The sequence below is a fragment of the Syzygium oleosum genome, unplaced genomic scaffold (genome assembly GCF_021117445.2).
Source record: "Syzygium oleosum isolate NSW1041296 unplaced genomic scaffold, Sole_v2.1 Sole_v2.05, whole genome shotgun sequence".
Classification (NCBI taxonomy): Eukaryota; Viridiplantae; Streptophyta; class Magnoliopsida; order Myrtales; family Myrtaceae; genus Syzygium; species Syzygium oleosum.
The window spans coordinates 7585090-7643754 of NW_026607489.1; the positions used below are offsets into that span (position 1 = coordinate 7585090).

Sequence of the window (58665 nt, forward strand, 5' to 3'; positions counted from 1 at the left end):
TGGATACTCTGCTACCAAACGAATGCTGAATCCTATCTATTTGGACGATAGGGCTTCGGGCATATTTTCATTTGACCAGGCGAAGACATCCTGATATTCAATGAGGAATCCAATCAGATTCTTTTTAGATGAAGAGCGATTCAAGAGGATTATTCTCCAACTAATGAAGAGATCTTGGCGGAATTGCTCAACAGTCGAGCCAGTCTCTCTCTTGTTCCCATTTTGCATTTCTAATTTGTTGACATTTGGGAAACTAGAACCAATTACATGATTTCACTTTAAAACAAAATCTCATCATTAGAAATTTTGCACACGCGCGCGCGCACATATATATAAATAAGATTGCAAATCGCGATGAAATGAAATTTCTCTTTTACATCTTCATATCACAACCATAAACTAATGATTCGGATACCCCCATTGATGAGATAGCCCTAAGCTATCTACAAGATTCCTCTCTCTCCTCTTGGGACATCGAGCCACTTATAACATAATGTAAAAGGCCTCTTCACCCTTTTTAAGAATCTTGAGGTGGCCCAGTGCCCTCGAGAATCAAATAGACTAGCGGACTGAGTTGTAAAAGCCTCCAGATATGAGGCCCTTTCCACAATATTGGGTTTCTAACCCCCTTCTCCTCTTTGGGAGTTCTTGTGTTTTGATGCCCCTTACTCTAGCTTGTATTTGGGCTCGATTTCAATGAAATGAAGTCTCTTTTCTCACAAAGAAAATAAGAAAAAATTACTCAAATTCAAATTGGAAAGCGCGATTTTTAACACCAGTTCCCAGCAAAAAGCCACTGAACAATTACTGAATCTTGCACGGGGGCGTCCAAAAAAGGCAACCGTGGGCTTGGAGGTGGAGGCGGAGCCGGAGGTGGAGGTGAACTAATCAGAGAGGACAGTAGATGCCGGGGCGGTTTCACCCATTTCATTGGTGCATGCTCTTCAGTCGAACCCCAACTTTGGGCCATTCTAGCTTTGACTTGAAATGCAGAAGAAAAACTCGTCTTGGACCTTGATTGACACGCAGAAGCTATGCTGTTACGTCCCAAACTAGCTTTCGCTTTCTCCGCTCTCCACCTCCTGGTCTTCTTCCTTCTTTGCTTGAGGATGCTCTTGGGGACCACGTAGACTCTGTAATATTCCTTACTATAAATTAACATAAAAATTGAGTGTAAATACGATTGTTTGAATCGCGTACCTTGCTTGCAGCCAATATTGATTAGATATTTTATGCTCATTAGCAAACCTAGAGTTAGTGACAGTGCACTATTTTTGTAATGCACAACTCTATTCATGTGAATGAAACTCGTCTCTTGTGTGGCTCATGTGCCCATTCTTTCTCTAGCAAACAAATTTCCAACAAATTCAAATGTCTCAATAATCTTATCACGGTAATAAATCATAGTTTAATGTACGATTTAGCCAAAAAGTGGTGGTAAGTCTTCTAGCGATTCTGACATTTAATCATCAACTCTTTTGTGAAACCCTCGGCCTATGGGCCATCGCCCCCATTGCCGAAATGGTAACCGGGGTCTTGGCGAGGGCCGACGAATCTCGCTCGGATCTGGGAGAGGGTCGTGGCCCTCTTCCAAATCTAGTGGGGGCCACAAAGCCCTCACATGTGGTTGGCAACCCTCACCAACTCTTCCCAAGACCCCGGCAACCGTTCAGGCCATCACTAATGCCCCGCCGGCCCTTTCCGATGATGGGGCAGCAGCCCACAGGCGAAGATCGGGCCCTCCTCCTGCAGATAGTTTTGTTTTTAATTTTTAGCCTGTTTATTTGTTTTTTCTTTTTAATATCTTTTTTTGGGGAAAACTTTTGGACTTTTTTTTAGAACTAATTTAATTAAGACTTCGTGTAAAAAATTAAGATTTGGACCAAAACCACGTGATTCAGTTAATCTTAACACCACATCAGAGGGAGAAGATAAAAAAATCACGTCAATATTTTCGTTAGCCAAACAAACTAAGTTTACGAAAAGACTTGATCCCACCAATTTGGCATGTTTTAAGACTGATTGTACTTTTTAAAAGTTTAGGACACAATTGCACTGTCGCACAAATTTAAGACTTTTGTTGCACTTATTCCAAAATAAATAAATAAACCGCTATGAGCGGTCCGCTCGCAGACAAGGGGTTCAGTGCCCCTCGCCAAAACAATGGTACGTAGGTCCCTCAAAAGTATAGAATGACCATCCCCTCAGCATCTTAATTCCAGCCTCCATCTGCAAATGGAAGATTTAAGATGATATAAAACTGTTTGGTCACTGTTCTGTTGATCTGGATGTCCAATGCAAGGCCTGGTTATCGTTCCAAAAGGTGTTCTCATTCGTAAATCAGATCGAAACAAAAACTGCAAAGCAAGATCACATCTTCGTCCTCTATTCATAAGCTGTGGCCACAGCCGAAATGGCTGAGGCAATAGCGTTTATAGTACAAATCATTGATAAAATGAACCAAAAGAAGGTCAAGCCAAGAAACAAGGTGTTGGTACCGAATCAGCGAAGTCACCCATGCCAAAGACAAGAGAAAACACCAGTCTGTAAGCACTTGTTTTGACGTAACATACCATAAGCAAAAGAGCTATGGCTGATACACCAAAATAAATATATCACAGGGAACGAATGTAGAAGGCTAATTATCCACAAGAATGGTATGAGGTCAAGTATGTTTGAGAGGCAATGTATGACAGAACCTCGCAAGACCCATGTCAACAAACAACGAATTTACCCCATCATCAACTGTACCTCCTTCCATATAGAACCTGCGGCATGAAGATCTTCCAACAGTATAGATATGGCAGGTGCAGCTCAGCTCGCAATTTTGAATGCCACAAAATGCTGACGTGCAATTTCCAATTTCAACCTCAATAAACTATCGGAGTTCTTCGGCTTCAAACTTTTTCCATGCTTCCTGTAAAAACATAATTTGCAGATTTTGAAAAGGTGGAGAAGCCATGTCAACAAGCTAACATAATAATTTGTAATTGTAGAACATCCCGACACCCCCACTCTTTTCGAAGAAAAGGGTACTTCGAGATATAGGCCTATCCCTTGGTATATCAATTCTAATCGAAAGTTCAGATTTTCATCAAAATGGAGAATACGCTTATTATTTCAAATTGGGCTTCTATTTTTGGCCAAAAACAAAAATCTAGCCTCGATTCGTCTGTGATTAAAAATTTTGCAGTCAAACTACAGGTTTAACCGCATCTAAACTTTGAACCAAACACTTTGCTACTGTATATGAGTCTTTATGATCATGTAGACTTCTTGGTCGACATGGTTGGCTGCATGCAAAATAAGGTTGACCGAGTTTGTTAAAATACAACTGATACAGATCAAATTTAGAAATCCTACATGGCATGGGTTTCCTGCTACAATGCCGTAATTGCACACTTCTAGAAATTAGGCCTTACTAACTGTAGGCGATGGCAAACAGTCTGAAGAAGACAGATGGTAGACCAAGAGAGGCTCGAGAGGCAGGTGTCTAGACAGAAACAGCACTGAGCTATGTAAGTCATTTAAAAATCCAATTTATGTAGTCAAATTGACCGAGGTCCACCGGGCAATCATTCTTCATTGGGGGCAAGCATAGTTGAGGTCTAGAGTTATTTCTGTACTTGAATATTAGCATTGGATATTAAATTCAGTAAATTATATGAGCTTTCAAGCAAGAATCATGAGATACCATTCATGATATTGACACATGGATCCTTTTCCAGGCCTTTTCTCGCCTGAAATCCAGCAAGTACAGGGTACATCTACCAATCGACATAAGAGTCACGAAGATGAGCTTCAACCTAAACAACATTGACAATATACTTAGAACAGTGGAGTACCTTAAGTATATCAAAAACCTTTTCAGCCGTGTATTTCTGATGAAGACTGGCCCCTTTCTGTTGAACCTTGTCGGGATGGACACGTAATGTAGCCTTTCTGTATACTTGCTTGACTGAAGTAGAAGTTATCAAATCGGTTAGTGAAACTGGTTCCCACCCAGATTCAGGCCAAAGCACCTGCATCACTCCATGGGGAACAGAGATTAGATATGCCACAAGACAGCTGGTTCAAGTACAAAAGAAGAAACCACAGGACTACACAACGACACTAAAATCATTCTAAATTGAATTACAGAAATTTTCCAAACAAAAGAAACCAATATTCATCTCATAACCAGTACTTCCAAATTCAATCCAAATGTCCTGCAGAGTTAATCTCCTTTCAGATGCATGACCCAAGTGTGAGAAAAATTCAGCCCTGTCTCATTTCCACCGATTCATAAATATATCAAGGCCAGAAATTTCAATGTTAAAAATTGTCCTTGTACTGCAGTCAGCAGTGACCAAATCTGCAACACCAACCTAGACTTGAGCGTGAGCATACAACCCATACCACTAAGCACCTTAGTTTATTCATATGCAGATCACATGTTTAATTTCAAGAAGTTGCAGAACTACAGGCATAAAACTGCATATCAGTTAACTTTCCTGCTTATAGTTTCGGACTTTCTAGAGGATGATTACCTAAATTTGTGTTGATTACTAAACAAGTCTTGAATCATTGGTAAATCACTAAACGTGAAATCTTTGTGCAGCACTTCCAGTTAATCCGTAAAATGAAAAAAAAAATAATGGAGACTCAGCAAAGCAGCATAAAGGAGTAGAAAGTTTGTATGTATCTCAAAATGAATATACCTCCTATGCTTGCATTAAAATTGATAAGAATTACATGCACATCGTCACGGAAACTACAAAGGAATTACGCAACAAAAATTCCACGATTTCCCTCTATTGCGGCAATGGAATCCAAGCTGACTTTGATTCAAGGTGACCAAGAGTCTTTAAACCAATTATTCGAGCAAACATAATCAGGATTTTTTTCTAAAGTCCCAAATGTCTTGGATACACTAACATGAATTAGACTCCTGGAAGTTTAATGCATCTTTCCCTGTAAGTTGGCAGTTGTGGATTACGAAATCTGTTTAAGCACGCCTGAGGAAACTCCAGCTGTCAAGAATGTGTAGTTATAAAAAGCTATTCTCTTACCTAAATGAAATGTTTTATCAGTAAATGAGTAATCTCTTCCCATTCAAATAAAAAGTCAATTCACATTTAGTCTTAAGAAACTTCAACTCCCCCTGGTTTCCTCTCAACCCTTGCCAATCTCTTGCTGCTAATGAGATTTTTCTCAATCAGTCACGGATGGGCAGCATAATACAAAATAAGTTCCAAGTAAATTATCAAGCCTTGTTAAAAGATGGAAGTGTGAAACGAAGTTGCACTCTGAAAATCATACCAGTAATCCAAAGTCCTGACAGAACTTCAACAGAGAGGTACCCATACTTCAGTATTCAACATAACTTGAAATGCACCATTTACACATTAAAGAGATAATGCAGAATTACTTCTTATTTCCCCACACAACTTGAAGATTCATGCTATTAAATGTGATTAGCATTTCTGTAATGCAATAACCTAGCTGAAATGACGTATTTCAAACAAAATAAAAGTTGCTTCCCCCAAAGACAAGTCAATTGCAAAAAGGAGAAACAAAAGGAAGAAGCAAAAGCATGAATTTCTACAAGAAGACCCACTTGCTGTAATGATGATAATAGTGCACGCATATTGCCTTCTTTCCCTGCAGCCCAGCGCTTTATCTCAATATCAAGATTCTCAGCAATTTTCTGTGCAAGTACATAATAGCTGAATTAAATCAAAGTCAAAAGATGTGCTGAAATACTTGTTTCGCAGGAGAAGCAGGAAAAGACTATTGAAAGACTAGAAAATGGAGAGAACAATTGAACAAAGAACAAATGGAAAAAGTAAGCATCAATTCTGATGTAAGTACAAGTACTCACACGCCTCTCTTCTTGTTCGTGCTGAGTTTGAGAGTCCCGTTGGTTCATCTCAGCAACTGCTTTTGCCTGAGTTTATTCAAAAAAACAAAGTACAAAACCTTAGTACCATTCTTTCAGCTACAACGGAATTCTATAATCTCATCATGATTTAAACATATCATAAGTCCAGAAATCCCAAGGCACACCCATAATCCAGAAGCAACACAGTTTAAAACAAAAGGGAACGTAAATTGTTTGTTCATCTTTCATTCGTCAGTACTTTTCTATCATTTCTAGCTTAACCTTATAACCAGGATTTCCTTATTCAAGGGTACAACAACAGCAGTATATTTCTCAGTAGTCACTATCCTAAGCTTAACCAGACGAAATTGCCACAATGATAAAGAGAAATACTGACCACTCGTTCCTGGGTTCTCTCATGACGACCTAGTCTTGCCCTTCTTCTTTCTTCGCTTTCGCCTTCAATTTCCTCAAATTCTCCAGAAAATGATGCAGCTGTTGGAAGAACAATAAAAACTTTAGGTTTTGAAAGATAGGCAGCAAAGGGAGATTCACAAAGAAATCTCCCACTACTTTGAAGGAAGCGAACTGTAGCATTAAACACCTCCAAACATTAAAGAAAAGTCATCCATGAAATTCGTTGCTGAGGAGGCCTTCTTTATGCTGGACTGGACCTCAAAAGTCGGCTTTGGTGGTGTATTGGGAACGTCTTTGCTTTTTGTCTGCACATGAGAAGTATTGGAGACTAAAACAACAATTTAACTGCGTTAAGGATAAAGATAGAACTTCTGGTTCTTACCGAACTTGTTGGCCTGGATTTAGGTACACTGCTTGACCGCAAACCCATGCCAAGGAAGGATTCTAGATCATCCGCAGCCTTGGGCTTATTTTCAAATGGATCCCTTGAACCCTCTTTATATCCACCAGCTTTTTTCTCAGGCCCAGAATTATTTCCACCAGAAAGAAAATCTGACTGGATATCAGCATTTCTTCGCACCCTACCCATAGCAAAGTCCTCAAGCTCATCTATTGAAGACACACCAGGGCCTCTAGCCTTTTTCTCGGCCCCAGATCTCTTTCCAACAGAAAGGAAATCTGACTGTGTATCAGTATTTCCCCGCGCCTGGCCCATAGCAAAGTCCTCAAGTTCATCTAGCGATGACACACTAGGGCTCTTCCCTATATCACAGTAAATGCTTGAGCTATAAGTTCATCCTAATGATCTGTCAAAAAGAACAATTGAAAAGCTTTTGTACGAATAAAGAGAAATCACTCACCTTTATCTCCAACTTCGTTCGCCCTTTGGAAATTACCAAACTGACTGCTTTCTTCTAATGGATTAAAAAACATTTCCGAGGAAGCACGCACTGGCTTGGAAGTCGATTCTAATACAACAAAAGGGTCTTCTGACAAATTAGAGCCTGACTCAGCTGAATAAACATTGGTTTTTCGGGGCTGCCTTCTCTGACTGCCGAAATCGAAAATTGTTATTGCATTGCAAAACTACTTAAATTTTCGCAGTTAGAAATTACCATAGAAGAATTAATGAATTTTCAGAAGTTTCTAAGGAAGGAGAAGCGTGTGGCAATAGAACAGGATTAAAAATCCGATGAAGGAGATTTGGACGTATTATCTATCTGACAGGGTGCAATAAATCCTATGGTCAACCAATGAGAATGTAGCTTATACCATACAAGATATCCCTTGTTTCTAAGACAATCTATAACTACTGTTGAGACAATACTCAAAATCTTAAAATAGCAGAAATGACAGATGGAGCTGCTTCCAAGATTAAGTGCTCTCAGAAGAGACACAACCTATAGTAGAAGATAAATAAGCCACTATGCTTTTAATAACTGAATAGAGGAGGAAAGCATATAATAGTGGGTAGAACATACTCATAGCCTTCTAAATTTAGTTGTGTGGAATTACAGGCTAAATGGATCACCGATGGGCATGAAAACCTAAGAAAAGGGGATCCTTTAAATATTGAAAAAGAAAGGCAACGACACCATGGTGTCGTTAGGATCCTAGATATTATCATCAACGTTATCTGGACATGCATGGACATTACATGCAAACGGGAATAAATTGAAAAGTCCACTTTTATTCTAAAAAAAAAATTGGGCGATCTCAATTGCAAGTCAATGCTCCGAAATGTATATTAACAGGGAAAGTATATCCATCAAAAGCACATATCTGCTTAATCATATGAGACAATGCATAAGGTACGGCACTCCCAACAATACCGAATAACAGAGTAGAAAATAAAAGCCACTAACAAGATTAAGATCTAAAAAGCAATAGCAAAAGCCATATCATGCGGATGAATTCGTCATCTTTACACTTTCTTACAGCCAAGAATTACTCTTCTGGGCAACTTGACGTTTAAAACAGATATTACGCACATAAAGTGATTCATGCACATGTACCATCGGGTGAAAAATGAAATTGCAGAATCCGTGTCTGCATTGAGAGTTAGTTTTAGCATACATTGGGATGCCTAATTTTCTTTCTAATTTTCTTTGTAGGATAATATCAGCACAAATGAAGAGAAAATACATTCTCCAGCTCTACAGTGATAATTAACCTGTGAAATCCCCTACAGCTCTGGCAGTACTTGTACACAATTATAGAGCTAGCCAGGCGATTTCGGGAAATGAGCTCCAACTTAGAGGGTAAAATAAGCCTAACTAAAAGAAGAACATAATCTACACAGAAAGAGATGCTCAATCATACTGGGAGAAAGTGAGAAAATATGTTTGGTCAACTTCTCAATAAGCAGGCATTCTTGAACTCAAGACAAAGCGAGGAATCACAATTAACTTAAAAAAAACAGGTCTTAAAAGAAGTAACAAACAACTTAAAAAGTCCTGAATGTGTATCATGAACAAGAAGTACTATGTCATCCTTAGAGATGCCAAACCAACTGTCCGCAAATGTTACTGAATCCCTTTACACACTCGCAGACACACTAATCTTCTATGGTGTTCCATGAAGACTACTGATATAAGAAGGTCCTAATAGAGACTTTTCAATGTTATGCAGAATAAGTCGCATTTGGTGTATTTGGCGAATTTCCGAATCCGGTAACATCGAAGCACCACAGAACAAGATAATGGTCATTCGGCACGTAAAGAGAGCAGATGTTCTGAGTGAAATTTGCAAAATGCACATACGCACCCGTCAGCTGGTGGACTACTTCCCCCAAACCCAGGTATCAGATCATCGGATTCCGCAGCACCACCGTGCCCAGCCTCGGATGCCTTACTACCAGTCTTCCCGGACTTCGTCGTGCCGATGCCGCCAAAGATATCGTCATGGCCATCATTTTGATACCCACCTAACAAATCGTCAACCGGAGAGTTCTGCCTCGGAGGAGAAGCGAACGAACCGAAAATGTCATCGCCGTCACCGACCGAAGCCGAACTCTTCACGCCAGGCATCCCGCCGAATATATCGTCATTATCGTAGCTCGACGAAGGCCCCGCGCCGGAATTGAAAAGCGAGTCGTAATCGAAGCCGCTACCACCGGCCGGCGACTTCGAGGGCTTACTGGATCCGCCAAACAGATCGCCGAAGTCGTCCAAATTGCCGAAACCCTGAGCCTCGCTGCCGCCGCCGCCGTTCGACCGAAGGAACTCGCCGTAGCCACCGGCGAAGGCGCCGTCGCCACCGGCGCCCGAGTTCCAGGAGGACGCGGAGGCGGGAGCGGGACCGTGACCGGAGCTGCGGCCCCGGGGGGCGCCGCCGCCGCCGATCCCGTCGGGGCGCCTCGACGCGGCCATCGGGGCCGACTTCCTCTGGCTCTTCAGGCCGTACCGCTCCGTCAGGACACCGAACTCGTCCATTTCTCCTCCTCCTCCTCGCACGCGCGGGGGGAAAATACCGAGACGGATTACGCGGAGGAAAACCAGAGCAGTTTTTTTAAACAGAATCAAGAGGCTAAAAATCGTCGGAGCCGGCGATCGGAAAATCAAGAACCGCGAAAATGGGGAGCCGGAACGCGATGATGGGGGGGGGGGTGGGGAGATCGATGCGGGAGGCGATTTGACCGGGAACGGGAGGGGCGGTGGTGAAGATGAATTCGCGGAAGTTTCCCAAAATCGAGCGAGCTCGATCGCGGTCGGTGAGGGGGACTTCTTCTTCTTCTTCTTCTTTCCTTGTTTGACGTGTGGGAGGGGGGAACGAAGGGAGGGGGAGGAATGGGCGGATCCGACGTGGAGCCTACGGAGTACCGACAAGGAAGGTGCCCAGCTCAGCTCGGGATGGGCCTCGTTTTGGAAGAGAGGGACTTTTTTTCTTTAGGGGATCTTGGTTTTGCTTAGCTTGATCCAGGGAAAGGATTCGTTCGGTGCGGCCTCATTCATAATTCAGGCAATTTGGTGGGGGAGGGGGCGATTCTTCTTCCGTTTTGAATCTTTCCAGCTTTGATTTTCTTCTTCTGTCTTTTTTTTCCGGTCCTTCGCCCGTAGCATTCGAGAAACGGCGAGCAGGGGTTTCATGAAATGACTATGCGGGAAGCCAACTGTTCTAAAAGCTTAAGTTATTAGATGAAGGCGTGGCTTAAAATATAATTACTCTACCACTCCCCCTCACGGTAAATCTGGTCTTTTTTTGCCTAGTACTAAGTGTGGATATATTTAATTAGAAAGACAAATGGAGCTTAGAAAGATTTGAACTCAGGATCACCAGCTCTGATACCATGTGAGATTTTGCTAGGATCACTGTCAACTATTCTAAAAGCTTAAACTGTTAAATGAAGGCGTGGTTTAATATTTAATTACTTTAACAATGCCGCCTCCTCTTTCTGTCTCTTTCTTTGTCTTGTTCTTATTTTTTTTTCGTTTCGTTAATTTGGACTTACCCAATGCGGTCGTACAATTCAATGGTCGTATTGGTGAACGTGCGTGCGTTATCGTATAGTTGGATTGTCACATCAAATGCCATTTTGTATGGAGTTCCCAGAATCTATGGCTATTGGGTGGCTTTCAAAAGTTGCCTTAGGAGGGAAGAAAAGAACTGCTCAGACTAATAAAGGTCGAAATAAATAATCCATAACATGTTTATAGTTTAAATTATTATGGTGGACATTACCCGTAACTTAAATAAGATTTTCTTTTTTGGTGGAAAAAGTCATAACTACTTCTAACAGGGTCAAAATAAATAAGCCATATTAAATTCATAATTTAAATAATTATGGTGGACATTACTTGAAACTTAAATAGGATTTTTTTTTGGGTGGAAAAAGTCATAATTACTTATAAGACGGTCGAAATAAAAAAAGCCTAAACGAAGACGAGAGCTTCAATCGAACAAAGATCATACCTAGGTGCCACCCAACAAGGGATATTGAGGATAACAGTTGACGGTTCTTACCTTGATTGGGAAAATGATGGAGCCATAGCGTGCACGTGTTGCGATTGCTCGGGTCTTCTTGTCGATGGTTTCGCACGCACGGTCGGGGCATCCTTTGTTATGCAAATCAAAGTGCTCGCTTTGCTAGAAACCGTAGAATACTTTCGATCAAGACCAGAATCAACTTTGGAACTACGCTTAGATCAGAAGGTGTCTAGCTAGCGCAGATCTGCTCTTGTGGGGGGTAACTCTACTTATCAAGCCTAGGCCAAGTTGAGTCTCTTTTTAAATTTAAAAGTGATCCATTACAACGAATAAGCAAATAAGGTGGCGGACAGGGTTATCAAAGCCCATCGCAAAAACAAGCCTTCTTTCCAATTAGATTTTATATTCCCCTCAAGCCCTTTGGGCTTTTATGTTCTGAAATTGCACTTATGTACGGTCAAACAATTTCTTAACGAATGGATATTATCTTTCTGACAAAAACTAAAGAAGCCATATTATGCCCATTTGAAAATAATCTACCACCCATACATCATGCTAGGGCTATATTTATCTCCATCCTTGATACGAAAAAATTACATACCTCTCATCAATGAGTTACAGTTATAGACATCGCATGCATACACACACTTAACTAAAATTAAAAGCAGGGGACGTCATATATGGAATCCCTACTTAAACGCATGGTCGGAGGAAATTCCTCCCACAATGTGATGAAGCAAAGCATAGTTATTTATATTATTAATCAAACTTTTTTTTTTGGCCAAAAACAATGTTGATAGCACTAAAAGAGGTTGGTAAATGATGACAGAGAGAGAGAGCGTCAAGCGAGGGAAAAAAACAATTGTGAAAGAGAGAGTCCAATGGTTTCTATAACTTATGGTATTACTATTGAATTCACATCAATACAAACAACGCATATGGTGCAAACTGCAAAAGCATAGTCCAATGTAAAACAAGAGGCCAAATGTACAGTTAGGCCCATGCAAAATTGCACGGATGTGAAGAACCAACTTTGCGGGTTTAGGTCGCCCCTCCAGTCCGAATTACGAATCAATTTCTCCTCCCCACCATCTTTCAAGGTTGAACCAATCTTCGAATTAGCTCGTGCATCTCGGGGTTCAACATGTACTTTTATTTCTAATCCAAAAGAAGGGTTTTTTTCTCATAATATAAATGGTCCATGAATTTTGGTTCAATATGCAATATGATCCCTGAAATTTTAATTTGTTCAATATGATCTTAATTTGAACTTTAGCACAACGTGCAATGTCATCCTTAAACTTTTAAATTGTCCCTAGACTTTTGGTGCATATCCCATTTAGTCCCTATATTATATAAAAATATTCAATATTATCCTTGAACTTGAATTTATGAAATAGCAACATTGATTATTTTCATATAATTCATGAACTAAATTGAACATGTATAAAAAAATTTAAGGACCACATTGAACAAATTAAAAGTTCAAGGATCGCATTACACATTACTATAAAGTTCAGAGACCACATTGCATATTAAGCTAAAATTTATATATCATTTATGTCATTATCACTTTCTCTAACGAAAAGGTAGGTTGGGCCGCTCCTTTTTGAATTATTTGGTCAACTATTGATCACAACTATATTCAAAATTAAACACATTAAGCACGGAAGCCACCCTTTCCCTCCTCTCTTTCTCTCTCTTATTATGTTCTTTCTTTTCGTTATTTTGAACTTACCCACTATGTTTTGTACAATTCAATAATCGTATAGGTAAATGTGTATGCTTTACGGTATAGTTGAATTGTCACATCAAATACCAACTAAAATAAGGCCATTTTGTATGGAGTTCCAAGAATCTATGGCCGTTGCGTGGCTTTCAAAAGTTGTCTTAGAGGAAAAAAAGAACTGCTCAGACTAATGAAGGTACAAATAAATAAGCCATATTATGTTTATAGTTTAAATAATTATGGTGGACATTACCTGAAACTTAAATAAAATTTTCTTTTTTGGTGGAAAAGTCATAATAACTTCTAAGAAGGTCGAAATAAATAAGGCCTAAACGAAGACCAGAGCTTCAATCAAACAAAGATCATACCTGGGTGCCACCAAACGAGGGATTTTGAGGATAAATGTTGACTGTTCTTGCCTTGATGGGGAAAATGAAGGTGCCATAGCACGCATGTGTCACGATAGCTTGGGTCTTCTCATCGATGGTTTCGCACACGCAATCAAGGCATTTCTACTGTGCAAACCGTAGTGCTCGCTTTGCTAGAAGCCATAGAATACTTTCGATCAAGATCAAAAACTATTTTGGAACTACGCTTAGATCAATGTGATTTGATAAGGTGTCTAACTAGTGCATTTAAGCTCTTGTGAGAGTTAAGTCTACTTATCAAGCCTAGACTCAGTCGAGTCTCCTTTCAGATTTAAGACTGATTAATTGCAACAGAGAAGTAAATAAGGTGGCGGACTGGATTGTCAAAGGCCATCGCAGAAAAAGCCTTCCTTCTAATTGGATTTTATATCCCCCTCAAGCCCTTTGGACTTTTTATGTTTTGAAGTTGCACCTATACGGCCAAACAATTTCTTAACTAATGAATATTATCTTTCTGATAAAAAAAGAAGCCATATAATGGCAATTTGAAAATAATCCATCACCCATAAATCATACTAGCGCTATAGTTGTCTCCACCCCTGATGAGAGAAAATTCCATGCCTCTTATCAATGAGTTACAAGTTATAGACATCGCTTTCATGTACACTTCACTAAAATTAAAAGTGGGCGATGTCTTATTTGGAATCCCTACTTAAACGCATGGTCGGAGGAAATTCCTCCCATCATGCGACGAAGGAAAAGCATAGTCTTTCATAATATTCATTGAACCTTTTTTTTGGTCAAAAACAATGTCACTAGCACTAAAGGAGGTTGGTGAATGACAAAAAAAAAAAAGAGAGACTGTCACACGGGGAAAAAAACAATTGTGAAATGGAGAGTCCATTGGTTTCTATAGCTTATGGTACTACTATTGAAATGGTTTCTAAAACTTATGGTACGACTATTGAATTCACATCAATACAATTATATACACAATATATATGGTGCAAACTGCAAAAACAAGCCCCTACATCTCTCAAAAACTCTTCCCTTTTTTAAGCTTTCCCATAGGCTCTCAGTTCGGTTTCGAGTTGAGAGCCTACTTAGCCTTCTTGATTTTCTTTTTTCTTTGCTTTGACTGTCTTTTCTTTTCTCTTTCGATATGTTTTGGGAGACGTGTGTATAAATAAATTTCTGCGGCTGATCTTGGGTGAAAGTGAAGTCCGGTTCGGCCATTTGTCTAATCGATAGCCATCAAGGAAGATATCCATGACGTGGCTCCGCAATTTCTATGAGATTATGCTGCTTTTCTCTCCGATTTAGATTTAGGTCTAGATTTGAGGATTTTATTCTCCCGATTTAGATTTAGGTCTAGATCTAGGAGTGGACACACGTCTAAAGGTCATGTAGGGTTAGTTAGGGGTAGGATAACCTCTTTGAACATATCCCTTTTGGAATTAGTATATACCCAGCACTACGATCGGTTCCTTTTTGATGTTGGTGGTGTGAATTTTAGAAGCTAGTTTGCTTGTATAATGTGTTTATTGTGAAATTAGTGGGTTGTATTGAAGTGGTTGGTTGCTGGTCTTGATGAATTGTAATGGATATTGTATATATATTGAGGTGTAATATAGTGCTTGGTGGTTTGGTGATTTGTCTCTCCCTATTACCTCATGATTATATTGTCAGGGTTTATGTTCTCGTTTCCGCCATGTTGAGAGAGTGTGCTTTTAGTTGCAGATTATGCCTCGTGCTTTTTTTTTTTTTGCATTCTAGTATTTCCTTTGTTTTGCAGTTGAGAGCCTACTTAGCCTTTAATTTTCTTTTTTTGCTTTGCCTTCTACCTTTTCTTTCTCCCGATATGTTTTGGGAGATTGTATGTATGAATAAATTGCTCGCGATCATCTTGGGTGAAAGTGGAGTCCAAGCTCGTGCCATTCGTCTAGTCGATAGCCATCAAGGAAAATGTCCATGACGTGGCTCCACAACCTCTTTGAGATTATGCCGATTTTTCTCTTGATTTAGATTTAGGTCTAGATATGGGATTTTACTCTCTCGATTTAGATTTAGGTCCAGATCTAGGAGTTCCTTATAGGTATTAGATATGTGTTCTTTCAACATATTGATGTTGGTTTCTCTGCACTGCGACGGTGATGAGAACGTTGAACTTAGAAACGCACCGCAAACCGTTGCAAATGGAAGTGGGGGATCTCAGCGTATGTTTATCACTTAATCTGGTTATCGACCACCGAACGTTTACGGTGGCAAATCCGTTCTTGAGATAAAATGAAAGTATTATTATGATGAATAGAGATCTTTTTTTTTACCAAAAAAAATGCAAAAACATAGTTCAATGTAAATTGAGAGGCCAAGTGTGCACGGATGTGAAGAATCAAAGGAAAAGTATCAAGAAAGTTCTAAACTTATCGCATTGATACTAATTCAGTCTTAAACCTTTCAATTGAACAATTTCAATCATAAACATTTTTCATATTTTGTGAATTGAGTCCATTTGGCCGGAAATCATTGATGTGGACGCCAACCATCCTACCTGACACGGCTAGTATTAATGTGAACAATTTTAACGTTGACGGGTGAGGTCATGGCCCTAGCTTAAATTTGGTGAGAGGGCGCGACCTCGCCGCCAAAATGAAAGAAAAAAATTAAAAATAATATAATAATAAAAAAGAAAAGAATAAAAAATCATAAAAATCTAAGAAATTATTTAAAAATGTCTCGATCGATGTCCCTAGATGGTCCGAAGTTAGCGATTTTTCGCGAGCGATAACTCAATTGACAAAATATGAAAGATTTAAAGTTAAATTAGTCCAATTAAAAAATTTAGAGCTGAATTGATATTAATACAATATCTTTAAGAGTTTTTTGGTACTTTCCTCGAAGAACCAACTTTGCGATTTAGGTCGCCCCTCGTGTCCGAATTACGAATCAATTTCTCCTACCCACTGTCTTTTAAAGTCAAACCAACCTTCGAATTGGTTCCTGCATCTCGAGGTTCAACATGTACTGTGCTTTCTAATCCAAAAGGAGGGCTTTCATTTTTTCTTCCAATGAAAAAGTAGGGTTAGGCCGCCGCTTTTTGAATCACTTGGTCAACCGTTGACCGCGACCATAGTCAAAATTAGACACACGAGGCACGGAAGCCACATAGAAATGGCCTCTGATTGGGCGGTCACTTTGGATCAGCACAGACGACATCCTTTTTTCCTAGATTTAACTCGTCACACGTCGGCTTTGACTGGCTTTTAGATTTATAGTAAACCTCCACGGATGCAAAACGTGCATGTTGACCACCGGCAGCCGCCTTTGACACTTCTTGCTGCTATCGGTTCTAAGATCAAATCTCTAAATTCGGAACACCTTTCATTTTCTCACGCCATCACTGTGCTGAGCGGCCATGGACAGAACCATCTCCTTCTGTTCATTCGTCCTGCTCCTCCTCGCCATCCACGATGCCCTTGGCCCGGTTACGTCGTCCTCGTCGCCGTCGCTGTGCCCCTTCGACCTCGGCTATGTCGAGACCGTCCCGTGGAACGCGTCCCTCTGCCAGTCCGGATCGGGGGACTGCTGCCAAACCCTCCTCAGCCTCATCGGCGTGGGGCTGTCTCAGTACCTCAAGGAGACCTCCATGTTTCGACTCCCCAATCTGACCGCTTCCTCTTCTTGCCTGTCCGAGTTAGGGACGAGGCTCGCCGCTCGGTCGGTCCAGGCATCCTGGGTCCCGCTCTGCTTCAACAACTCGGCCCGGTTCGTGGTCAACGCTTCGAGCTGCGCCGGGATCACGTCCATCCAAGACTGGACTGCTAAGGTCGGCCCGATCAGTCCGCTCGATACTTCTTGCAAGGGGGACTTGACCGGAACGCCGTGTAGTCAATGCTTACAAGCCGGACTGCAGGTGTCTTCGCGGCTGACGAGTTTAGATCCTAACTCCACGGACTGCTTCTACTTCGCGATTTTGTATGCGGCGGGGATCGTGAATGAGCTCGGGCCAAGAGATGTGAACACGGCTAATTGCATCCTCGGTTTGCCCATAACCAGCTCAGCAACTAAAGATCCTGATCATTTGAGCAAAAAGAACATATTGAAGTTGGTTGCGATATTCTTGGGTGCACTCATGGGTGTTCTTCTTGCATTTGGAATCATCGTCCTCCATAGAAACCGGGAGCGAGAAAAGAAGCGAAATGCCCCGCATGAAGAATTTATCAACGGCTTCAGGAGCAGCGTGTTGCCAAACAGCGCAGCAAAATGGTTTCGGTTCTCGGAGCTGGAGCGAGCCACGAGCGGGTTTTCGCTGGGAAACTTCATCGGCCAAGGCGCTTCTGGCTTGGTGTATAAAGGGACTCTCTCGGACGGAACTTTGGTTGCGGTGAAACAGATTCTTGATATCGACACCGAGGGCGACGAAGATTTCTCCAATGAGGTCGAGATCATAAGCAAGATCAGGCATCGGAATCTTCTCTCTCTCAGAGGCTGCTGTGTTACGAGCGATGACTTCCGTGGCAAAAGGAGGTATTTGGTTTATGACTACATGTCAAATGGAAGCCTGAGTGATAACTTGTCCAACTTTGGGTCATCGGGCTCGAAAAGGAATGCACTAACTTGGCCACAGAGAAAGAATATCATCTTAGATGTGGCAAAAGGGCTTGCTTACTTGCACTATGGAATCAAGCCCTCTATCTATCACAGAGACATAAAGGCCACCAATATACTTCTTGATTCGGACATGAATGCCAGAGTGGCAGATTTCGGGTTAGCCAAGCAAAGCAGAGAAGGGCAATCTCATCTTACGACCCGGGTCGCCGGGACATACGGATATCTTGCACCGGAGTATGCTCTTTATGGGCAGTTGACTGAAAAGAGCGACGTTTACAGCTTCGGAGTTGTGATTCTCGAGATTATGAGCGGGAGGAAAGTGCTTGACACGTCGGAGTTGAATGCGGGACCTTTGTTGATCACGGACTGGGTATGGATGCAAGTGATGTCAGGAAACGTGGATAAAACTTTCGACGAGTCAATACGGGAAGAAGGGCCAAGAGGGGTCATGGAAAGGTTTGTCCACGTTGGGATTCTAAGCGCTCATGTGATGGTCGCTTTCAGACCCACAATTGCTGAGGCTCTGAAGATGTTGGAAGGTGACATTGACATACCTAGATTGCCAGATAGACCATTGCCACTGAGTCATGAATCGTTCCGATCTTTTTCGAGTGTTACTTCATCTGCACGGGCTGGAACAAGTTCGAGCAAGAGCCATGGACTATTGAATGTTGGAATCAGGCGGTAATCCAGAAGATGATTCTTATCCTTAGAATTGCAATCCGAGGCAATTCTAGTGAATGACACTGCCATTCCAATTCATTTCGGTTGCATTCTTCCTTGATGACCTCCAATCATATCATGGCTCCTGAGAGTTTAGAGCAATTTTCTAGTCCCATAGCAAACTCTAGTGTTAATGTTTGTAAGTTTTATGCATCAAACTTATTTCAAGTTGTTCTATACTGATTTGAGACTATAATTCATCGGATCTCGGTTGATATTGCGTGAGTTGCTAATACTATTCATGTCAGCAAAAGCTATGCAATTAGTTATTGCTTTGGCTAAGGAAGAATACCGATCATTGCTTTCACCAAGGGGAAAACAAGGTAAGGTAAAGCTCTGGCCTATGACGTAGTTTTCAGGTTCCAAACATGTTGATACCATTAGTACAACATCAGTTCTAAGCTAAACCGTATTTACACGCACTGTTTCCACCACGAACGTTATTCCAAGATAAAATCCAAAACAATCTAACTTAAATTGGGATCCAAAAAGGGTTTCCTTTTTTCAGACACAATGCCAGCGAACGAAAAACAATGCCAAAGAAATTTTAGCCCTATTCATTCGATTTTAAAAGTGAAATATCTTATAGGTCTCTGTACTCTGTTCTACTGGAGTAGTTGGTTTTAGCATAATTCTTATTCTTGTGTGCAGATTAACAAGCCAACCCTTGACTTTAATATTTCGTTCTGTAATCTCATGGTGATAGAAGTATATTCTCCATTATTCCACCGCTGAACTGGATTGATGCACATCAAATTATTATGCCTGCTAATCAAAAACAAAAACCTCGGTGCAATTGTATATATATTTTGTTTAGTAGTTCTATAGTGCTCTTTATTTCTTTCTAGATTTTAAATTTCTGCCATAGCATACAAGTACTCAAGACTCCAGAGGAACAATCGCAAAATTGCAGAACAGAAATTACACAGCCGCAGAGGATGCATATGAAAGACAAGAATATGCAGATAGAAGCTCAGACGGGACTCCACGAATCTGGCAAAGGACATGGAATGTGCACTCTAGCGTAGTTTATCACCAAAACAAGATTTAAGGAAGAGAACAATAGGAAATAGTTCCTGTCTAATGCCAATCATGTCCGCAATTATAGATATCTAATACATCTACTGGAAATCACTACACTGACAAAACTTAGAGAGCAGGAGTGATCATATAGTTGAGTTAATAATTCAGTGCCTCTTTGTCTTGGATTCACTTTTGGAAAGCATCGACCCCAAAATCTTGTTAACATCATAAAGCAGACCAGCTGAGAAGAAGAAGCTGCAGTAAAGCACAAAGAGTTAAGCTTTTTTTCTTCTTTCTGTTAGAAGTATGCATGTAGTTGAATTTCTCAGTGGATCCAAATCATAATTAGTGTTCGATACACAACTTTTAATAGTTCTATACATGCTCTATAGCTTGACTAACTAATGATACAATACATTGGCCTTGAAACACTCAGGAAACCTCAGCAACGGGCTGGAACAAAAACTTGGAAAACTCGATAGATTAAGCAGTACAATGCATGGGCATGGGAATGGTAGCACAAGGACTACTTACCTACATTGGGGACACGATGATACTTCATTTGTTAGTCAGTTCTCAGTTTGGTCCATGGTATATACTTTGAAGCATTCTTTTGGGGTTATTTAATGATTTTCCTTATTGACAAGTAAAAGGAAGAAAGGATAGGAAAAGATAAGACTTTAACCTGAAACACCCTGGATCTCGGTAAGGGTAGATCAATACCAAACAGTTCACTTCAATTTAATATGGTATACTTAATTTAGCGGTTTTTTTTTTTTTTTGAAAAATTCCAAATAAAGAGTAGAATACAACGTAATACTGAGTGAACCCTCCGAGTATTGTGAACAACTCCGACGACGCCAACTTCGTCCTGTACATTTCTTGAAGGGAAAGAACGATGGTAAACAGCAGGGAGGGGTATACCATGGAACTCCCTGACCCTGCCATTGGACTGGATACAACCCCGCAAAAAACAAAAAACAGAGAAATATTAGCATGGAGGGAGATGGTACCCACAGAAGCAGCATTCTCAATCACTATTAACTATAAGAAGCGGCTGGATTGAGACAAGCCACGCCAATCTTAGATTTAAAAAATCAAGAAACAAAGTTTTGTGCGCAATAGCCGGTGTTGGAAAATTGACTTCGAAAATGGGTAGAACAATGAAGTGAGACTTTGAGACGTGATATCACTTTCTTTAAGGAATTATTTGCCCCACGAAGTTGCTAATGGTCACCAGTAAATTTCCTCCAGGATACAACAAAGTCTCGATTAAGAATACCAAATAGCAATTTCGGTATATCTCCAGGGTCTCTCTAGGAGAATAATTAGAAAGAATGGCTGCAGTTTTTTCGGAATGAAAAAGTGTCTAAAAAATCGGAATGAAGAGACTTTATATTCAACCATGTAAAAACTGATTCACTAATCGCAGCCTTTCGAATAAAGGCGTCCCTTCATCGAAAAGATGTATATCAAAAAGATGTATAGTGAATTGGTACGAAATCAAAAGTCAAGTTGAAAAAGGATATATTAAAATTCGGAATAAAATAATAATAAAATAAAAGAATAATATTTTTTTAATAATTTTTATTAATCCGAATTTTATAAATTCTGAAAAATAATCTTTAAACAAACACAACCTTTCAACGTTGAAAGAGTTATGTTCGAAAAGACATAACCTTCCAAAGGTGAAGTGGTTATGTCCAAAGGAGCATAATTCTTCCAAAGGTTGTAAGAACGCCTAATAACCGTTAGGCTAAATAATAAATTTCGAAATTAATTAATAAAAAAATAACCGCAACTCTATTGCGAACGAGGATCAGTGCTAATTATCATCCGCGAGCTCGCCAAGTGCTAAGTGCGCCTAATAATCGCGCACCGGCACGCGGGTATTGAGAAGTCTAGTCCACACCCATTGTCTTCATTTTAACATCAAAGAAGACACTTACACATATAAAGTGGCCCACCTTCTCAAAACTTTCCTACGTGGGACAAAGGAAAATGCACTATTTTGTTTGTTTTACAAACAAACAACCAACAGCAGGTGTCAGCAAGTCTGTTCAGTATGAAGAAGGTGAACCATTAGCATGCCGCTGCAATTATAAAGAAGAACGTGAGCCCCCTCAAAACACACGAATGCTCGACACCCAAATAGTGAAGAAGGGTCACGAGAACAGGAAGGGCTGGTCCTAAATTTGCTCGGACAGATCCAATTCACTGAGAAATGCAAACATCTCGTTGACCGGAAGTTGAACCGTTGCCATTAACTGAGAAGAGTGTCGACTGAAATGAATCACTGAAATACCAGTTGCCTCTGACCGTCTTTGTTTTTAGCGGAATAGCACGGCTAGCACTTGATCCGTTTAAAGACACAAACATGGTACGAAACAAAACACGAAATAGGCCCGACCTGACCCGATATATGTACAGTGCGTTTTGACCAAATGTCCTAAATCAATCGTTAGTTCTTTTGTCATTTTAGCTTTTAAAACAAAAGTTGAGATGCTTTTCATGTTTGACACGAATTACAAGCACGAAGATAACACATCAACTCCATAAGTTGGAGAAAAAATCAATACAGGAGTGATATTATTGTACGCCGGAAGGAAGAGTAAGCAAAAGAAACCAAAAGTAATACCAACCGCAAGTCGATGGATGATCATAGTTGGGTTTGAAATCAAGCCTAGAGACGGTTGTTTAGGTGGGCTTACCATAAAAAAAATATTTAAAAGTGTGTTTGTTTGCGCGAAAGAATTTTTCGCATATTAGTTCCGTAACTTTTCACGCATTTGGCTTGCTGAAATTGATCGGTCAACAGAAAATCATTTTGTGCTAAAAGAAAACATGCATGCTTAAAGTTAGGAAATGAATTCCGAACTTGAAAATGAGGAAATATTTTCTCAAAAATATTTTTCTTTATCGTGAAGTTTTGGGAAAACAAATGCACCCCAAACTTTCATTTGAAACTGATTAGGCCCACGAGAACTTGGGCCGGCCCACGGGCAGGTGGATCAAGAATAGGATTTTGGGCCCATGACGTGGTGTAGCCTTTTTTATGGTCAATCATTCCAAAGTCGTAACACAATTGCAGTAAAGTAGAGTTTCTTCTATATTTGTTGTTCATCTTACCTATTCCGTTTTTTCTTTCTATGCTTTTTTAGCTAGATTTGTAATTCTTTTTAGCCTCTTTGAAATGACTTTCGTGATACGTTTTCTTGCCTTTCCATTTTTCTCATTACGTTCAGAATTTGATATCTATTGATATAGACTACTCGAAACTTTTCAAAACATAATAAAGGCAAGTGTGCCGACACGTGGACAATCATTTGGATTTTTTAGCCAAGAAAAGTCATTGGTTTATCATCATTTCTTAACACTACAAACATGGCCTTTCATTTTCGAATTTTTCGAGGACAAAAAAAGAAATTACTTTGAAAGGGCTTGTTTGATGAAAGATTAATGATTTTGAAAATAATAGTCATGCAGCTTAAATAAAATTAATCAACGTAGAACATTTTCATCATCAGCAATAATATATGCATAAATATTCTCATTAATGATGGAAAATAGTTTTTATTATTGATACAAACGATTATTTCTAAAAAAAATATTTTTCACATCGTTAATATCTTGCGTAGCAATAGAGCCCTCAATAAAAATAAGCGTATGTCAACAAAAACTTAGGAAATCATAATACCGATAAATCCTTATAATGAAGGATATGAATTCTCCCGTTACGAGCGCGACTTATATGAATTCTCCACTTGTATCTTTATCGGTCAATCACGGGTGATCCATTATCTATCGTATACGTCAAATCGATGGCTATGATTCACTTAATACCGAAATTAGGATTAAAAAAAAAAAAGAAAGAACGAAGGAAAGAAAATCCCACCAAGGACGGTGAAAGAGTGAGGGAGGGATAGAAACTTAGAAAGGACTGTTGGTCACGAAACATCATCATCCCATCAGATATAAATGGCAGCTTGGCTTGGCTTGTCCCTTTCACAACTCCACAAGCACCTTCCCTTCACTGTACTCTCCAAGAAAGTCCCTCATCTTCCTAGCTCGTAATAGAGGTCTTCTCTCTTCTTACCGCATCTCTCTCTTCTTCAACCCCCCCATATCGCTCTGGTTAAAGAAGAGAGAGGCGCGGTAGAAGAAAGGCAGATCTCTCTGTCTCCGTCTCGCTTCTTCAAACCCTCTTCATCTCTCTCTCTCTTTCTACAAGAAGAGGAAGAAGGAAAGGGGGAAAGTTAGGACTAAGGATGGGGAGAGGGAAGATAGAGATCAAGAGGATAGAGAATGCGAACAACAGGCAAGTGACCTACTCCAAGAGAAGGAATGGGCTCATCAAGAAGGCCAAGGAGATCTCGGTCTTGTGTAATGCTAAGGTGTCTGTGATCATCTTTGGTGGCTCTAAGAAGGTGCATGAATATTGCACCCCTTCCGCAAAGTACGTGATGCTCTCTCTCTCTCTCTCTCTCTCTCTCTCTCTCTCTCTCTCTCTCTCTCTCTCTCTCTCTCTCTCTCTCTCAACTGAGGTATGTAGGTATGAGAGTTCTTGTTTTGTTGCAGGATGACTGATATATTGGATGAGTATCACAGGCAGTGTGGGAAGAGGCTGTGGGATGCCAAGCATGAGGTGCTTTTGTTTCCTTTGTACTTACTTTTCCAAAGCTATGTATGGCTTGTTTCTTCTTTGCCAGATTTGTGTTAAGAAAAAGGAATCTTGAATCTTGTGGGCAGATCTAAAAATAGGCATTTTTCTTCCATCTGCTCTTTTTTCTTGTCAAGCACTATATTTGATTATGCTGAAGAAACAAGACTCTATTTTTTAAAAAAAACCAAATAACATATTTTCTTTTTGTTAAAAGGATGCTAGCAAACATGGATCTACAGTTTCGTGAGAAAATTAAGGGGTGATGTTCGCCCTTCTCTGTCTCTCTTGTGTATATAGGTTTCTATTTTCCTCCTGCAGAAAGAGGACCAAGAAGATATCCCTAGAGGCAAGAACAGATCTTGCAATGAGCCTTTCGTTCCTATGCACTATTAATGTTTAGCAAGCATAACTATAAATTCAATATAATTCATGTGTTCCAAGGTTGGTTCTTTTCTTGTGTGTTTTCTATGTTCGTCTTTGATTCTTGTGTGGATAATAATAGGGGTCAATTCATATTCTTGTTTCTACTTTCTCAGTACGCTGTTCTCTCCTTTGGACTTGTACAAGTCCTTTAACATACTCAGAGTCAACTCTATCTCTGCCATTTTTTTTCTTGATTGGAAACTAACACACTAACGACTAGAGTTTCTTTTTGGCGAACTCTCAGAATCTCAACAGTGAAATTGACAGAATCAAGAAGGAGAACGACAATCTGCAGATCAAGCTCAGGTGGGTCTTTTCTCTTTCCTTTACTTTTCGCTTCTTTCAGTTTCTTTAGCCTTTAGACAATCTCAAAACCAGTCACTCGTGGGCATCTCGCAGGCATCTAAATGGACAAGACATAAACTCCTTGAACCATAAAGAGCTCATTGTTCTAGAGGATGTTCTTGAGAATGGCCTTGATTTCGTCCGAGACCACAAGGCAAAGTCTCTCATCTTTTATATATGGACCACTAAAAAAATTGGTTAAAAAGATGTGTTCTAACTCTCCCCAGCTATTTTGTTTCAGATGGAGTTCATCAACACACACAGGAGGAATGTACGTGCATTTATATATCCAACATGAACTTTTTCTTTTACCAATTGATCATTCTCTCGATTAAGTTTATATCGAGATGCTTGCTCATCCTGATGATGTTTTCACTAAACAATTTTTTTCATTTTACTTCTTCTTCTTTTGGCATTTTGGGTGAACTTCAAATCCACCAGCACAAGATGTTGGAGGAGCAGAACAAGGAGCTCAATTACTATGTGCAGGTAATTTATCAACTTCCTTATTATTTCAGCCCAAAATCACATAGATGGGAGAGGTCTGAGAAAGTATCTTGCTAATATGATACACGCAGAGTCAAGATTACCGATTAGAGTTTAAGAAACGTTATAATACATCAACATATATTGTTAGAATATTTAAATATTAAACAACGCATTTGTTAAGTTCTTAGAACAGTTGACAATAATCCCATAAAATTTAACATGGTATCAAAGCAAGAAGTCTTGAGTTTAAATCTTTTCAAGCCCTTTATTTGCCTTTCTTATTATCTATTAATAGTTGGCAGTGGTCCAACAAAATTTATTTAACATACATACACAGGTTTTTTATTCTTCCCCTTAACATTTAGAGGGATCTATAGAGGTTTGTCTACAAAATTTGTTCCTTGTCAAACTCTAACTATCGGAATATGGGAGTTATATGTTTAAGAACTCAACAAGAACTTATCACATCATTTTCTTAATTTGTGTTTACCTGTTCAGCATTACACTTAACTTTCAATCTATATTATGAACAAATATATTTCTTGCATTTTAGACCATTGATCGTTTTTCCATCATACTCGAGCATAAGGATGGCGACGAGGCGGGAGCGGGGATTGCATCCTCAAACCCTACCCGCCGACAATTGATGAGACTTTGTATGCGCCTTATCTAGCCCATCAGGGCAAGTTTATAGGACCCATCCCCACCCCCGGGAGGCATTCGAGTTTCCACGCCCCACTTGCATATCATCTACTCTTATTTTAAATTTAACCTCTATTCAAAAAATTTATTTAAATTTAGTATTTTACGGTTATTCTAATATTTGAAAAAGTGAGTAGTAAAAAAAAAATAACAAACAAAGACCTTTTTTTTTTTATAAACCACATAATATAAAACACTAACTTAGTATTGTAAGGGCTCGGGGTAAGTGCAGGCAGGGCGAGTCAGGAGTAATGAATGATTGCGGGGCAATTCAGATATTTGTTGGACCGTGCTAAATTGCCTTATTTAGGCCCCTTGTTTAGAGGCTTTTTCTTAAAAAAAATTTATATTTCTTTTATCAGTAAGGTTTCGTCCGGGCTAATTTTGAAGCACTTCGAATATTCCACCTCTTTGGACGATCTAAATGACACACTCGCCCACGTTCGGGATTTTACTTTTGGAAACCACAAGGAGGGGAGCAAATTCTCTTGCCATCTAAGTAAACACCTTGTTTAGAAGCTTTCATTCGAAAAAATTTCATACCCACAATCACTAAAGTATTAGAACTAACATATATTGAGTAAACAAGACAATTATAAGCTTTGTAATAGTGGTCATTGGTTGGTATACAGTACCATGCACTATATGTGAGTATATCTAATTCAGACGTTATAATAAGATAACTTCTTAGTATATAATTGCAAATATCGTTTTTTATAAAAAATGAAGTATGAAAAAAATGGTTTGATTGCTTTTCGAAATGATTCGTGGACCCTCGGTAATAAGGCCAGTCGCGAAGTGAACTATCAATTTCATTCCCCTTAAAAGAAGAGCTCCTACTATATTATATCGAAAAGGTTCTTAATTTTATCTCGCTTATTCTGAATTTTTTCACCGGTGATCAAAGAAAATACTGGATCAACATAATTTTTGTACCCATCAATTTAAGATATAAACTCTTGCTACACACATAACGCAAATAATTTCTTAGTTGGAATTGCGACGAATTAGAATGTAACTTAGCATGCGTGAATTAATCTGGACCTTTCTAAACTGGATATAGTGTAATAATGACTCTATCCAAATGTTTACCACATATGTATGTATAGATGCGTGTCTATGTAGATTGATTATTGATATCTCCTTATAACCTTGAGGTTCGATTCTGCCTAAGATTTTGTTTTATTTTTTTAAATTATGTTTTGTTGTCGCTATTTCTGGGAAATCTACAGCAACTCCAGGACTATAGCAAGTCTCATCATCAAATGCCTTTCACCTTTCGCGTGCAGCCTCTTCAGCTCAATTTACAGGAGAGGATTTAGAGAAGAATGTCGCCAAAATTGCATTTTGGCATGATTAGCCATGGACCTTATCGCTAGATAATCATGTTAATCTGAAGACTCTGCACTTGATTAGCTGTGTATTGTTAAACTGTCACTATGTTACTAGGCCTGGACAGTTGTATCCTCTCTCTCTCTCTCTTCCTTGGATTTACTACTATGGATTTACTTTGTGTGTGTATGAGGATGATGGCCTTTGATTTGACGTGCATGATCGAACAGCTCTTGTCTAGTCCCTTAATGATATTTGAAAGATTTATAATTAGCAGAGCTAATTGGTCAGAAGCGACAATGTAATTCTCTTTTAGATCTGCGTGCACCCTTCGATTTAAACTAGAAAAAGAAAACGAAAAAACATGGAATTGTCTCATAAACATAGAAATGCAAACTAGAATAATGCAATGTAAGTATGCGACAATATAATTGCTAAGGAAAAGGAAAAGAACATCAACACAAACATGCGCAGAACAAACCAAAAGTTATCCCTTAAAAACATTCATCCACATAAAACATACCAAGAACCTGAAAGTTAACTGACAGAAAAAAGTTAGGCAGCTTAGAAGTATTAGGTGGGAGAAGCAGGGTAGGGTGGCTAAGTGATGCATGACATTAAACTTTAGTTTGGTACATGACTCAGACTTAGGGTTTGAGGAGAGGGAGGGAGGGGGAGAGAGAGAGAGAGAGAGAGAGAGAGAGAGAGAGAGAGAGAGAGAGAGAGAGAGAGAGTCCAAAAAGAAAGAGAAGATGAAAAATGATGATAAGATATTTATCAGACCCATAACAGTATTAAAAGTCGATTTTAGGAATTATATATATATAGTCATATTCCTTGCATTTAGTTAAGCCTGAAAAATTAGAGAGCATGCCTTTCTACACTAGTGGAAATCCCAATTTTTTTTTTTGAATAATTGTGATGTTTTGGAGATTTTTGACATCATAGTTGGCGATATTCTTTAAGACATAAGGAGAGACACCTAACGTGTTGATAACGTAATATTCTCCACCACGAAATGCTTACCTCGCATAATTAGTTCAGGCCGTTTTGGAAAATTCAAAGAAGAAGAGAATTACTCCTTTGGCCAAGAGGTTGAAAACATGAGAATTACTCACTGCAATGAATACAATCCTCTTTCACTCATCACCGGGCATGTTAACCCTAATTCATACTCTTATGACCATTTTAATTTGTCTCTCACCTTAAGGCATGTAATGTTTATGCAACATAATCGCTAGCTCTCTTTATTCCAATGTGATAAAGAACTCGATTGTAGTAGACCCGCTACCTTTGTATAGCAATATACTTTAAGGAGTACACACTCCAATTTGATATAAGGTACAGAGTTGTGCTCTAAGATGAGTGTGACATCATTTAATGAGATTCACCATATCTTAACAGGTTCAAAGGGTACCCTACACTATATAGCCTACGAAACTATACGTTTTTACATAGACTAGGCATAAAGGAAAGCTCATCAAAGGGTCTGTATAATGTTTTCCCCCACCTAAGGAGCTGCCAACATAAAGTATTCTTTCTTAACCTCTCCTATCTCTCTTATATTCAATAAGAATCTGCACATTGGTTCTGATTTGATGGTCGATTGAATTTGACATTTGGTTTTTGGTTCCACCCACTCAAACCGAAAGCGAGAAGGCCAAGAGGGGGTGCACACTTTTCTCATCAAGCCGGGTGCCACGTGTCCAGTAAGACGAACTAAATAAGGAGAAAATGCTGGTAAGGAAGCCTACTGTGTATGTTGCGTACGAAGGACACCCAAAGATAGTCCGTGGTTTCGATAAGTTCAAACTTAATATTTGGAAAAAAAGGACATTGTGATGGAGCTGCAGTTAGAACACGAGAACAACCCAACCCATATCCGTCGTTTAATATCAATCGCTCACGTCAGTGCAGGATGTCCGAAAATGACCGATGGTCACACAAGGGTGACATGGAAGAGAAGAACCAATAACCAGAAAGCCCTAATAATGAACAGTAGACTTTAGCATGAAACTTCTACCTTCTCTTCTGTGCCAAGAAAGTCGCAGTTCCCCTTAACCCTAAATGGAATGTTCTCTCTTTACTTCTGTACCACTCCTTTTTTCAGGTTCTCCCTCTCTCTCTCTCTCTCTCTCTCTCTCTCTCTCTCTCTCTCTCAGCTATTCAGCTATTTAGCTTTCATTTCCAAACAAGAGCAGATAAAGAAGATAACCAGAGAGAGAACAAGAGAGAAAGAGAAGGCCCAAAAAGAGAGATGGGGAGAGGGAAGATAGAGATAAAGAGGATAGAGAACTCAAACAACAGGCAGGTGACCTACTCAAAGAGAAGGAATGGGCTGATCAAGAAGGCCAAGGAGATCTCTGTCCTGTGTGATGCTCAAGTGTCTTTAATCATCTTTGGTAGCTCTGGGAAGATGCACGAATACTGCAGCTCTAACACCTCGTATGCATTATTTGTGTTCTTATCCTTTTTTACTTCTTTTTTCTTTTAACAAGATCTACTTTGATTGTTTTGCTGGTTTATGGTTTTTCCTTTTTCACTTTTGTTTTGGGGGTTTAGATTGGTTGATATATTGGACCAGTATCACACACAGTGTGGGAAGAGGCTTTGGGATGCTAAGCATGAGGTTGGTTTGATTTATCTTCAAATTATTGATCTGTCGGTTACCTTGCAACTTTCAAAAGCTAGCTAATTTTATAGTTTCCCAATAAAGGTTCAAAAATGAAAAACTTCTTGTAGGAAATGACACTGTTTTTCAGATAGAAAATTTGCTCAGAAGCAAGAAGAATGAATCTTAATAGCAGATCTGACATTGGGATATCGTCCCCTTCTTTTCTTTTCCCTTAAATTATTATTGTGATTTAGTAACAGATCTGGCACTTAATGGTTATTATGTGCCTTTGTTTTGCATGCAAAACATGCATTCTCAAATCAGAAGCACATTTTCTCTCAAAAAAAATAAAATCAGAAGCACATTAAGCAGTATCTACCTCAGCTTCTTGCATGGGCATAGATGTGGCTCCTTTTCTTGATTATCTTATTTTCCTGAAAGAATCCTAATCAAGCTAGGGTTTTTCCAAAATCATATGAAATCTCTCAGAATCTGAGCAATGAACTGGATAGGATGAAAAAGGAGAACGATAACTTGCAGATTCAGCTCAGGTTCACCTCTCTCTCTCTCTCTCTCTCTCTCTCTCTCTCTCTCTCTCTCTCTCTCTCTCTCTTAAAAATTATTCAATCATGTATGAACATGAATAAAGTTATATTATAAACAGGCACCTGAAAGGAGAAGACATAACATCACTGAACCATAGAGAGCTGATAATCCTAGAAGACAATCTTGAAAATGGGCTCTCGTGTGTCCGAGAGCAGAAGGCAAGTCTTTCAAGAAAAACTTTGATTATGCAAATATATTCACCAAAAACATTGAGTTAATTTACTTCTAACATCTTTTCTGATCAGTCCTCCATTCGTGTTGCAGGACGAGGTTATCATGACGCACAGGAGAAACGTTAGTTCCAATCCAAACTTGTTACTGACTCTTTTCTTGGGGCTAACAATCAAAGAAGGTTTTTTTGCCAACTTTGTTTGATTTTTTTTTAAATTCTGTTTCAGCAAAAGCAGCTGGAGGAGGAGACTAAGGACCTCCATTTCTATGCGGTAATTCCATCAACTTATAATCAACTCGATGATTCATAAGCATATATAGTACACAAGCAAATTCCAAGAAACGAAGAACGAGGATAGAAGAGCGTTCTTATATGATAGCATTGAGGACACCTAACTTGTAGCTCGATTGAAATTAGGTCTTGAATAGAATTGAGTTTGGTGAAAGTAAGATTGCTATCAATTTGGCCAATATATGAGCCTCATTATCGTAATCCCCCAAAGAGTGTTTTTGACTTTGGTGAAGAGTTTCTTATTTATGATTCTTGTGATCCTGCCTACATATGTATGTGTGGAAATAGGTGGTCCAATTCTCCATTTCTGTGTCATCTCTCCTACAAACTAGCTAGAAAAGGATTTCCTTTTTCATTACAGTTCATAGATATAAGGCATCAAACTAGTTTTTTGTCCCTTAGCACGTAACCAGGGATCTTCTCTTGTACAATATTTCTTTCTTATATATTCACAATTTCTATATGAAACATGTTAATAACCATGAATACTAGCCAAAGGCCTAACAAAGGATCGCCAATCAATCACGGTAAACTATGGATTATATTCCATTGAAACTAAATCGAAATTTATGTGACAAGAAGGTAAATGAAACTACTTAAATCAAGAAAATTGGAGAGAGCAAGGTCACAGGGTAAGCTTCATTTATACGGAAATTGTACATATATAATGGTATTAAAAGCTATATTCTGATTATGAACTTGAGAAAGTTTACCTTGTCTCTGAAGTACTATCGAAACACAGATTTTGTTATTGGTTTCAAATATGCGGTGTTCGTCTGAAAGGTTTTGTACTACGATACATTTCTTTAGAATATCGTAATTTCAAATTAGATTCATAACTATGTCATAATAAAGATTAACCCGCCGGTTTCATATTTTAACAAAAACAACTCAGAAAAAAAGGCATTAATTATGCCTTCGAACATCTCATATCTACAGCATTAATGATATCTCTATGGCCAGTTTGCAGGTTTATCAGTCTTATAAAACCAAATTTCAATTTCACCACACCCAGTTCAATTCAATGTTTATATATATTATGTATCCCATGAGGGGTTTTATTCATCTTATGTTCTCGTTCTTTAATTCTATATATCGTTCTTGGTCCAATTCATGCGTGAGGCGGGAGCATTAAAGTTATCATTCAGTACATGTTTTTAGTGTTATAGTGTTAAGTTTCTCCTTGTATACTTGTCTGCCTTCTTCAACTGATGATACAATTTTCAATTGAAATAATACATAACATGCTACACAAGTCATGACTACTGATAGTATAAATAATCAATTCGACGAGACCATTTTATCAGGGATATTATAGAATTCTAGATTGCAGGTAAGTAAGTTCGTTATGACATCCACAGACGCATCATCACAATGAACTACGTCGAGAAATATAAGGTGAACCGGTTTTGCTTTACAAACCTGATCTGCTCGCAAATAAATCATGGACCAGGTGACGATAGTACAAAGGAATGTCTATAATCGATTAATGCCACAACAAAGAGACCTTAGATGCATCTTCCTTATTCATTGAGCTAGAAAATGGAAATAAACCCTTATTATAAGTATAACCGACTTCATTTTACTCTAATCTCTTTCTTTTCGTCTGTTTTTTTTTTATTTTTTTTGCTTTCAGCAACATAAAGACATGATGATGGCCGAAAATGCTAGGGCTGGGAACGACGGATACCATCAAAGAACCAAGGCCGGCTTCGGCTCTCCCGCCTACCGTGTGCAACCGATCCAGCCAAACTTACAACGAAGGTTCTAAAAACTCCTATCTTGAGACAATTGTCGACGTTCCTATGGGCTTGCTGTAGTACCACCGTGCATGGAGTCTCTTATAAAATCTCTATGCGAAACATAATAGCAGATATGGAATAAGATATATGTATGTATTGATGTAATTGAAGTGCCTTGGCTTGAACCGACCGTTCGTGCGCTTGAGTATTGGAACATGTCCTAGTGCTTCAGGTTTGCAGTCCCATGAACACGGATGAATTGTCTAACTTGTCCAACATATACTTCATGCAGTTCATTGCTGTCATAGGTACTATCAGTTTCGTGTAACATGGGATTTTATTGGCATATAGAAGAAGTGAGTCTATATGCGACAATAAATTAGTACGAGACATCGGAACATTGAGTTAATATGCTATTGCAGTCGAACAGCTATACGTACAGAAGGAAACTCTAGCATACCGAAATGATCAGTTAAAAAGTAAACGAGAGTGAAAATTGTTCGTGTTATTGGAAAAAGAACAAGCAATTCTGCACACGGAATTATTTTTTAGCAAAAACTCAGTTACTAAATGATGCGGCTTCACGCATGACAGTTTTTTGTTAGTTACTTAAAGAGTGGGATAACGAGCACAGATCCCATCATTTTAGTAAAAATAAAGAGTTGAGCTCATTTGGCAACCGAAATTTGGTGAAGGAAAATGAAAGGCTGTGAAAATGGTGCTTAAGTGTGTTAAGAGATTTGAATTTGCTAACCGGAATTTGGTGCTGAGTCGGTTGCGGGGCCAACATTAATATACTCAAAATGTTAAAATTAGTAGAAAAAATGCTAGAGTTGCAATGAATAACAAATTATTAGGTAAAACTCGCATGACAGCGCGCCATGCCATGCTACCTTGCACGAGTTTTATTAACTCTCATCCAATGAGTGAGCAAGATCAGATTCTTAAGTTCAATCCAACAATATTTCATGAAGTGTATCAGAGGTTTTACCAGACTAGTGATCGAGGAAGGATAGTGTTTCCTTAAGTCAGGGATCGATGTCGCTGCCGAATTATCAACTTCTGGGACGATATGATGTTTTCAGATTGGGGGACTGGAGTGATTTCAGAAGTACTCTGATGCATCATAGTGTTGGTCCAGTGTGGAAACTGAGGAAAGATGCACAAGATATTCCTGCTTTGTGTCTAGTGTTCTGGGAATCAATTCTACAGCGCTAGCTAGCGAAGTCCCCTGAACACCAGGAACTTGTGCTATTCGTAGTCATCTTGGAGTAAGCTGCAAAATGATATGGAGAACTAGAACAAGGGTCAGACTTGCCGGTTTGAGAAAGAATCGCAGATTTCTCCAAGGAATTGCTGTCGACTGGCCATGTCCATACAGAATGACCTTTTGGACATAGACACGGCTGTTTCTTGCTTCCCAAAATGATGCCGGAGCAGCTGATACAGACTGCTACCTCAAAAGCTTTCAGGAAGTAGAGCCACTTGATAGAGAAACCAGAGGAAGTGCTCTGTCTCTCCAATCCTCGCCTGTTTGTTCGACTGAGCTATTCGCAAGATGTGTAGCTTTTTTACTTATCTGGGGCTCAGATATGGGATTGTTGCAGTTTGCCAGGAGAGTGCTTCAATCAGCTCTTTTTTGCTGATAAATCTTGATATATCAAAACAGTAGCATTACTCTGCCTTATGATATACTAACTTGTACCAGCTTTTACTAAAGATCAGGACACTTAAGATCTAGAATATGAACTGTGCTCTTAGACTGCAAACTCAATGAAGTTTACTACTGGCAATCAAAAAAAGTCGAACCTTTACAATTTCTTATATTCATAACATGCTCGTTTCTACATATATATTTCAACCTCAAAGGGAATTCAGAAGAGAAAGCAGTCCAGCCAATGAAAAATTTCAACTGCCTGCTCTTTCAACACAAAGAAAACGGCCGCTTACAATTATACAGGGAAACAGTACAGAACCTATTTGAAAGGTAAGTTTTGCCAAAAGATTATCCACAACTATAACTTTCCCCACCCCCATTTACAGTTACGAGATCTTCCTACAGCGTCGAGAAGTTAATACTTCTTCAGCGTGCTACTGAGCCGTATGAAGCACCAAGTCTTAGCCAGGGTCTTGTACTTCCTCCAGCCACCAAAGTATCTTCCTATCACTTTTTTGTAGGAAGGCCTTTGCTGAACCCAACTCCAGTATTCTGCCATGTTTGGCCTGCTGTTTATATACTCGTCTTCCAAATTTAAGAGCGCCAAACGAGCTAGCACAGGCATGAACATCACGTCTGCCATGCTAAACTCTTCCCCTGCAATATAAGACGTCTCACTCAACTTGTCCTCGATTTCATTGAGAAGTTTGATTAGATGTTCCTTGCTCCGCCTTACAACATCTGGGTCTCTCAGCTTCTCTTCGTTGTCATACGCCTCTTTTAGCTTGCGGTGGTAGGAACTTGCCAGGTCAGGCGACTCGGCCATCCGAGCAATCAAGACCCTCCTCAAAAACTTGGACACTGCTTGCAGATACTTCTCGGGGACGTGGGATAATGTGAAAAACTTTGGATTCCACTCCTGTATTTTATGCATCCACTGAATGACTTCGTCACTGCTGAAGGCAATGCTATTGCTACCAACAGAGACAACTGCAATTCTCTCTATATACCTGTAAATTTCTAAAGCGTTATAAACTTCCATAAGCTTCTACCAGATAATTTAAAGGAAAATTCGAAACAAAAGGACCATCAATGAGAATGACCCCATTCTTACTCCATGAAAGAATGATAACAGCTGTAAGTTTTTGGAGTGGTTTTTGCTTTTGGCCTCATGCTTTAACTTTAGCTGTTGCAATCCGAATTTCAGTTTATTTTATTTATCCAACACATCAAATCTTCACAAAAGAAAATTCTTGACATTTTCAGAGATCAAAGTGATATTTTGTTCCTTACCAAAAAAAAAAAAAAGTGATATTTTGTTTTGCAGAAAAGCAAAAGGATGGCAAAAAGTGCTTATTTAAAGCCCCAGAGAAAACAAAAACGCCAGCTATTACAGGATCCACAGTGAGAAACCTACAGCTATCAATTGCCAAAATTGTCAAGCAATAACCGTGGTTCTTTTGCTTATCAGTACGGCATTTAGAATGCTTCCATCAGAAGAGAAAATTCTACAGACGTTGCTCATGTAAAGATGTAATAGGAGCCATAAGACATACACGAGAACTTGGCCAAAAGGAGAGAATGAAGAGACAGACAGACAGAAACAAAGAAACAAAGAAAGAAGACTCCGAGTTAATAGATCTGCAAAGAATATGGTACACGACAGAGCACAATACCATCCTGTCAACGGACACATTCATTAACCCAGAAACCCAGAAATACTTTTATCTGGCATACTTAGCTAGAGAAGATTCCAAGTTCCGCATGGGATATTTTTCATCATCATATGCCAAAACAGTTGAAAATCGCATCAAACAAACATTTGTCATTACCATTTCAAGAAAAAGAACAAGTCTGTAGTAAGTATAGGATGAGACTTACTGAATGATTTCAATAGTATCAATGATGACATGCGAACCATTCTGGAAAACAGGGAGTTTTGCAGTCGGGTTCCTTCTGAAGAACGAAGGCCTCAAATTTTTGCCTGTTACCGGATTCACATGGAAGGATGTGTAATCAATGCCTTTCTCTTCCAAAGCCAGCCTTACCTTTTGGCTGTCCATTGAATATGGGTGATGATACAGCTGCATGATTCTAATAGCATTCGCCTTTCCTTTTATTGACTTCAATTATGAAGCACAAGTTTCACACGAAATCAAGAGGTCTGCTGCAAGTCAAACTGAAACAATTACATAACCAAAGAGTTAAGGTTTGATTAGCAGTTAGCACAATTCAAAGGTACAACTTTTCTACCGATGCTAACACACATCACCAGTTAGAGATCGCAAGTTTGACAACCACAACCCGCCCCCCCCCCCCCCCCCACCCCTTCTCGATGAGACTCTAGGATTTTGCAAATCTAACAGGTCCGTTCTATACTGTAATGGAACATGGTCAAAATCAAAAGAGAAACCAGAGGCTTTGGAAAAACTTCCCGACATCCACAACGAATGAATACACAAGCGTTGAAGAACATTTATTGACATAGCTAATTTGAGTGAAAGAAGAATCCCTAGCATCTCTTAGTCTGTGTCAGCAATTACCTCCCAAGGTAAATAAACGAGACCGCAGTTCAGACAAACGTCAACAGTTAACCCATTCAACAATCCTACTTTCAGCGGCCAATCTCCAAAATAGTCAGGTTAGGCCTCACACAATGTCCGGCTCCACAAAACCCGAAAAAAACAACTAAACTGGGACACCATCTTAAATCAAAGCTCCAAATGAAAAGATGCATTTTCCAGCGGGAAAGCATTTAAATTTTGCAGCTCGAATTCACAATTTTAAACAGTAAGATTAGAATAGAGGAAGTATTCCAATTCAGGTAATAAATACACAGAATGAACTCACATCAACTCGCGTCGTGCTCAGAACACTATCGACGGTTCAAGAAAGGGGCAAAAAAGATCCTAGCACTTCTAATTCGGCCATCAATTCAACAGCGACTTTCAATGAAGAACTTCATAAGGCGATCAAGAACTGTCTAACCCATGGTGAAAGAGCTTCTACTGACCGGATGACATGCAGAATCAGAAACTGCCACGCCCACGGCCCAATACTCCCAAACGCAACTCAAGACACGCTAAAGTCAACGCGACCAAGCACAATCAAAGCTCATAACAAGAGCTCACAGCAAACCAAACTGACCAGGAAATCAAACGAAACGGGAACAGCACACGGCATGATAAAAGAACCAAAAGAAGAAGGACGGCAACTGTTAAGCACGATCGAGAAAGATGGGATTGGATGGAACCTTACCCAGAAAAGGCCGAAACTTCCAGAGACAACTTAAACTGTAAAGGTCAGGTCTTTTCTGGGATTTGTGTCGTGGGTGGCACGAGAGAGAGAGAGAGAGAGAGAGAATCTAACGCCAAAAACGAACGCCAAAAACGAGCGCCAAACAACTGTAAGTAACGTGCCAGACACTTTCCGAGGAAAGTGCAAGAACCGATGGAAAAGAAACTTCTCATTAGCAACTGTTACTCGCTCGTTGGGTTTTGTTGTCTGTTTGGATCATTATTGACCCATCAATCTCAAATCCAAAGATTAAATGCAATTTGAAAGATGTGAAGTTTGAGCGAAGTTTGCATCTTTTGACTATAAAAGAGCATTCGAAATTACAGCAATTTTTGTTTGGTAGATTAACGCGTGTCATAAAAGCACTTCTAAATAAAATTCCGCAAAAAAGCACATCTCAACCGTTCTTGTAAACTTTTATAGCTTGTTTGTGTCATGGTACTCTGTATGTCGATTATACAGCAAATCGTTCGTCACTTACTAGCAAGAACGGTTCCTTGAGGACTCATGGATATAATTTTCACCTTAAGTGAATATATCGCATTTAAGCAAACGCATCATCAAATGTTGATCTTAATTACCGAATGCGACAATTTTAATGCATTTATAATTGACGCACCACAGTCGTTTTCAATTCAATTTTCTGGCATAGCACTAATGTGCCTACTTGCACAGCAATTTAGGGCACTTCGATGGGCATGCTAGTTTAGTTGGAACAGGGTTAGGAAGGTGATGGCTTACCAAACCCTTGCCGAGTGAAGACAAAGGGGCGGCTCACAAGGTCCTCGCCAATGTAATGGCCAGACGGCATCGATTGCACAAGCAGAAGGCAGTCAAACTCAAACCAAACACGAAAAATGGGATTGATAGTTGTAATTAATCTTCAGGTAATTTGAAATACTTCGCGAAAAATCCTAAAACGCACATGCGAAACGGTCATAACTTGATTCCAATATCATATCAAAAAGTCTAACCCAAAAGTTTAAGATGACTACATGTATAAAACTTTTTTAAGTCCACATAAATCTATTTCAAATGTGCTCGAACGCCCTTCTCTTTGAGATGGTATAGAAAGTAATTTTATGCATGGGATGCACCATTAACATTGTAGAGAACCAGATCAAGTCGTGACGTGTGAGGAAGGAAAACCCACTTTTGTATTTGTATTTTGAGAAAGTTTCGGAGTTTAAGTATCTCGTTATATCACCCTCGAATGACATATTACACAACATGGGCATGAGATTCCTTGTCATTCACCATTGTTCTAGCTCATGGCTAAAGCTTCTTGCACAAAAGCCCCATGGCGATGCTTTGTTATATGCCCCGGAATTCACGAACCAATTGAATATGTGCGTTTGAGCTACGCTTGACTTTCATCGCCGGCTTCTCTTTAGCTTTTTTATTTTTGTCTCCTAATTTCCTGTGTCCAAATCCTTAATTAGAAGGCAAAAGCTCTCCCAAAAGAACACTAATCGATGCAAAACCCACATTTGCAATTCCAAAAATGCCTTGTTAGAAGAGATATTAAGTCCTAATAATGCATTGGCACAATTTGCACTTTCCAAATAACAATATATATTCCAAAAAAAAGGACCAACTTCACTAGATTAATGGCGCAAAAAGCAATCGCGCACGGGCATAGCGCGTTGGTGTGGACCGATATGTGTAATTACAAATGCCTTATTAGAAGAGAGAGGAGATAATTAAGTCCTAATAATGCGTTCCTTTCTTAGGGTTTCCATTGACGACCTGGGCCAGCTATAGAAGGAAAGGGCAATTATGGGCCGTATCCATGAAATCCTTTGAAGGCCTTATGGATTTTGACTGGCAAAGTAATATATGAAAGACATGGATGGAGGCTAACAAAGGCTTTCTTTCTTCTTCGTTTTTTCCGGGGCATCCGGGTTAACAGAGGTTTGAAAAGTCGGTTTTCAATAGAGCCTGTAACGTATTAAGATATGAATGACCAATATTTCCAAGACATTTCGTTCTCTGCCGTAGACATGGCCACGGGCCGGTTTAGGCCCGGGTCAAACCCGGGACCGGCCAGTTGACCGGGCCCGCGGTTCGGAACTGGAACCGGCGGTTCCGGGCCCGGTTCCAAAAAAAAAAACTGCAGATAAGTGGAGAAACTCTTTTTTTCCTTAAATTTGATTACAATGTACATTTTGATTACATTTTATATTGAATAATTCATTATTTCATAATTTGATAACTCATTATTTTTTTATTTCATAATTTATTTTTTTAATTTTTACCGGCCGGTTCCGAACCGGAACCAGCCCAGAACCGCCGGTTCCGGTTCATACATGGCCACGAACCAGAACCGCCGGTTCCGAACCGTGGCCATGTCTACTCTGCTGCAACTTTTCAGGTGAAACGAGAGAGAGAGAGAGAGAGGAAAAACATGGAGTAGTTACTCAATCAATCGTACGGATGTCAATTCAGTCCTAAACTTTTCAATTTTGCCAATGTAATCCTAAACCTTATGTGTGAGACTCCAAGTTAATATTTCCGGTCAATTGCCGCCGAAAATCGCTGTCTCGCATAGGATGGCTTGTGAATCGCCGCGTCAGTAATTTCCATCGAAAATGGACAGGGATAATTATGTTGGAGTTTCACGCAAAGGTTTAGAATTGTATTGGCAAAATTGAAAAATTTAGGATTGAATCGGTACCTGTATTTGGAAAGACAGCAAAAAGGAGCTAAAAGTGTCTGCTGCAATTGCCGCTTTTAATGCAGCAAAACTCAGTTCAAAAAACAGTATCTATAATTCACGGGCAGAGGGAAAGCGGTGCACCGATATGTGTTGTCCATGGATTTAATGTTGGTTTTTTAAAAACGTGACCCGTAACTGTCCAATTAATGATCACATCTCGCAAGGTCCTTCACAACCACCTTTTTCCATGGGCAAACAAAATATATTAAAAATTTCAAAAAAAAGAATGGATAAGCTCGTCATATCCACTCCACTCCAATTTGTTTATGTTTTCATTTCTTATGCACGGTGAATGATTCTCTCTCGTCTTTCGAACTACTTGGGCGGCGGAAATCGATCGATATGAATTTCGAAATATAGAGGGAAAACGGCAATTGTTCAGAGACGTGTGCACCAAGTTCTTGTCGATAGATGTAATAAATGCAAACGATGCTGGGTTACAATGACCAATGGGGCACGCAATTCCGCACGATTTACCCTTGAGATAAGGATTAAGGAAGCTTCCAGCTCTTGCCCGACCGCTGGAGTTTCTCACTTGCCAGCGCCATCCAAGAGTATCGTAAAAATTTTCAAGAAAAAGTATTCTAAAACTTGTATAGATTCAGAATAATACTATGTGTCGATGTTTTCACATCTTATGATATTTCGAGCCGACTAGACTCTAACGCTAAATATCGCTTAAAAGTAATGTCCCTACGGTTGAAATGCAAAACTATAAATGAGAACCGGCTCGGAATTCGTTATCATAGGCTACACTTTATATACACGTTCAGTTTCTAAGTAAGTTTATTGTTTCGTAAGGGTTTCGCTTGTTTGAGCATGCATCTAAAGTGGGGGACACGATTAACATGTCATTGATTGATAATACTCACGGCGTGCTTTATCACTGCGCGATTGATCCGTGTGCCCATTAGGACCATCCAGACAGATGAAAACGAAAAAGGCGCTCGGCATTACTCTTGAAAAGCGGCAACCCAACCAGGCCAAATCGTGAGGACGATAAGAGTAATAAATTCAAGAGCTAATCCAAGATAAAAAAACGGGGAAAAGGGCCCTTCGAGATGAGATTGAAACAAGATCCAATGTTTTGACACCATCAATAGAACCTTAGGATGAGACTCCTTTTGTCCATACTTTTGTCCAGTCCCTACAACACCTGAGAGATATAATGACAGCTTTATCATCACGCGATTGATTACTATCTATGCATATGTTCATGGTGGTGGTAGTTCTTCTTCACCAAATTATTGAAAACCCTGGATTTAGGACTTGACTTTTTCGGAAGAGAGGTCAAAGTCAGGTTCCATCTTGAGGGAATGATTAGCAGCAAATGATTAATTACGGCAGAGAAAGGAGAAACCACCCTCAAACTAACTCGGATGGAGAAATGCCTTGCGAATGAAAACAAGCCCACCAACTGACAATTCACGTTTCCCTTTCTGTCAGTTAATTTAATACAGGATCATCATGTTCTCTTTCTTTCAGATTTGTTGGGTTAAGTGACACAAAAAGCGAGGAAATTAGGCGGGAAACATGGGATTTTGGTTCGCCATTGCAGCAGCTGCTGCTGCAGTTGTTATCTTTTCTGGTTAACGTGTCGTTTTTGGTCTCCCGCAATGCAGCGTTTTTGACGCCCGGTATTGGTCAGAGGGTTCATACACCAGCAGCATAGATCATCATCATTGCTCTTGCTGGCTGGTAACGCTGGCTGCTCAGCTAAACCATCTGGTTACTTACAGTTGTTTATATGTAGATTAAAGGTGCATGCTGCTTTGCAACTTGGTGATTTCTTTCCTTCAGAAAGGCGCACAACGTTGCCCTCCTGAACGGCATATTTCCTCTGGTGTTTCCTCGTGGGGTCTCTGTACTGTGCAAAACTTGACAAAATTTATACTCGGGATCTTAGTAATGAGTAGATCAAGGCCACACCTATCCAAAAGAATATTTTATTGAGTATACACCAAGTTGGTTAACAACATCAGTACATTGAGTGACATGGCACTTCTACTGGGGCATTAAAATACCACCTTGTTTATAAGTGCTCGGCAATCATAATCTTTATAGGTTTATCTAGATCGCAACATTGCATATAAAACCACCGCCTCAGGCCATACGGCTTCCCCCCCCACGAGCGAGAGTCAATCCCAGCTACGCACAGTGATTCTTAAGTCGCGATCGCTGCAGGCACAGCACACTGCCAAAGTGGTTCCGGTTACCAAAAAAAAAAAAACATTGCATATAAAAGTTACGATTACTTATGTAGGAGGACGTTCAATTTGGATCGTACAAAATCGATTTGTCATATTCTCTTTAAAGCAGGGCAGAGAAAGGCACCGGCGAAGCTTGGAGAGGACACGAAAGCCACTTTCCTCCCTCCCTCCTCCACTGTCCTGTTCCTTTCGTTGGCGATAACTGTCCATGACGACGGCGATGCCTCATCGCTTCGTCTGACGACGAAAGGGTTAAAAGAACGCCATAAAAACGGATGGCTTGATGAATCTCGAGTCTTGAGAGGAGATGGGGGGGGGTGTACTCTCCTCTGCTTTTGAAGCTCATGGTGGGTGGGACTCTCCATCATGTAGTGACCACCCCCCGGCTTTATGAGAGCACGCGTCGTGGTTTGGTCTGGACCGGCCTAGTCAATCGGATCAGTCCGGATCGAGTACTTTCCCGTGGCGGGATTGGGCCACATTTCTTGCTTTCTATGCCAGTGGGATTCGCAGTTTGAGGCGGGAAGATCTTTAAATATCTTTTTTTTTTCTTAGGGTGAATACCACGAAAAGCTCTAAACTAATATGCATGTGACAAATTTACATCGGACTAATTTTTTAACCACTGGAAACTCTAGACTGGTACATCTGTAACAAATTTACCCTTCGTTAAATTCCGTTAAATTTTACCGTCAAATTTCTGAGTTTAATGATACGTGGCGGTTGACGAGTGTACCGATCTGGGGTTTTATCCCTCCGTTTGTCACAGCTTTACCAATTTTGTGATTTTTCGTAGTATCAATTCAATTTAACGGAAGATAAATTTGCCACAAGTGTACCGGTTTGGAGGTTTTTGGTGATCAAAATATTAATTTGGGATAAATTTATTACAAGTGTACCGGTTTGGGATTTTTCGTAGTATTAACCCTTTTTTCTTATGGTAGATACACTCTAACCGGAATCCGATCAGTTTTTTTAAAAGAGACGCGTGATCTAATGCGGTGTCATTAATTTCCACACGGCCGTGATAAAAAAAAATTTCGTCGAAACATCGGTGAAATCCCAATAAAAGTCCATCGGTTTTATTATAAAAAAAAAAAAAAAGAAGTTTAACGGTCGGTTCATTGAAATAAAGACCTTCTTGATCTGATTTTACTAGTTATTTTAAGGTCATGGCACCACAAGTACTCGACCTCTTGTCTGCTTTGCAACCAAGCATCCATACTTTCTATGTTCACAAACTGTCGAAATTCGAGTCGATGCGAGGCCTTTCACGTGGGATTAATTAGTGGCCGTGCCTCGCTTATTCAACAAAAGTTAAATCCTAATTACCGACGCGACTTGTTTTACACGATATAAGTATGAGTTATTGTCGTTTCAGAAAACCGTCAAAATCAGTCGCCTATCTTTCCTCGATCTAGAAGAGGACGATGTAGACCTCCACCTCTACTGTTTGTTCCCTAGACTCTCACGAAAAGCATCACGATCCATATTATTTTTGGGGCCAGAAAGATGGAACACATGAATGCTTTCGGTTCGCTCGTTGATTGATTGCATCCGTCGTTTTTCGGCTGTGCCCTCGTTTTGGAAGTGGGACGTGGCGAGCCCCATCGGCACGTGAAAGGAGCCATATATATAGTTGGATCCACCGACAGCAAAACTAGTGCGAGCACGTGAATTATTAATTGCGGGATTACGGAAATAAATGATTATAGTAATCCATCCTAAATCTATTGTGCGATGGGGATTGAGTTGTAAACTTTTTAGTTATGCCAATTTAATCCTAAACTTTTGCGTGTAACTCCAATGTGATCATTCCGGTCAATTTTTGCTGAAAATTGTTAACGTGACGGTTGAGTCATCGCCGGCTATCCTACGTACAACACCGCCATGTCGGCGATTTTAGGCTAAAATTGACTGGAATGACTATGTTGAAATTTCATGCAAAGGTTTAGGACTGAATTGACAGAGCTGAAAAGTTTATAACTGAATTGGCATTCGCATAATAGATTTAACAATTGTAGCATTTTCGCTTAATTAAATGTAGTCGGGAATCGGCTAGTATCGAGGGTACACACTTCACACCGCTAACTTTAATAAGATGTGGTAGCTGGTAGGTCCAAATGACCCATTTGTGTGGAACCTCTCACATGCAGTGCAAGGACTTTCTTTATGGAAATTGTTGCCTTGCTGGTACTGCAACCATGTGATGAGATGGGCAGCTACAATTCCTTTCAATGATTTTCTACACCTTATATGAATAATATCGTACCTCCTTCAATTTCACTTCTCTTCACTACAAATTTGTACATATCGGTTGTCAAATCCGATTTTCTCATGGCCAAAAACATGTGACTCGTCCTATTGAGTACTCTCGGTAATAATTCTTCATGTGAAAGGAGATCGTCAGAGGTGGTTTGATGCTTCCTGAGAAGATCGAGAGAAAAGAGTTATTGACGAAGTTGTGTTTTTAGTTGGGATTATATATGGTTTCTCGATGATTTTTGCACTATCATCGGTAGCCGAAAGTATTTCCTCCATTTTGTTAACGTTGGTATCGGTAAATTTGATACTGCTCAGTAGTTGGCGACTTCTCATTCTAATAATAGCTTAATTCGCACGATTCAAAAAGTGTCGTGATCTAGCGAGATGAATCAAAGTGATTTATGGTGAAAAAGTAAAAATGTTTTCCCATGAGGAAATTAGTCCCAAAATTGTCCTCGGAAGTTGAAAATTGTAAGCCCTTTTCGCATTAGTTAATGGATAAATTCAATTACGATTTATCAATTCATAACATTTATAAGTAGTTCTTTTCCTTTTTTCGCTGGGTAAGATCTATAGATGTGTTCTCTCCCACTCGGAGGAAGACTCCTTTCTCGGTTGACGCAGAAAGCCGCACGGCCGTCAACTTGGCGCACACGTGTGCGCGGACCAATGGAACCAGAGGGAGCCGCCAGCTGGACCGGCGGACCGAGGGGGAGGCCCTCGCATGCAGGGGAGCCACGTGTTGGGCGGACAATCATGTGACGGTCGTGATTCCGCGAGCCACCTCGGGATGAGGAGGAGGAGATCGAGATCGCAGGTGCAGGGGCGCGGCGGTCAGTTAAGCGAATCACGAGCGGGAAAACTTTGGATCGCCCCCTGTCGCCGTCGCCGTCGCCGTCGTGTTGTTACCTTCTTCGCCGACCAAATGCACGCGGGCGCTTCTCTTCGCCCATCATCGTCGGCTTATCCCGAAGTAAAGCTTCGCCCTCTGCGCTTTCTTCGATTTTCCCAGATCTGTTCTTTCTTGCTGGAGAAAGTAGGTATGGTGACCCGTGCAACTTATACGAGTAGGTTCTACACACTTCATAGTATCACAAACGCGCGCACATATATATATTGAAGTTAGGTGTAATAACACCATGCAAGTCATCAGCAACCCAAAGAAAAATATCCATGAAAATTCTCATGAAACGTATAAAATATCCGTGAAAATTCTCATGAAACGTATAAGAAAAGAAGCGAGTCGAAATCTGAGTACGTGGCCAAACATGAGATTATTTGAACTTGGTAGTTTGGAGAACAGGACTTATATCGTGCACCTCCAATCATACATACACGTTCGTACTTAATCTTTAAATTAATATCACGAGATTAAAACTTTTAACCTCGCTAGCTAGGCGCATATGGACGAGCAAATATCGAATCCTCCCGGGGCTTCATAGGATTTTCAAGCGTCTCCGATTACTCTTGATATCTTTGGCTTCCTTAGCACACTAATCCTCGTATAATTTAATTAAAAGTCCTTTTCAATTGACGTAATGCTATAGTTAAATGGTTGACTGAGGTTTATACGATGCTCGTCTAGCGCGTACCTAACACGATGGATCCTTGGAATTGAAAGGTAGATAGTGATCGGACGAAATTGGCTTTGTGGGACTTTGCAACTAGAGGTCAACATATTCTTTTTTGTTTCCTTATACTTTACACACGCGTAGGTTGACCAGCGTCAACGGTAGCGATTTCCGATCAATTTTGGATATTGGTAAATCATCAAAATGTTTAGTATTAAATTGACCAATTTGAAAAGTTTAGGATTGAAATGATCACTGCACAATAAATTTATAACTTTTTGGACAATGATCCCGCCAAGAAATTGGCCGTCTTCTTGTCAAAGAGCATCAAACGAAATGAAAAAAAAAGGGGGGGAATGAAAGTCTAGCATATGGAACCGTAGAAATCAAAGTTTAATGATATGATTGCAAATACCACCTAACTTTAGCGACGTTCTAAGGGAATTTGTCCAATTATACATATATTATATGCAATTACTAAACGAAAGTTCGTTTAATACTCAGCTTTAGGATAATGACATACGACTAGTGCTTACTAGATTTGACCAAACGATAACCATGAGTTTCATGTTTTTGGCCCATGCGTTGTCAAAAAAGATAAGCACGCGAATAGAGAGTCAAATTTAGGCGCTATGACTATGACTCTAAATAGCTTTATGCAATGTAATTTTCCATTCCACGTTGGCTGGCCAAAAAAAGGGGATCTCATACTTATCAAGAAACCTTATGGTAAAGCATATTGTAATTTTAATACTAGAAGGTCTTGGAAAAGTTGTCCTAAATAGTTTGGTTGTTGAATTGTGATACTACATGCATAATATGTCTATATAAATCCTCAATGCAAACTATATGAAATAGTCTCGAAACTTGACTATGTTATTTTATTAAAATACTTAATTCAATATGATTATATATATATATGGGATCATTATAAATCACGTAAGTAAACGATGTGGAATGTTTTACCATCCAACTTCATTGATTAATAAGGCTTTATGAGGAGCGAAATAAGATTATGGATAATCTCTATGGTAATTACATTTTATTAAGAATCTCTCTTTCTTTTAGTTTCTTCTTTTTTTACGCTCAATTAATTGGACAATTAATTTAATTTTGTTTTGTGAAGATTTTGTTGTTGTCAAAAATATTTTCGAAGCAAGTCATTATGAAGGATAATGATTTTACTTTCCCATGTTTGGATGAATTTTTAGACATAAATGGAAGATCATTTCACGCTGCTTATATTTATTAGAAAATTTCCACTTTTTTTTTTATATGTTGGGCCGTCGGCTATCGGGGACTTGTATTCCGCTAGTTAAAAGGTATCCTCGTTTTCAAAAGTAATGAAAAATCAGATCTGATTTTAAATTTTTTTATTATTTGTTTGATGTAGAGATATGAGGCATCGAAGTACCAAACACAAATCTAATCTCAATTTTTAAGGACTAAAGAGAAGCCACAAAAAGCCCTTTGATTATATCTCCCGTGACGTGACGACTTTATGAATCGAGTGATATTTGTAATAACAGATGTACGTAAGTGATAATCGGACCAAAAGTGAGGCATGTTTTCGGTATTTTTTTTAATGAAAAGAAATTTGGGAGATGATGAATGTGGCACGACCTACCCCACTTCTTTGAATCCAAAGAAAATTACTCCCATTTATCTTTGTAAATTACACCTTAATTGATGATATTACTTAAATACTTGAGCATCTCACTTATATAATGAAAAAATTAGTGATCCGATAATCCCTAGACATGTGCCCAAGCACGACGCAACCTCCATAACGTTGCACGCTTAACTAATTTTAATGCTAATTAAAAAATGGGTAAGACGCATTAATCAAAATTAAGCGTGAAGTGACTTGTGGTTGCGTCCCACCGTACCGTCGGGACCAAGCCTATCATCCTCCATGACCAATGACCATGTGCATGCTTCCGAGGTCTTAAATTACACGAAAGCCTTTAGTTAATTAATTACATAGCAAAAACATTGTCTTCACAAGCGATTAGGAAGACGATTGTAGTCGCTTTCGCAACACTTAAAAACGAAAAACGGGGGAAGAATTCTGTTCAAACAAACGTAGCTTTCTTGGTTTTAGGGTTAACACGCACAACGATGTACTTAAAGGTTTTTTTAATTTTTTTAAGGTACTTAAAGGTTCAAATTGAAGTATTTTGCGAGAGATATAAGTCGGATATCGATATTATACAGATAAAGTAATGCGTCACTCATGAATGATCTCACAATACTGATTTACAAAGTGATTTAAATTATCATATTAATCGAAGCAAATGAAGTTTATTAGTTGACTATTATAAAAAAAAAATGTTTATCATTTGACGTTAGACATAATTTGAAGTTTAAAAAAGAGTGATTTAGAGTTAAACCCTTTCACTTAAATAGGAATTATCTCTAAAAGTATTATCTATTTAGTTCAATATAGTTAATTATGGAACCAAAACCAAAGATAATTTATATTTTTATCGGGAAATTTCTAAATAAGAGCCCAAAGTGCTATCATTTTCTCAAATAAGGGCCTAAAGTGGACCTTGTGTCAAATAAGGCCTGAAGTGCCTTCATTTTACCAAATAAGAGTCTAAATTGAATTTTGTTTCAAATAAGGGTCTAAAGTAGCCATCTCAGTCTCAAAAAATGGCAAAACCTAACAAGAGTCAAGGGTATTCTCGTCTTTTTTTTTTCCTTTTGTGTTTTTTTTTCCGTAAAAAACAAACTAAGAAAAAAAGCTAAAGGTAAACAAAAGAGGGGGAGGGCAAAAAAAAAGCTAAAGGTAAAAAAGAGGGGGAGGGTCGGGACGCCTATGGCTACCTCCCCATCGCCTAGAACGGGCCCCACCACGCGTTGCGGGTCACTGATATAGTCCGCTGACACGTCCTCACGGTTTAAAACGCGTACAGAGGGTCGCCCAACCCGGACTCCCCTAGCGATGTGGGCGATCATGCCCCCTTACCATCCTGAAGCCTCAGGTCCTTGTCCGGAGGGACCACTCCCCGCCTCATCGGACGGGTCGTTACATTCTCCTCTCCTTCGAGCCTCGTCCCACGTGGCCCCACACGCGGCTGAGTCGGCTCGATACCATTTGTAAGGACCCGCCCAACCGCCCCCCTTGGTAATATTGTCCGCTTTGACACTAAGTCCTCTCCGTTTTAAAACCGTACAGTGATAGGCCACCCGGCCTTATAAGCAACCCCAGACTCCCCAGCGATGGGCAGAGACATGCCCCCTTGCCATCCTAGAAGCCCGCTAAGAGCCGCTCCTTGTCTGGCCCTTCGCCCCGGCGACCACTCTCCGTCCTCATCGGATCGGGTCGTTACACCGGCCTGGGTTTGCGGGAGAGGGTCAGCCTTGCCTTTGCACAGTAACGGCGGTCCTCTCCCAAACCCGGGCGAAGGAACCGGGAGAGGGTCGCCGCCCTCTCCCGGTTCTGGCGAGGGCCCGGCCCTCGCCAACCCTCACTAAGGCGCCGACGACCCTATCGACCATCTAGCCCTCCCCTTGTTTTTTTTTTCTTTTTTCTTTTTTTAATTTTTTAAAATTTTAAATCCAATTTAACTAAATTTTATTTTAAAATTATTTTTGGACAAAAATACCCTTGACCGGCCAAAAAATTTGGCCGACCAGTGAGCCGGCGGGATGAGGCCTTTATTTGAAACTGTTATAACCACTTCAGGCCCTTATTTGACACAAGGTCCACTTCAGGCCCTTATTTGAGAAAAATGAGGGCACTTCAGGCCATTATTTGGAATTTTTCGTATTTTTATCATATTTTAAACCACACCTAAATTGTCAAACCAAGGTTTATTTGAATGGACGTATATCTCTTGCTGTTTGAATTTTTTTATATCGTCGGAAATTGACTTTCATTTAATATTGAACACCAAAATCAATTGAAAGCATGTAAAGATGGAGATATATAGATTTTTCATAAATACATTACTTAAATTGCATATATAATTTTTCCATATTAAAATATGGAAGGGAAAAGTAAACCTTATGTTTATGTCTTAAGCCGGGACAAACAATGCCAGGACATTGAACATAATTATCGTCTAATGATTAACTTACTTGTGTGATAATCAAATAAAAATTGATGTCTATCAACTTATACCTATACGGGAAAACACCCAATTGCCTCACTTATGTCTTTTACATTAATGCCTTATAAACTTATTTTTCTTTACTTATAAATCAAAGAGCAGAAAAGGTAAAATTGCTCGAAGAAAAAGGACAAAAAGGTCAAATAAAGGATTTAATTACCTACATCTACTAAGAAAGCGCACTTGATAAAATTACTTGATTGTCCTTTTAGTGCGAATAATTTTATCCTTGCACATTATGTGAGTTTTAGACTACTTCTTTCATTTTCTGTAATTTTTAATTTTAAAAAAATACTTATTTTGAGTTATGGAAAATACAGAAAAATGTTCGCATATGTTTTCTTTTTAGGAAAAAAAATTGTATAGGAGTCAAAAGAAAAAAGAAAAGGAAATAATATCAATTTATTTAAATTTCCTCATGCAGTTAAAGTTATGAATTTTATTAGGACTTTGTTGAAAAATGTCTCGGGGCATTTGATACACAACTTATTAAGAAAATATTCCAATATCCAAATCACCGACGGGCTCTACAACCAATGATTTGGATAATTGCAATCCTCATTCAAATATGTTTGATAATTTCAGACGGAGTTATTAATAAAATCCATTTTATTATATGCTCATAGCGAGAAATGAAAACTAATGGTGTACGCGCTAAAACTTGGTATTATTTCAGCCTTCATTTGCTTCGTAGGAAACGAGTGATTGGAAAAAAAATATTTTCCCGAAAAATGATCGCTTTCGTTACTTACGATAATAAATGAACAAAAAATATTTTTATCATCCATGAAATTATTTAGATATGAAAATATATTCCGTCGATTAATTATTTTCAGGCGCTTTTAAGAAAAATATTTTTCGAAGCTTCAGTCAAAATCGTGGAAATAATGCGTGCAGATATTTAGGTCAAGCAGGTAAAAAGCGGGAGGAGGCAGCAGCAGCAGTTTCTTTCTACGAAAGCCACAACCACTCCACTGCATACATACATACGAAACAGAGCAGTGCCTGAGACGACGCTCTCCCTCTCCCTCTCTCTTTCTCCCTTTTCCCTCTCTCTCTCTCTCTCTCTCTCTCTCTCTCTCTAGTATGATGGTCTGCGGCTCTGCGCTCGTGCGTTAGAGAGAGAGGAGCGCTTGAAAAGCAAGCCACCCGGCGGTTAAGCGATAGCTCAAACCAAGCAACAACTCTCTGTCTCTGTCTCTGTGGAACCATATATACCGAACAAGCTCTTCGACGCCAGCCAGCCCCCATTTCACAGAGCGATGAGCTCGCCCCTTCTTCGGCCTCCACGAGCCCACCACGACGCCGCCGGACTCTGAACGTCTCGCGCGCCCCGCCCGCGATGAGAATGCAGCGGAGCGGAGCCGCCGCCGCCGCCGACGTGGCAGAGCTCCCTGCCGAAGTCCCCGGGGACCGCACGGTGGTGGTCGGGGTCAAGCTGGATCCGCAGAGCAGGGAGCTGCTGACGTGGGCTCTGGTCAAGGTCGCCGAGCCCGGGGATCGCGTCGTCGCGCTTCATGTCCTCGGGAGCAACGGTGAGAGAGACAGAGAGACAGAGAGAGAGAGAGAGAGAGGAAGGCTCGGGGTTGGAGTTTCTGTGAGCTCTGAGGTTGTGTTTTTCTTTTTTGGAGATTGGGTGTGATTGATAAGCCAGCCTTTCGTTTGCATTTGCAGAGATTGTGGACCGGGATGGGAAGTCGTCGTTGCTCTCGCTGGTCAAAGCCTTCGACTCCGTTCTTGCTGTTTACGAAGGTTTCTGCAACTTGAAGCAGGTTTTTTTGAGCTCTCCTTCTCCTTCTGTTTCATTGTTTCAACTGCCTCGAGATTTGTCCGCAGGGGAAACAGAGGACTGGACAACAAAATTCAATCACGCTTTGAGTTCGACTTACTTTGATTCCTAACGAACTGTAAAAGCTCGGGATTTTCGCTTGTGAAGTTTCGCCGTTAATTCCGTCATCTCGTTGTGCACGTCTTTGTTTGCGGCGCGTGTTCATGGAGCGCGAGCATTTCCTGCTTAAGTAGAAATTTACTTTAAAGTTTTGCCTTTTGGTGTATAGTTTCTATGACTAGATCATTATTTGGGTGATCAAACTTATATTGAGGTTTTGGTTTCGGTTGTGAATTGTGCAGGTTGATCTTAAGCTCAAGATCTGCAGGGGCACATCCGTTCGGAAGATTCTGGTTCGCGAGGCGAAATCATATGGCGCGACCAGGGTCATTGTTGGAACCGCGAGGAATCACCACCCAATTCGGCCATCAACCTCTGTGGCCAAATACTGTGCCAAAAAACTGCCGAAAGACTGTTGGGTTCTTGCTGTCGATAATGGGAAAGTTATCTTCCAGAGAGAGGGCTCTCCTGCGACTTTCCATGTCTCACAAGGTAATTCAATGTCTGATATGTCGAATATTGATACTAGAGATACTAGCATTTTAAGGTGACTGAATGGATCCTCAAATGTCTAGTCGCAGGAAAATCTGATAATCTTCGGCCAAACAGCTTGCTTAATGTATTTCATCGATCAATAAGTAAGAACTCTAAAGTTCTCAATGATAGCGATTTCACAGTATCTCCAAAGTCCACGGGTAATGCGAGTGGGGCAGAAACCTTGGAGCAGGTTTTGCTGAAAGCCTCTGCTGATGCTAAAGAGACTATTGTGAAGCATGACTGCTCTATTTGTGCTTCCACCACACGACAGGCTGATAATTCTTGCGACAATGCTTCCGAGGAAACTTCCAGTAACCACGATGAAGAAAATTCTTTGGCTATCATACCATTGCAGACAGATGAAGCAACATCAGGGTCAGTTTCTCCACAGAGTAGAGAAATGCCTGCACAGCAGCCGGGTTGGCCACTGCTTCGTTGTGCAATTTTAGCGGACAGGCAGACTCCTGACCATTCTTCAGGAAGGGAGATCTCTGTGGTTCAGTGGGTAATGCGATTACCAAGCAGGCATTTTCTATTTTCGTCCATTACTTCAGAGCAGAAACAAGGGGGTTCGACCAAGGGTGAACAAGAAGCCTCAAGTTTAGATGAAGAAAGCGGAGCACTTGTTCTCGCAGGTAATGAGGCTCAGAGAACACATCCTCCTGATGAGAGTCCAAGTAGTTTGCCAAAAGAGTTGGAGGGTCTTCATGAAAAATACTCATCAACATGCAGATTGTTTACTTACGATGAACTGCAGGCAGCAACAACCTTTTTCTTGGCAGGTGCGTTCTGCTACTTAACCTCATTTTCTGGAGAAGCATAGATTTACATTCGTCCTTTTTAACTAAGAAGCTCTTAGTAAGGGGTTGTCTGTCTATTCTGTTTCAGAGAATCTGATAGGGAAAGGAGGCAGTAGTCAAGTTTACAAGGGTTGCCTTCCTGATGGAAAGGAGCTTGCCGTGAAGATCCTAAAGCGATCTGAAGATGCACTTAAGGAATTTATTCTGGAAATAGAGATTATTACGACATTGCATCACAAGAACATTGTTTCTCTTATTGGATTCTGCTTCGAAGACAACCATCTTCTGTTGGTTTACGATTTCCTATCAAGAGGAAGTCTTGAAGACAACCTTTATGGTGCATGACTTCTACAATCTTCTGTTACTTATGATTTCACCAGAAGTTGAAGATGATTTTACAGTCATTCATCAGATTTGGATTATTTATTCGATCTATATATTCATATATGGCAGGAATCAAGAAAAATCCAAATGCATTTGGTTGGAGAGAAAGATACAGGGTTGCTCTTGGAGTAGCTGAGGCCTTGGAGTACCTCCATGAAAGAAGTGCTCAACCCGTAATACATAGGGATGTCAAATCATCAAATATACTGTTATCTGAAGATTTCGAACCACAGGTGATGTATCGTGGAACTGTCTCACCTTGTTGGCTTTTTCTTATCTGTTTTGGATGGTATGTTGATAAATTGATCTACCTTATTTTCTCAGTTATGTGATTTTGGGCTTGCTGAATGGGCATCAACCTCCTCTACATATATAACATGCACAGATGTTGCAGGAACCTTTGGGTCGGTATTCTCAGCACTGTAGCTATTGTCTCCCAGCCATAATCATTTATTTAAGTCAGAAACTCACATTGTCATGATTTTTGAGCTACTGCAGTTATCTGGCTCCTGAATATTTCATGTATGGCAAAGTCAATGACAAGGTTGATGTCTATGCATATGGTGTGGTACTGCTTGAGCTTCTTTCTGGTAGAAAGCCCATAAGCAATGACTTTCCAAACGGCCAAGAGAGCCTGGTTATGTGGGTATGTCTTCTGTCATTTGCTTTATGTAAATATCAACTTTGACTCTCATATTTTACATGTTAGATACTAAAAGACGATAGATGCGTTTCTCCAGGCAAGACCAATTCTTAATGGTGGGAAAATATCCGAACTATTAGACCCGAGCTTGGGTGAAAATTACGATCATCACCAGTTGGAGAGAATGGTTTTAGCTGCCACACTTTGTGTCAGACGTGCACCTCGAGCTAGGCCCCAAATGAACCATGTGAGTTGATTCTATATCTTTGATTTCTCCGCATGGCATTTATCTTTTTCTTCTTTGTAATTTGTCTCTGGTGTTATGGTCTGGTGGTGTTTCAGGTTAGCTCTTGCGCCCATAATTACCTATTAATTTTCTCGAGTCTCTGCTTCAAGCATTAGAGATTGATAAAGAAATGATGTTTGTACACGTCTTTGTCTACTTGGATTTCTAAAAAAGAACTAAAGCTTTGGGAAAAGGCCGAAAGGACGTTCATAGATAGTTATTGCTTTAAATCAGGGTGATTATTCCAGTCACTAGTGGAACAGCATACCATGTGTCGAAGTTATTGAAGCGATTGTGAATTTTTTGCTACATGTTATAGCTTCTCCTTATAATGGATTCTAGTTTTCGGTTTCGTTTTGGGAAATAAGTACAGGTGGTAAAGCTCCTCCATGGCGACGCTGATATAGTGAAGTGGGCACGGCTACAAGTCTCTTGTGACCAATCTGATGTGGTGGATGATGAAGCTTGTGCTCACCCTAACATCCAGTCCCACCTGAACCTTGCGCTGCACGACATGGAGGATGATTCATCGTCCGTGAGCATCATCGACTCCAACGTCTCACTGGAGGACTATTTGAAAGGCCGATGGAGCCGTTCATCGAGCTTCGACTAATCAATTATTTCACGCAGAACGCGAGCACGCTCTGCATTTCTTCCTTCTCTCTTTGTATATGCTTTTGGATCCATGACCATATTCCCATTGGTTTTCAGTTGTCTTTCTCTGGGTTTTTTACTCATTAGGTGGGTGTTGGATGAGAGGTAGTTTTGTGGGTTAGTCCTCCTCCCTCCCCTTACATTAGGCATTAGTCATAACACATTTCCCCTGAATCAAGGGGGGGAATGTGGGGGAAGTGAGATAAGTTCACTATACATCCATCTGTATCTGCCGGAAAGGCCAATAAAACCGATTTTTGAACTGTTGCATCTCACAATGTTACCGGCGACCTTGATTCGTCGAGCACCTGGTATTATTACAGTCCGTTGCTGAATTCAAATTGTTTGGTCCGGTGAATGATGAACTGCGAATGGTCAAATTCTGGCGGCATGGAACTAGTGATGAGCTTTGAACTTTTCTTCCGTGTGAATTTTCTCATTCAGAGCCATGAATTGACTTGGCCTAACTTTTGAAGCCCCCATCAACATCATCCCTCGGTTGGGTCCTCACTTTCTGTGCAAATCCCGTCATTTTCAAAGTCCGCAAGTGCCCACTTTTGAACCACAAAAGACTACAGTACGGCCACCTCCCTTTTTGCTTTGCTTGGTAAAGAGTCCTTGTCTTGACAGATTCAACAACTCCCACTGCCCACCGACGCTCAGGAGGATCTTCTTCTCTTCTTCCTCCCTTTTAGGGTGAATTATTGCTGCAATGCCGTGAATCTGGGTCGCAACTATGGCTTCGCAGTTCCCTATTTCTGCATGTAAACGTCCGTTTTCTGTCAAATCACAAACTCAAAGGAAACGGGTCAATTGATTTGGGCGAGATCACCAATGATAAAAGATAGGTTAGGCTCGTAAATACATGAATGCTAAATAGTTTGGTGTAGATAAACTAATAGGCCGCGGGCTTCTCTCACGAGAGGCATCGATCTTACTCGGTAGCTAATCTCCGTCGTATCTGCTACCCCCACACCGTTTCCTCATGAGGCCGTTGTCTCGATCGGCGCAGTCGTCGCGCGGTGGTTATTGTAGTTGCCTTGGGTGCTCGCCTCGTGAGCTGCCTCTTCCCTCTCTCATAGATCTACGAACTTAGATCTAGAAAGCGACCGCTATCACTCGAGGGTCGCCCCTGAGCGACCATTGTGAGAGGTGGTCACATGCCTTTAGCATTGTGACTCTCGTGTGGGGTGGCGGCGAGCGGTGGTGCCGTAGCCCTCAAGTGTTGAAAAATAAATTATGTTGATTTTATGGCACCTACTTGACACCACATAAGAAATTAAAACGAGTTACAATATGATATGTGTATCCCATTGTCAAACTTATTAATTAGACATTCATATTATTTAACGTTTTTGAAATATTGTGTGTACTTAAAATTAGGAAAAATTTCAAAAAGGAACTCGAAATGGAGTCATTTTCTTAAATAAGGGGTTAAAGTGGACATTGTTTTAAATAAGGGCTTGAAGTGGCTAAATCGTTTTAAATAAGGGCCTGAAGTGGCTAAATCGTCTCCAATAAGGACCTTTGATCGGCCGGTGACTATTCCATCGCCAGAAAAGGGGTATTTTAGTCAAAAAAATTTATATGTATATTTTTTGATTTTTTTTACATTATTTTCCTTCTTTTTCCTTTTTTATTCTTCCCTCCCCAGCCGTTACTACGCTTGGCCGGCGACCTCCACCGGCCTCAGGCGAGGGTTGCCCTCGCCGGCGTCGGGCGACGGTTGCCTTGCCTAGGCTTGACGGGCGAGGGCCACCCTCGCTGGCATTGGGCGAGGGCCGCCCAGCCCGCCTTGGGCGAGGGTCGCCTCGCTTGGGCTGAGCGGGCAAGGGCGACCCACACCAGATCCGGCAAGGGCCACCCTCACCTGCCCAGGCGAGGGCAGCCTCCACCGGACCGGCGATGGCCAGCGAAGGGAAGAGAGGAAAAAAAATAAAAGGAAAATGAAAAGAAAAAAACAAAAAAAAGGAAAAAAGAAAGAAAATTAAAAAAAAAGTAAAAGACGAAAATACCCTTTGGCCGATGAGATCAAGTCCTTATTTGAGACTGATATGGCCACTTTAAGCCTTATTTGAGACAAGATTCATTTCGGGCATTTATTTGAAAAAATGATGACACTTCGTGTCCTTATTCAAGACAAAGTCCACTTCAAGCCCTTATTTGAAAAAAAATGAAACTACTTCGGGCCCCCTTTTGAAATTTTCCCTTAAAATTATTAAATAATATTATAAATTTATGCCTCGTGTTTCTTTTAATAAGAGAATAAACTTTATGATGATTTTAAATAAAGCTCTACATAAGCTTTAGCCTACCACATAAGAATTTAACTTTAATTGTAACTTTATTCTCCTCCTTTTCAATTGTGCATATCACTCCTCACTTTTTGCACGGTAAAGAGTATCCATCGTATAATATTTTGATATCTCGCTTTACTTAAGTTCAACCACTTATGATGTTTCATCACGAGTTCATTTGGTATATTACCAAACAAAAAGTAATAATATGATTAATTACAGGGCGATTTTGCTTTTTAGCACTATCGTTACAAGAGATTTCGCGAATGACAATTTAAATAGTATTTTTATGATCAA

At 40.0% G+C, this 58665-nt stretch overlaps 6 protein-coding genes across 17 annotated transcripts; 4 read left to right on the forward strand and 2 right to left on the reverse strand.

The window, feature by feature from the left end:
* Nucleotides 1-2518: 2518 nt before the first annotated feature.
* Nucleotides 2519-10042, reverse strand: LOC115676296 (auxilin-related protein 2). Its single transcript, XM_030599180.2, has 9 exons — nt 9047-10042; nt 7141-7331; nt 6663-7042; nt 6468-6585; nt 6261-6358; nt 5864-5929; nt 5600-5689; nt 3846-4022; nt 2519-2917 (listed from the first exon to the last, which is right to left on the reverse strand). The coding sequence occupies exons 1-9, from the start codon at nt 9712-9714 to the stop codon at nt 2879-2881; spliced, it is 1827 nt and encodes a 608-aa protein (XP_030455040.2). The 5' UTR covers nt 9715-10042; the 3' UTR covers nt 2519-2878.
* Nucleotides 10043-16626: 6584 nt separating this feature from the next.
* Nucleotides 16627-18852, forward strand: LOC115676362 (probable receptor-like protein kinase At1g11050). Its single transcript, XM_030599253.2, has one exon. It carries the CDS (start codon nt 16719-16721, stop codon nt 18600-18602), a length of 1884 nt encoding a protein of 627 aa, XP_030455113.2. The 5' UTR covers nt 16627-16718; the 3' UTR covers nt 18603-18852.
* A 4892-nt stretch (nt 18853-23744) lies between these two features.
* LOC115676341 (agamous-like MADS-box protein MADS9) lies at nt 23745-27749 on the forward strand. Of its 2 annotated transcripts, none has more exons than XM_030599224.2 (7): nt 23745-24116; nt 24239-24305; nt 24991-25052; nt 25146-25245; nt 25333-25362; nt 25533-25580; nt 27515-27749. In XM_030599224.2, the coding sequence occupies exons 1-7, from the start codon at nt 23929-23931 to the stop codon at nt 27602-27604; spliced, it is 585 nt and encodes a 194-aa protein (XP_030455084.1). In that variant the 5' UTR covers nt 23745-23928; the 3' UTR covers nt 27605-27749. The 2 variants fall into 2 exon arrangements, with proteins under 2 accessions (XP_030455084.1, XP_030455085.1); XM_030599225.2 differs by having other exon boundaries at nt 23752-24116; nt 27572-27749.
* A 1994-nt stretch (nt 27750-29743) lies between these two features.
* LOC115676340 (agamous-like MADS-box protein MADS9) lies at nt 29744-33315 on the forward strand. The gene is made up of 7 exons (XM_030599223.2): nt 29744-30059; nt 30177-30243; nt 30718-30779; nt 30893-30992; nt 31099-31128; nt 31233-31277; nt 32934-33315. Exons 1-7 carry the CDS (start codon nt 29872-29874, stop codon nt 33066-33068), a joined length of 627 nt encoding a protein of 208 aa, XP_030455083.1. The 5' UTR covers nt 29744-29871; the 3' UTR covers nt 33069-33315.
* A 1519-nt stretch (nt 33316-34834) lies between these two features.
* On the reverse strand, nt 34835-38163 carry LOC115676432 (glutathione S-transferase TCHQD). Of its 9 annotated transcripts, none has more exons than XM_056311603.1 (3): nt 37955-38163; nt 36578-36860; nt 34835-35706 (listed from the first exon to the last, which is right to left on the reverse strand). In XM_056311603.1, the coding sequence occupies exons 2-3, from the start codon at nt 36784-36786 to the stop codon at nt 35112-35114; spliced, it is 804 nt and encodes a 267-aa protein (XP_056167578.1). In that variant the 5' UTR covers nt 36787-36860; nt 37955-38163; the 3' UTR covers nt 34835-35111. The 9 variants fall into 9 exon arrangements, with proteins under 9 accessions (XP_056167578.1, XP_056167577.1, XP_030455210.1 ...); XM_056311602.1 differs by having other exon boundaries at nt 36578-36863; XM_030599350.2 differs by having other exon boundaries at nt 36578-36875; nt 37955-38162.
* A 13730-nt stretch (nt 38164-51893) lies between these two features.
* LOC115676407 (protein kinase STUNTED) lies at nt 51894-56341 on the forward strand. Of its 3 annotated transcripts, none has more exons than XM_056311762.1 (10): nt 51894-52414; nt 52554-52651; nt 53010-53259; nt 53343-54086; nt 54193-54441; nt 54558-54721; nt 54813-54892; nt 54987-55134; nt 55229-55378; nt 55474-55677. In XM_056311762.1, exons 1-10 carry the CDS (start codon nt 52222-52224, stop codon nt 55531-55533), a joined length of 2136 nt encoding a protein of 711 aa, XP_056167737.1. In that variant the 5' UTR covers nt 51894-52221; the 3' UTR covers nt 55534-55677. The 3 variants fall into 3 exon arrangements, with proteins under 3 accessions (XP_056167737.1, XP_030455174.2, XP_030455173.2); XM_030599314.2 differs by lacking the exon at nt 55474-55677 and adding an exon at nt 55791-56341 and having other exon boundaries at nt 51896-52414; nt 53349-54086; XM_030599313.2 differs by lacking the exon at nt 55474-55677 and adding an exon at nt 55791-56341 and having other exon boundaries at nt 51897-52414.
* The last annotated feature ends 2324 nt before the right edge of the window (nt 56342-58665 follow it).

What these genes read in the sequence shown, in the direction of transcription:
- LOC115676296 (XM_030599180.2), bottom strand. Translation starts at nt 9,714, where the DNA reads ATGGACGAGTTCGGTGTCCTGACGGAGCGGTACGGCCTGAAGAGCCAG. An exon ending in ACGAACAAGAAGAGAGGCGT is followed by an intron (nt 5,690 to 5,863) that starts GTGAGTACTTGT and finishes GTACTTGCACAG; the next exon opens with AAAATTGCTGAGAATCTTGA. An exon ending in AGGTTTTTGATATACTTAAG is followed by an intron (nt 2,918 to 3,845) that starts GTACTCCACTGT and finishes ATGTTTTTACAG; the next exon opens with GAAGCATGGAAAAAGTTTGA.
- LOC115676362 (XM_030599253.2), top strand. Translation starts at nt 16,719, where the DNA reads ATGGACAGAACCATCTCCTTCTGTTCATTCGTCCTGCTCCTCCTCGCC.
- LOC115676341 (XM_030599224.2), top strand. Translation starts at nt 23,929, where the DNA reads ATGGGGAGAGGGAAGATAGAGATCAAGAGGATAGAGAATGCGAACAAC. An exon ending in AATCTGCAGATCAAGCTCAG is followed by an intron (nt 25,053 to 25,145) that starts GTGGGTCTTTTC and finishes GGCATCTCGCAG; the next exon opens with GCATCTAAATGGACAAGACA. An exon ending in ATTTCGTCCGAGACCACAAG is followed by an intron (nt 25,246 to 25,332) that starts GCAAAGTCTCTC and finishes ATTTTGTTTCAG; the next exon opens with ATGGAGTTCATCAACACACA.
- LOC115676340 (XM_030599223.2), top strand. Translation starts at nt 29,872, where the DNA reads ATGGGGAGAGGGAAGATAGAGATAAAGAGGATAGAGAACTCAAACAAC. An exon ending in TACTGCAGCTCTAACACCTC is followed by an intron (nt 30,060 to 30,176) that starts GTATGCATTATT and finishes TTGGGGGTTTAG; the next exon opens with ATTGGTTGATATATTGGACC. An exon ending in TCATGACGCACAGGAGAAAC is followed by an intron (nt 31,129 to 31,232) that starts GTTAGTTCCAAT and finishes ATTCTGTTTCAG; the next exon opens with CAAAAGCAGCTGGAGGAGGA.
- LOC115676432 (XM_056311603.1), bottom strand. Translation starts at nt 36,786, where the DNA reads ATGCAGCTGTATCATCACCCATATTCAATGGACAGCCAAAAGGTAAGG. An exon ending in GATACTATTGAAATCATTCA is followed by an intron (nt 35,707 to 36,577) that starts GTAAGTCTCATC and finishes AGAAATTTACAG; the next exon opens with GTATATAGAGAGAATTGCAG.
- LOC115676407 (XM_030599313.2), top strand. Translation starts at nt 52,222, where the DNA reads ATGAGAATGCAGCGGAGCGGAGCCGCCGCCGCCGCCGACGTGGCAGAG. An exon ending in TCATGTCCTCGGGAGCAACG is followed by an intron (nt 52,415 to 52,553) that starts GTGAGAGAGACA and finishes TTGCATTTGCAG; the next exon opens with AGATTGTGGACCGGGATGGG. An exon ending in AAGAGAGCCTGGTTATGTGG is followed by an intron (nt 55,135 to 55,228) that starts GTATGTCTTCTG and finishes GCGTTTCTCCAG; the next exon opens with GCAAGACCAATTCTTAATGG.